The sequence below is a fragment of the Lathyrus oleraceus genome, chromosome 2 (assembly GCF_024323335.1).
Source record: "Lathyrus oleraceus cultivar Zhongwan6 chromosome 2, CAAS_Psat_ZW6_1.0, whole genome shotgun sequence".
Lineage (NCBI taxonomy): Eukaryota > Viridiplantae > Streptophyta > Magnoliopsida > Fabales > Fabaceae > Lathyrus > Lathyrus oleraceus.
In genome coordinates, this window is record NC_066580.1 from 55,170,653 (window position 1) to 55,242,741 (window position 72,089).

Consider the following 72,089-nt stretch of genomic DNA (forward strand, 5'->3'; position numbering starts at 1 on the left):
GACATTTTTAATACCTAACCTATGATAGATTGATAATGGCATCAAACTCACACTAGCTCCAGAATCTATTAGTGCCCTTTTGAAGGTTCTTCCTTTAAATGTACGGTACTGTTACTGTTCCAGGATCCTTCTATTTGTTTGGAATTTTCTGCTCCAACGAATTTGCACTATACTTTTCCTTCCGGGCTACCAGATCTTCTGTTGTTGGTTTCTTTTCGGCCATTACCTCTTCCATGAATTTCTTGTACATGGGCCTTCTCTCGAGTGCTTCAAACAAAGACATATGACCCTCTATCTTTTTAAACATTGTCATGAATTTCTCAAAGTATGACTCGCTTGGTTCCTTCTTTATCACTCTCTGAGGATAGGGCAACTTAATCACCGGTTTAGTCTCCTTTTTAATTTCCTCTTCAGTTGGCCTGCCATGTGGTATAACTTTTTCCTTTTTAGTGACCTTTTTCTTTTTTGTCGTGACAGTACTAATATTCTCCTGATTTCTTAGATTTTGAACTGTTTCACTTGGTAAGGAACCTGGTATTCGAGAACTTTCTAGTTGTTGTGCTATCTGACCCAGTTGAACTTCAAGATTATTTATAGAGGCAGTGTTGTTTTTATAATTGTTTCTACTCTCTTCTTGGAATTGCAGACATTGAGCGGTCATATTTTCAATGGCAATCTCCCAGTCTGATTTCTTTGGAGCTTGCTGTTGTTGATATCGTGTCTGATATTGACCTTGACCCTGTTGTGGAACATTCCCTCTCTGATCATTCCATGAGAAGTTTGGATGTTTTTTCCAACCTAGATTGTAAGTGTTGGAGTACGGATTATTCTGCTTTAAGAATTTTTTCTCTTTAATTTGTTGAGGAGTTGCAAAGTAATACACACTGTGGTGAGGTCCATTACATATTTCACACGTGACAGTGTGAGCAGGTTGAATTTGAGCTACCTATTGAGTACCTATATTCATTGCTTTCAATTTCTTCTCTACTTCGAATTCAGCAGTGACTGTATCTTCCAAACGAATTTTATTTGCTTCTACTTTCAAGTTAATGACTTCTTCAAGTTTTCTTGTACACCTATCATATAATTCCAGATGCTCATTTGCGGCTATCGCTTCAATGATCCTTTTAATACCGACGACTGTTGAGAAATTTGTTGAGCCACCAGCTGCTGTATCAATTAACTATTTTGTCTTTATTTTCAGCCCATTGACAAACATCTGCATTTGTTCAATCTGATCCATATTATGAGTTGGGCACGCTACCAGGACCCTTTTGAATCTTTTGTAGGTATCTCCCAAAGACTCACCATCTTTCTATTTAAAGTTCAAGATTTCATACCTTTTTCTTAAAAATACTGATGCGGGAAAATACTCATTTAAGAAAGCTGCCTCCATCTCTTCCCATGATGTAATACTTCCAGCTAGAAGAGAGTAGAACCACTCTTCCGCCTCTTCAGATAAAGAGAACGGGCACATTATTAACTTCTATGCTTCATCAGTATGACCATCAATTTTCCAAGTAGTACTCATGGTCAAGAATTTTTACAGGTGCTTGTTGGCATCTTCATTAACCTTTCCCGTGAAAGATTTTCTCTCATGTTGATTGATTGTGCTAGGATGTAGTTGAAAGTTCATCACATTCACCGGTTGGTTGACAATGGTGAATCTATCACCTGATGCATGTGCCCCTCCATAATCACCTATATGTCTTTCTTGAGGTGGAGGCGGTGTAACTAGAGGAACTTCATCCATAGTTTCTTTTTCTGAATCTAAGTGACAAGAGGGAACTTCTTATTTGGAATCCAATCTAGCGTTTCTACGTCTCCGATGAAGGGTCCTCTCAATTTCTGCGTCAAAAAGAAATTTTGCTGAGGGCTCTCCTCGCATACACATATTAGTGAATAAAAATATATAAATGACAGAAAAATAATTTTATTACAGAGCAACAAAATTTTAATTGAACTTAAAATTAAACTCTATATTGTGGTCGTCCATAGAAACGACGCCAAAAACTTGATCGGAAAAATAGCAAATGTACTACTTTTCCTGTTATAGTAATAAAGGGGAAATTCCCTGAATGTCGATCTCAAGGACTCAAAGTTAATATTGAGTTCAATTAAACAAAAATTATAATTGGGGTTTTCAAATTCAAAATTATAAAAATAATGGCAAATGAAAATAACAATAAAACATAAGGGTTTGCAAGGTATGATGAACAATGCTAGGGAGGGTGTATGAGTTATCCCTGTTACAACTTTGAGTCACTATTGCATCAACAAATATCAATTACCACCAGTTCTCAAGGGTATTTTCTCCCAGGTCCTTGGTGAGAAAACCGTTAATCATTATACCTTAATTTCTATACCCATAGGCAATTAGGGTGAAGTTAATCTTTATTATATCAAGAAGCTCTGATTCATACATGGTATCCTTAGTCCTAGGTGATATCTGCTGCAGAGTAGTCTAATGGAAACCTTACCAATGGCGGTCTAGCCTAATCGATAACTACACAACAATATTGATTGGTCCGAAATAGGAAGCATTAAGCACATCAAAAGATTACCATAAAAACAATATTATAAATGCAATCGTAAACTCAAAGTCATTAAAATTCTAAATCAGGGACACCCCCTAGCATTGGGGGGTTTAGATACTCATATTTTTCAAAACAAATTCAAGATGAAAATACACATTAGAAGTAATTGGGTGACATGGATCTTCAATCGCTTCCGCTCATGAAAACCTTCCGCTCTCTGAATTCCTTGATCTTAGTAATCCTTGCTTGTCTGACAATACTGGGTTCGCCTCATTCAAAGATGATCTTTTCTCTTGTAGAAACTCTCCTAATATAGTGAAAATCCCTTGGCAGAAGGTGTAAATCTCCAAAACATCCCTGCAACTCCAACTCGGTGAAAAAGCCTGAAAATTGGAAAATTAACGTTTAAGGATGGGATGACACGGCCGTGTCAGGCTGATACGGGCGGCCGTGTCAGCTCTCTGCCTTGTTATTTCCTTGCTGACACGCCCCAGGTGATCTGACATGGTCGTGTCGGGCTGACACGGGCGGCTATGTCAGGCCACTGTTTTGGGCATTTCTTGTACTTTCTTGGCCTTCCTCCTGGCACGGCCCGTGTCAGGTGACATGGGTGGCCATGTCAGGCCTCCTGAACTGGGAAATCGTCTTTTTTTGAATGCCAGAACTTTCCACTTTCTTGCATTGAGTCAATTGGATCTTCTCCGTGGACCTGGAGGGCATAAACACGACAACCGAAGCGTAAAATCACGAAAACACCAAATAAAACTGCCACTTAATAAAATTTCTTAAATAACTTATGGGAATGAAAATTAACTTTAAAGGTACCATAATGCGTACATAGTGTCTCAAAATCCTGGTTTCTTGTCGAATAAGCAACGAAAACATAGTGAAAATGGTGATCCATCAACCTTCAAAGCAATTCCTTTGGATTTATTCTCTTGACTTTCATGCTTTTCAAGTCTTCTAAGTTCAAGTTCATGTTCTTGGAGTTTTCCGAATATTGATGCGGACGTCATGGTAGAAAGACTTTTCTTCTCCGATACGGCTGTTACTTTTGGTTGCCATTCTCTAGTGAAGGATCTTAGCACTTTAAGATCGAGATCATCATTTGTAAAGGTCTTTCCGAGAGAAATTAAATGATTCCTCAAGTGAATAAATATTTTCTGCAATGCAAAAATGGATTCTTCGGGCTGCATTCTGAACATTTCATATTCTTGACTCTATGTGTTTAATCTGGATCTTTTAACTTCATCGGTTCCTTCGTGATTCTCCACCAAAGTGTACCATATTTCTTTTGCCGATTTACATTGAGATATGCGGAAGAACGCATCCATATTTAATGCACTTTGAAGAATATTGATAGCTTTCTTTTCATTAAGTATTCTTTTCTTATCTTCTTCATCATAGGAACTTCAAACCTTCGGAGTGCCAACACCATTGACCACACTAATTGGATTATGTGGACCATTTTCAACGGTTTCCCATATACCATATCCTTATGCTTTCATGCGGATTTTCCAGAATTCAAAATATTCTCCAGAAAATAGAGGGGTTTTGTTGCTACTACCACCATCTTTGAAAACCGGGTTTACACTTGTGGAAGCCATCTTTTGAATCTAATGAGCAAGTTACCAATAACCCGCTCTGATGCCAAATGTAAGTTAAGTGTGCGCCTAGGGGGGGGGTGAATTAGGTAATATGAAAGATGAAGAGAATATTTCCTTATAAGATTATTATGTGATGAATACGGTAATCTGACAACAAGGATACACAAAGTAATCTGAATTTTTGATACGCATGTAAAAAGGAATTGTATATGTATCAATCTATGGGTTGATCTTATCCTTATAACAAACCAATCTCTCAATGTTACACAAGTGTTCACTATGAATGGAATGAAACTTATGATGATTTTCTATGAAGGTTAAGTGCAAAAAGTTTCATTATAAAAAATTCTGGTTTTGAACACTTAGAAAATATTTTGAAAGATGAAGAGAATATTTGAATGTTTGAAAATTTTGCAAAAGGAGGTTAGATTGAAATTTGAAGAAATGATGTTTATATAGTCTCTAAACACATCTGCAAAAGAGTGAAATTCATGAAAGGATTCCATGGTTCAAGAAATCTTTTTGGAAAACATTTGAATGAAAAAATGCAAAATTTTCTGGCACTGATACAATGTTAATCGATTAGAACATATTGGTTAATCGGATAACAGTTTGCAACGTACAAAAAATTCAAAATATACATATGTTATCGATTAACTGTTGAAATATGTTTTAAGTGTCGGGTTTTTGTTATCGTCTCCACAGGGATTGTGAGATATCGCCGCCTTTCGACAATTGTTTTAATTCTTAACTTGTAGTAACAAGGGGGGTTTGGTTTTAGTCACGGTATCTTGCATAAAAGTGTAAGAAAATGCGGTAAAAGTTTTGGTTTTTCTATTTGAGAAATATTGTCAAAGTTAGGGTTCGACGATCACTTTGTATGTATATGTTCGATCAACAATACTTATAAACTCCTTTAGATGATAAACTATTTCACAAAGTCCTCCCAATGTGTTTATCTCTAACACACATTGTGGGTTTTCCCATTTTGATCCATTGTTTATCTCTAACACAATCTATCAAAATGACAACTTTTTGGTTCAAGTTTAGGGTGAAAAAAATCATTCATTACTATCTCTAGCTAACAAACAAGATTGGATGAAAACCTCGGTAAAGAGTTGGTAAACATCTCTCGATCATAAACCAACACAAAGAGTTATCAATAAAACAAATTTTTCACCATATATTCATCATTAAAGAGTTTACAAATGAAGATCATCTCATATACACACAAAGCTTATGATCATCTCAAGCACATCATTTTCATGGTGGCTTGCACAACAAGTTTCGGTTGAAGGTTGATCAACATCCAAGTCGAAGAATCAAGATTGGATGGGAATCCACCTTCTTTTTGTAGAATCTTGCTAAGAGATGATGAAAAATGAAGAAAAAGTGTTTCTAGGTTACAAGGTATGATCCCAAGACAAACTGAAAAATATCTTAAAAAAATGCTAAATCCTTTTCCAAAAAGTAGCCCCTGCTACTTATAGTACTGCTATCTGAACTGCTATGCTCGCTAGGCGAGCAAAATGGTTCGCCTAGCGAGCCCCAAAATAGGCTACCTGAGGCACCTGCACCCAGAAAATATCTAAGTCCAGATTTCACATGTTCGCTAGGGGAAGAAACCTTCGCTAGGCGAAGCCCGCACTTCCACCTTCGCTCCAGCGAGTTTAGGTGGTTTTGCTATTGGAATTGTTCGCTGGGAGCTCACTAGTAGCTCGCCTAGCGAGTAAGTGCTAGCTGTGATTTTGGCCAAGTCTGGGAGTGTTCGCCACCACCTTCGCTGGGTGCTCGCCTAGCGAGCAGCTCGCTGCATCACTCGCCTAGCGAGATAGCTGATGATTGCCTTCTTCTCTTGGTTCCTTTGCCAACTTCTTGTGCCTTCATTCTCTATTATTTCATGCCTAATTCCTGCACAATAACGCACAAATTAAAGGTACCAAGATCGTTTAACATTGTATTGCAATTCATCTAAAACAAAGGCGGTTTCGAACACTTTAGCAACAAAAAGGAGTGAAAGATGCCCATATTTGATAGCTTAAATAAGCACTTTTGGGCATCTAACAACTCTCCCCAACTAGATTCTTGCTTGTCCTCAAGCAAAGTATGCCTCTTGATGGACAAGAGGATTTGCTTAAAGAAAAAGGTTTGTCCAAAATTGGATAAAATGGCTCAAACACAAGAGAATCACTCTTAACCACATGTTCCCAAAGGTTAGAATAACATAATGCACAAGAACTAAAAGTTAATAGCAATGTAAAACATGTAACAATCCACAACAATATTATCTTGAATGAATCACCCTATCTCTCCTCTTCGAATAAGGATTGAAGAAATTACGCGTTTGCAACCGCGGGGACATCTCACTCCAACAAACAATGAAGAAATCAATTCAATTCATACAAGGTCTAACAATTATAAATGAAAATGCGGAAGCGCTAAGATCACTAAGGACTTTTCCGGTTGTAGCTTGGTTAGGTTAACAAACAAGGGTCATTTCTAAGGCCATTGAAAATGAAATTGCCGATGAAAAAGAGACATTCACTGTACACTATTTACACATCTCAACTTCGTTCCTTTTGTTTCTCATTTGAAACCTTCACAACTCTTATTTCACAACTCAATTTTTGTTTTTCACTATTTTTCTTCCAAGCAAGCATTCATTTTCATTTTCTCTATTTTTTTCTTTTCTTTTCACATCGTATTCACAAAACAATGTTTCTCTTTTGTAATTTTTTTTTAATGCTTGCTCGGTTTTTCAAGAGTTGTGGCACTTACCGATTCTCATTTCCGTTCTCCCCAACTTAACTTTTACTCACCCTAAGTGAATGCTCTTGACTTTTTACGGCAAAAGAACACTAATAAAAAATTTCAACATTAAGAAAAAAGAATTTGACATCTCGCCTATTTCAAGCAGAGATTCAACTGTTTAAGCTCAAAGGGGTTCACGAATACTCTCTCTACTCACAGGTAAGTTGTGTTTGGATCTGGTTGTGCTCAAAAGAAAACAAGTGCCTTGATCATTTCTAATTGCTTCCACAAATTCACAATAATAAAAGACAAAGCATGAATCAAATGAATCAACAAAGTTTATTAGAATCCAGCATTTAAGTGTACAATGGAGGTTTCCTCACAATTTGTGGTTTTAAGTCCTAGATGAAACATTCATTCAATTATGTTGCAAAAAGAACAATATTCAATTACAAAAAGAGTAAAGTTCTTAATGCATTCTAAAATTCTAACCGAAGGTAACCATGTACCTTAGCATTATTCACTTGTTTATTTTTATCATTGCCATCCAAGCTCGGATGCACCTTCATTGGATACTTTTATCATTGCCAACCAATCTAGAAGGTTTGACACTCAACAACCAAAAATTTATGAAACAAAAAGAAATTTAAACCAAACACACAAATTCAAAACATAAACAATACTCATTACTTAAAATTTTTAAAAATGTGCATGGGGGACAAAACACCCCAAAAGTACATAACCAAAACCAAAGTACAACAAATCTGAAAATACAATAAAAACAAAACAAACTTAGCCCCCAAAGGACTCAGAATCCTCATCACTACCGGCCTCTGAACCGGTATCATCCTCCTCCTCCTCCTCATCATCAGCATCTTCCTCAGCATCACCAGAAGCACAGGCACCCGCCCCCTCTCCGAAAATAGGCCTGTCCACAGGCCAGCTAGCGTGCTGCAGAAACTGCTCACGCGTCATCATCGTATGATCTCTGGTAGGGTCACGTGCCTGCAACTGCAACAGCTGCATAGAATCATGCATGTCAACCTGCTGAGAATTAAAAAGGGTCTGCCACGCAGCGCTCGCTACTGCTTCGCCTAGCGAGCATCTAGCGAATCAGCTCGCTACTGCCTTCGCCCAGCGAGAAGCTAGCGAGCATGAGAGCATTTTGATTTTTCAAAACAACATTCCAAGCACATAACAACAGGTTTATCAATTGGAACCCCAATACCACACAACAGAAAGCTTTTAAATACTTACAATGTTGGGGTGCCTCCCAACAAGCGCTTGTTTAACGTCGGATAAGCTCGACGGTTCGATGCTCACAGAGGAGCATCCAAGGAAATTGCGCAGCTTCCGCGATCCACATGACCTCCGAGATAAACCTTCAATCGTTGGCCATTAACGGTCCAACTCTCCTTCTTGTCCAAGTCTTCAATGACAATAGCTCCATATTCTTTGACTTGTTTTACACGAAATGGCCCGGACCATTTAGATTTCAATTTTCTAGGGAATAGCTTCAACCTGGAATTGAACAATAGGACCAACTGTCCGGGCACAAATTCCTTCTTTCGAAGCTTTTTGTCATGATATTTTTTTACCTTTTCTTTGTACAACCAACTTGAGTGATATGCGGCATTGCGTATCTCCTCCAACTCAAGCAGTTGCACTTTCCTTTTCTCATCGGCCAAATCCTTATCAAAGTTTAATAATTTCAGGATCCACAATGCTTTGTGCTCCAATTCAACCGGCAAATGGCAAGTTTTACCAAACACCAATTGAAAAGGAGTTAGCCCAATCGGAGCTTTAAAAGCGGTACGGTATGCCCATAACGCTTCATCCAATTTTTGTGACCACTCTCTTTTCGAATTTGACACGGTTTTTTCCAGAATTCTCTTAATCTCACGATTAGAGACTTCGGCTTGACCATTAGCTTGTGGGTGATACAGAGTCGCCACTTTATGTGATACACCGTAATGTTTTAAAACGTTTTCTAACGGTGCATTACAAAAGTGTGACCCTCCGTCACTAATCAACACTCGGGGGGTTCCGAAACGGGAAAAAAATGTTTTTCTTTAAGAATTTTATTACCGTTTTCGCATCCGCCCGAGGTGAGGCAATCGCCTCAACCCACTTAGAAACGTAGTCAACCGCCACAAGCATATACTTGTTACCATAAGAGGGTGGGAATGGTCCTACAAAATCGATACCCCAACAATCAAACACCTCAACCTCTTGGATGTTTTGGAGAGGCATCTCGTCTCTCTTACCAATCCCACCGCTTCTCTGGCAACTATCAAAACTTTGCGCATGGGCATGTGCGTCTTTGAAAATAGTGGGCCAATAAAATCCTGACTAAAGGACTTTAGTAACCGTTCTTACCCCATTATAGTGGCCGCCGTAAGGCGAGTTGTGACAATGCCAGAGAATGCTTTGCACCTCATCGCCGATAACACACCTTCTCAAAAGGTTGTCACCACCCAACTTAAACAAATATGGGTCATCCCATACGTAATACTTGGCATCCGAGAGAAATTTCCTTTTTTGGTTCGAAGTTAGGTCGGGAGGCACCAAACCACTAGCCTTGTGGTTCGCAAAGTCCGCAAACCACGGCCTAACTTGAACTTTAAAAAGTTTTTCATCAGGAAATTCTTCTCGGATTTCTTTCTCTGAAGCTGTAACCTCCTCATTAACTAGGCGAGATAAATGATCCGCCACCAAATTTTTCGATCCTTTCTTGTCTTTGATTTCAACATCAAATTCTTGCAACAAGAGGATCCAACAGATGAGCCTTTGCTTCGAATCCGGTTTGGTGAGCAAATATTTTATCACCGAGTGGTCGGTACACACTACAACTTTGGACCCTATAAGATAAGACCTAAACTTTTCAAGCGCATACACTATCACAAGTAATTCTTTTTCAGTGGTGGCATAGTTAATTTGAGCCTCATTAAGAACTTTACTTGCGTAATGTATCCCATGAAATTTTTTCTCTTTTCTTTGGCCTAATACCGCTCCAATTGCATAGTCGCTCGCATCACACATTAGCTCAAAATTTAAATTCCAATTTGGAGCGACTATAATTGGAGCGGTAACCAATTTTTCCTTTAAAATCTCAAATGCTTGTAAACACTCATCAGTTAAAAGAAATACCTGGTCCTTAGCTAGCAAATTACTCAAAGGCTTAGCTACCTTTGAGAAATCTTTGATAAAGCGCCGATAGAAACCGACGTGCCCCAAAAAGCTTCGGATTCCCTTCACATTCACCGGAGGAGGTAACTTTTCAATCACTTCAACTTTCGCACGGTCAACTTCAAGCCCTCTTGAAGAGACTTTGTGTCCAAGCACGATCCCCTTGGTCACCATGAAGTGGCACTTCTCCCAATTAAGAACAAGGTTTGTCTTCACACATCTTTCAAGCACCGTTTCCAAGTTTGCTAAGCAGAGACTAAAGGAACCACCAAATACTGAGAAGTCATCCATAAAGACTTCCATTGTCTTCTCGATGAGGTCGGCAAAAATAGCTTGCACACATCTTTGGAAAGTCGCCGGTGCATTACACAACCCAAAGGGCATTTTACGGTATGCGAAAATTCCAAAGGGACATGTGAAAGCTGTCTTTTCATGATCGCCCGGGTCAACCGCAATTTGGTTATACCCGGAATAGCCATCTAAGAAACAATAATATTGTTGCCCCGAGAGTCTTTCTAACATTTGATCCATGAACGGGAGTGGAAAATGATCTTTTCGAGTTGTGGTATTTAACCGCCTATAATCAATACACATACGCCACCCCGTTGCAACTTTGGTCGGGATCAATTCATCCTTTTCATTTCGAATCACAGTAATGCCACCTTTCTTCGGAACCACATGCACAGGACTAACCCATGGGCTATCCGAAATCGGGTAGATCATTCCCGCATCCAACAACTTAACAACTTCCTTCCTAACAACTTCCTTCATAGTAGGATTTAAGCGGTGTTGCGGTTGAGCTACTGACTTAAAGTCCTCTTCCATTAAGATCTTGTGCATGCAATAGGAAGGACTAATTCCTTTGAGATCGGAAAGAGTCCAACCCATGGCTTCTTGATTCTTTTTCAACACATCGATCAAACGGGCTTCTTCATTCTTTGTTAAAAGATTGCTTATGATAACCGGCTTGGCTTCGGTATCATCGAGGAATGCATACTTCAAAGTAGAAAGTAACATTTTCAATTCAATTGGAGATTTTTCCTCTTTAACCTCCTTCTTCAAGTCTTCCTCCTCAACTTCCCACGGTTGTAGTTCGTTTAAACTATCGAGTTCCCTTAAGCATTCATCAAGAGCTTGCTCTTCTTCAACTGTGAAAACTTCAAAGGAGTCATCAAGAGCTAACTCCATAGGAGATATCTCATTAATATGCTTAGAAACTTCAAAGGTTGCCTCTTCAATCGCATTAATGCGAAAACTATCACGTCTATCATTTGAATGCTTCATGGCCTCGAATAAGTCAAAAGTAACTTCTTCATTTTGGACCCTTACCTTCATCAAACCGTCGTCAACGTCAATCATCATGCGTGCGGTTTTCATGAACGGTCGGCCAAGAATGAGCGGAGCATCATCATCCTCTTCCATATCAATCATAATGAAATCGACCGGGAAAAAGAATTTGTCGACTTTAACCAAAACATCTTGGGCTACGCCATGAGGATGGGTAGTCGACTTATCGGCCAATTGCAAAGTCATCCGGATGGCCTTCATTTCAATGTTGCCAAGCCTTTTCACAATAGACAATGGTATAAGATTAATGCTTGACCCCAAATCAATTAGCCCCTTTCCGACATAGACGTCACCAATTTTAACCGGCAAAGTAACTCTTCCCGGATCAACCTCTTTTTTCGGAAGCGTCCTTTGAATGATTGCACTACAACTTGCATCTAGGACAATGGTTTCCGGTTCCGTATACCTCCGCTTTTTAGTAAGTATGTCTTTCATGAATTTTGCATACTTAGGCATTTGCTCCAATGCTTTGGCAAACGGAATGTTCACTTGCAGTTGTTTGAAAATATCCATGAACCGGGCGTAATGCCGTTCATTTTCCCTCTTGGATGGAGCATGTGGATACAGAAGGTTTTGGATTGGAGTAGCGCTCACTACCTCCTTTCCTTTAGCAAATCTAGAACTCCTCGCTCTTTCCTTTTTCACTCCCTCCACTATCACTTCATCATTCTTATTATTTTCGACTTCCACACTTCCTTTATTTTCAACTTCACCATTCTTTTCATTCTTTTCAACTTCTTCCTCACTCCACTCCCCAACTTCACCATCAATACTATTCCTCTATTATTTTCTCCTCATCATTTTTCTCTTCCTCTCTTTTTTCACTCTCGTCTCTTTTTTTACTCTCACTAATCAACTTCTTCCCACTTCTCGTCGTTATCGCTCTACAATGCTCTTTAGGATTCGTTTGCGTGTTCGCCAAAAAAGATGGTCCGGTTTGTTGTTCCGCTAGTTGTTTAGCAAGTTGTCCGACTTGAGTTTCGAGATTTTTGATTGCCGCATCGTTGCTCTTTTGATTAGCCATCGACATTTGCATAAATTGTGTCAATGTCTCTTCTAACTTTGATGTCACGACCGGTGGTTGTTGAGGTTGGATTTTGGGGAGGGTTTTGACGGCTAGAAGAACCACCCCCATAACCTTGGTTATGGTAATAGTTACTCCTTGGTTGGAACCCTTGATTCCCTTGAAAGTGTTGTTGTTGATTTTGAGGATGTGGTTGATACGGTTGTTGTTGTTGTTGCCTCGGTTGGTAGTCTCGTTGGTTCGCCATGTAATTCACTTCTTCGAACCCGGGGGGTGGACAAAATCCGTTGTCATGCTCACCTTTGCAAAGCTCACAACAAGCTATTTGTTTAGCTTTTGAAGGTTCTCTCAACTCTTTTATTTGTTGAGTTAAAAGTTCAACTTGTTGAGAAATGAGTTTGTTTTGGGCAAGAATAGCATCGTTTGTCCCAAGTTCAAGCACTCCCGGTTTCTTCAAAGAGTTGCCTCTACTTTGACTTTGGAGGTCATTTAGAGCCATTCGGTTAATCATATCTGTAGCTTCTTCGGCGCTTTTAGACAACAAAGAACCACCCGAGGTAGCATCCAACAAAGTCTTGCAATTTGGTTGAAGGCCATTTTTGAAAATATGGATTTGAGTCAGTTCGTCAAATCCGTGCCCTTTGCACTTCCGAAGCATGGATTTGAATCTTTCCCACGCCTCATTCAATGATTCGTTGGTCCCTTGTGAAAACACGGAGATTGTAGTTTTGGATTCCATGAAACGGTTGTGGGAGAAAAATCTTTCAATGAACTTCTCTTCCAACACGTTCCAATCCGTCATGACTGCATATGTTTGATCCAAGTACCAATCTTTGGCTTTGCCAAGAAAAACATGGGGAAAAAGTCTTTTGAACAACGGTAGCTCTTGAGCTTGATCAACTCCGGACGCCAATGCTATCTCATAAAATTTGGTGAGAAAAGCAAAGGGATCTTCATGGTCCATTCCGGTGAATGGACTTCCATATAGAAAATTAAGAGTTCCCGTCTTCATCTCGGCTTTCCTTCCCGTGTGGTTGGCAAACTGAGCAGTGTTCCTTGGACTGTTGACACAAGGTGTGGAGATGGGTGGTGGTTGTGGTGGTTGATCCATGATAGGTGTGAAAGGTGGTGGATGTATTGTAGAAGAACTTTCTTCTTGTTCTCGTCGTTGTCTAGCTTGTTGCCTCCTTCGTCTCGTTCTGCTATTCAGTCTCCTTGCGGTTCTTTCGATCTCGGGATCAAAAAGAAGTTCTTCCTCAGGAACCTGCCCTCGCATAAAACGAAAGTTGCACACTAAACCAAACAGATTAACAAGCACAAGTCAAAAATTTGGAAGCTAAAAATTAAGCAACTATTGTGATGCTCACAATATCAATTCACAATCCCCGGCAACGGCGCCATTTTGTTGAAATATGTTTTAAGTGTCGGGTTTTTGTTATCGTCTCCACAGGGATTGTGAGATATCGCCGCCTTTCGACAGTTGTTTTAATTCTTAACTTGTAGTAACAAGGGGGGTTTGGTTTTAGTCACGGTATCTTGCATAAAAGTGTAAGAAAATGCGGTAAAAGTTTTGGTTTTTCTATTTGAGAAATATTGTCAAAGTTAGGGTTCGACGATCACTTTGTATGTATATGTTCGATCAACAATACTTATAAACTCCTTTAGATGATAAACTATTTCACAAAGTCCTCCCAATGTGTTTATCTCTAACACACATTGTGGGTTTTCCCATTTTGATCCATTGTTTATCTCTAACAAAATCTATCAAAATGACAACTTTTTGGTTCAACTTTATGGTGAACAAAATCATTCATTACTATCTGTAGCTAACAAACAAGATTGGATGAAAACCTAGGTAAAGAGTTGGTAAACATCTCTCGATCATAAACCAACACAAAGAGTTATCAATAAAACAAAGTTTTCACCATATATTCATCATTAAAGAGTTTACAAATGAAGATCATCTCATATACACACAAAGCTTATGATCATCTACATCTAACCTTGACAAAATGAAGAACTTAGCCACTCATTTTCATGGTGGTTTGCACAACAAGTTTCGGTTGAAGGTTGATCAACATCCAAGTCGAAGAATCAAGATTGGATGGGAATCCACCTTCTTTTTGTAGAATCTTGCTAAGAGATGATGAAAAATGAAGAAAAAGTGTTTATAGGTTACAAGGTATGATCCCAAGACAAACTGAAAAATATCTAAAAAAAATGCTAAGTCCTTTTCCAAAAAGTAGCCCTTGCTACTTATAGTACTGCTATCTGAACTGCTATGCTCGCTAGGCGAGCAAAATGGTTCGCCTAGCGAGCCCCAAAATAGGCTACCTGAGGCACCTGCGCCCAGAAAATATCTAAGTCCAGATTTCACATGTTCGCTAGGCGAAGCCCGCGCTTCCACCTTCGCTCCAGTGAGTTTAGGTGGTTTTGCTACTGGAATTGTTCGCTGGGAGCTCGCTAGTAGCTCGCCTAGCGAGTAAGTGCTAGCTGTGATTTTGGCCAAGTCTGGGAGTGTTCGCCACCACCTTCACTGGGTGCTCGCCTAGCGAGCAGCTCGTTGCATCACTCGCCTAGCGAGATAGCTGATGATTGCCTTCTTCTCTTGGTTCCTTTTCCAACTTCTTGTGCCTTCATTCTCTATTATTTCATGCCTAATTCCTGCACAATAATGCACAAATTAAAGGTACCAAGATCGTTTAACATTGTATTGCAATTCATCTAAAATAAAGGCGGTTTCGAACACTTTAGCAACAAAAAGGAGTGAAAGATGCCCATATTTGATAGCTCAAATAAGCACTTTTGGGCATCTAACATTAACATCCTAATGTTAAACGATTAACACCTTGCAACGTTCCAAAAATATTCAATTTTAATAAGTGTTAATCGATTAACATCCTTGTTTTAACCGATTAACATCAGCCCAAAATTCAAAAATAGATTTGTAATGAAATGAAAAATATTGTTTTAATGCATCAAATCATTTTAATGTATCATGGCATGAATGATTAATATTTTGAACACTTGTATACACAAGGAGAGATTGAGTGCTATATACCTTAAAATTTGGAGATTAATTCCTAACAAATTCTTCAAGACTTTGATAAAACTTGAAAACATTGTCTTTTTGCAAAGAGTCTTGATCCATTCCTTTTCGCTAGTCTTGACTTGCTTGTAGAATGTCTTCATCAAAACATATTGAGAAGCATGCCTTCACACCTTTGTATCATCATAGTGCAATAAGGAAATCAAAGCTCCGTAGTTCATGGTAGAACATACAGATGTGGTGGTTGTTTTTAGGGAACCATTATAATCGTATCCTAGAAGTGTATATACATTAGCTGAATTGATCCTGGTTCGAATACTCCAGGCTTGAGTCTGACTGGTAACAAATGGATTATAAAATTTCTTTTACTAAAAGAAAGAAAATTGTTTTGAAAAAGGTTTCTGTGATAAAAGAGGAAGGAATAGTTGATTGACTAGAAAAAATAAAAGAGAGAATTGATTGAATAGGGAAATGAATGGTGCAATGAGGAAAGAGTTGGGGAAATGTGGAATGAGTTGTTTGTCAGTGGTGAAATTATTATTTGAACTAATGATTGTGTTGTTGTACTCATAAGATAGATGCATCTGAATCAAAGAATGTGGCTAATGCAAAAATGTAGGATTTTTCCTAGATCCAAGGATCAAGACCTACAAAGGGTGTTTCCAGAGCATGAAGCTCCAAAGGGAAGTGTATGAATGTTTTCCAGAGCATGAGGCTCCACAGGGGAATGAATGAGAGTTTCCAAAGCATGAGACTCCACATGGAAATGCATGAGAGTTTCTAGAGCATGAGGCTCCACAGGGAAAAATAATGAAAAGGGTTTTCCAGAGCATGGGGCTCCATAGGGCAATGCATGAGGGTTTCCAGAGCATGAGCCTCCATAGGGTAATTCATGAAATTTTCTAGAGCATGAGGCTACATGTACAGGGAAATGCATGAAGGGTATTGATTCAGAAATGGGTTTTCAAATCCCAAATGCTCAACATCATAGATGCAATCAAGCCTCTGAATTTCTGATTTTTCTATCTCAGCCATTGTTGAATGTTTTTTGTCTACCAACTTAGAAACATGTTTTTCACCACTCTCATTTGTTTTATTAGTTTCAATTGGATTGGTTTCAACAACCTTTTTTTGTTGGAAATCGGTATCTAAGGCTGATGTTATTTGATTTTCGTCCATATAGGTCATAATTCGAGCTAATATGCTTGACCGAGTCATTAGTATCATCTTAGAAGAATATGAGAACTTCTTCGAAACTAGGGAGTTATCGTTGTATGATGAAACTACACCAACTTTGATCACCTTCCATTTTTGTTGATCAATATTAGGCTTGTCTATAGGTCTGATCCAATCATAAGGAGCAACATCAACGGATGGAACATAAGTCTTCTTCTGACTTCTCCAATACCGTGAAGGTTCTTTGTGTTTTTGGTAAGGGACCCCCCTTTTGTCAAAGGAAAATTAGGGTTTCCTATCGTCCTGGATACTCCTCCTTAATTATCGAGGCTTGATATATTTAAGGCCTTTTATTGTCGCTTTTTCAAACACAACAATGCAATGAGGACACAACATTACTTCAAAACCTTTAATTTTGCATCGGTTCAAGAAGTCAATTAACTCTTTCTCAGATTTTAGGTATACCACCTTGATTTTCTCAGTGTAATATATCATACTCATTTCTTTGACCTTCGTGTAGAGACCCACAGTAATGACGACCTTCTTGATTTCCTCAGGCTTGATGAGGTGTGCCTCCTTGATTTGTGGAGGGTCTGAGTTGATTTCCATTGACGACTTTGGTTTGTCTCCAAACTTTTTGGCCTACCATCCATTAAAGCGTTTGACACCAAATCATCGAAAAGAACACATTGAAAAGTCTTATAACTAAGGAAATTGTGATATTTACAAAAACCTTTCTTCTTCCTTTGTTCCAATAGTGGCGTCTTTAGGCTTTTCGACACTATAAATGTACCATCTACAACTAGAAGATAAATTATTTTATCACATTTGGTTACATCAAAAGTATGAGTTTTTGTAATATATTTTTCATTTCTACTTGGTTCAACAAGGTTTTTTCCATTAGAAGGCCTCAAAATTTTACAAACATATGGAGGTCTTGGATGCAATTCGGAAAGGTTAATCTCATTTTCTTCGACACATTCAAAAAATGCGTCGAGTTCTTGACTACTATCATCTACCTCTATATAAGAAATCTTTTCTTTCATAGGGTGTCGATTTATTCTAGCCTTTTCAAATCTAGGATTTTCTTCCTTCAAGTGTTCGACTTGTCTAACCCTATCTGCTAACTGGGCCATATCCCTTAGGTATTGAGTATCTAACTTCCTCCAAATAGAAAAATCTAAGCCACTTGCGTCTATTTTGACTAGATAATGTTCAGGAACTTGAGTGAAGCACCTTGACTTCATCAATCTGAATTTGTTGAGATAATCATCTATTGGTTCAAACGATTTTTGGTTCACATTGGCTACCTTTCTGATGTTAATTTTTAACTGACCCATATAGACCTATACATGGAACACTCTCTAAATGATTTTAATTAGTTTGAAGTTTGGAGGGGGGGTAGTGAGCTAAGAGAAAGCATTCTTGGTCAAATAATTAGGGAATTATTTCTATTTTAGATTTTCATTATTAGCCATATCACCAACTTTTGTCTCGTTTCGGGAAATGTGCTCGATAGAAAACTCACTAGTGTCACCTGCAAATTTAGTAAACTTATAATTTTGAACCTCTGGGGAGTTCAGTTTGCAAAATGTATTCAGATAATGTAGAAACAAAATTAGCCAATGCAGACCAACATTAAGACCATTTTGAGTTAGGATTTATTCAACCATATTTGTTATGTTTTTCCCCACCGCCACCCCAAATTATTTTGTTGGACTCTCCTAACTACGTGATTTGCGTCTTTATTTCTATTTACCAACACCACATCTTCGACCACCCTGGGTCTAGGGTGTTCGACTGGTTGGGGCTCAACATGATTTTGCAGTAAGGTATTAGAAGTTGGTTGAATGGGTTACTATCAAAAGAGAATTATTAGTTAAAGGTGGCATAACCTGAAGGATGTATCCCAATCCTCTATGAGATTTACCCATTCGACTAGGGTTGTTTATAGTACACCCTGAGGCTAGGTACAAATTGAAAGAGGATGCAACAACCATTGCAGTATCTGTGTACATAAACATGTTAGTATGTAGGTCTTCCATCATTGAAGTAGGCATGACATATGGATAATCCCACCACTAGGGGAAGTGTAAAACATGGAAGAAATGGAGGCCCAAAACCCCTTATAGTGGTTGGTGTAACCACGAGATTAATAGGAAAACAAGTTTGTTGTATTCGTGGTATCATAATTTTTGGTGTCGTAGTCGAAACTAATGTCTGACTCACTTCAGGAGCACTTATTGTGATGGTTGTTGAAGTACTTGCACCTCAAACCATTGTTTCGATAGGTTGTTCTTCTACATTTGGAGCGTTGTTTTAGGGAGGATGAATTCCTTGAGGGGATGAATTTCCTGATAGTCTAGACATGCTAACAAATTTGCCACTCCTTAGACGCATGAACAATCAACGATTAATAATATTTAGACGTGAAGAACGAAACAAACATAAAATCACATACACCTTCTGAAAAAAAGTTAAACGTTATAAGAGGGTCCCACGGGATGTGCCTTTAGTGGTGGCTTTAGTAAATAATCACGAGTTTTAATTCATTTGCAGGATCAATGTCAAAAATTCTATAATACATTTTGTGTTAATTGTTTTGAGAAAATGTGATAGTGCTAAAAGGTTTTCAAAGTAAAGAATCGAGAAAGTAAGTGCATAAATGTTTAAATGAACAAAGTAAATAAAGAAAAATAGTAAACCAATTGGATAAAAATGCTTGAATTAAAATAAAAAATGTTTGAATTAAAAGTGCGACAGAGTTCATACATTTCTCACAAATTTTTTATTTCTGTGACTCGGATGTGTGAATTCTTAAGAAAACAAAATAAAAATATCAACTCTCTTTATAACATTGAAATCTGCTTATGTATTAGGTCTTTGTTCTGATGTGTTTCCACGTATCTTTGATTTTAAACTACTTCAAACTGTGTATATTGTTAAAAGCGCCTTCAATCTGAAAATTTTATTTATCAAATTTATGAAAAATCTCCTTGATTTCAAAATCAAGACTTACCTATCTGCACATAACCTTTATATACAATAAATATCTCATATTAAAAAAAACCTCATGCTAATACATAGTCTCAAGAAAATCATACCTCAATTTACAATACTACCCCAACTTAACCGTTTAATGGCTCAATATGTGTTGATGACCCTTCATCCTTACAATCAACAAGCCAAGCATTATATTTTATATTAGATTTTGGTATACAATACAAAATAACATCTTTATTGTACAATATTTTTTATCTGATCAAACTCTTCTCATTCTTCTTATTATACAATATATTTATTATATAATATATTTATCTTACCCCATGAGTATTATAAATAGCTCCTAATTGTATCCATATTTCACAAGAAACTCATCGTTGTAGCAATGATGAAAATCAAGCATGCTATCTTCTTGTGCTTATGTGCAATGCTACTAATCTCTATTGTGGCAATTGAGCCTTATGAACACGAGAATCAATGTATTATATAAAAAACAGCCATATCATGTATATGATGCACTTTTTTCTTTTTCTGGTTATAGTAATAAAGTGTTTGTTTGTTTGTTTGCAGTTGGTGAAATAGAGAAACCAATGAGAAACATTGATGGAGTTGTAATACGTTTAACCAATGGTGAAGGCCGTGGCAGAAACGAGCCACTCTTTCCCGATTGCGAGAAAGACGGCGGCAGTGAAGGTGGAAATTGTGGCGGACATGAGGTCGAGGAGGGCATCACTGAAAACGCCATTCCTATTCCTAACGGTGTAAGTCAAAGTCGTTGGTGGACACGCAAAGCACCAGTGGAGAAAATTCCTGTGGAAAACTAGAAACGCATATACATGTATCATGTATTCATGGTGCAACAATATATAATGTCATAAGAAATGTAAAATAAAGATGGGACCATGTAGTTATTAAATTAAATAACAATTATAATAATATTTATGGAGTAAACTATCAAAATTGTTTTCGTTTTTGTAAGATACTTTAAAATATGTTTTTAAGAAAATGTAGTTGTATGATGAATCAATAATTATACCATTTGTTGGCGGCATATATATGTAAAATTTATATTAATAAAATGTTACGCAACTTAATCTATATAGGGATCCTCTCCATTTTTCAAAAGAAATTGAGAATTCCATCACTAATAATTTTTTTTTATATAAAGTTAAATTATACAAAATATATATATATATATATATATATATATATATATATATATATATATATATATATATATATATATATATACATTTCAAGAATATATACATTTATATACAAATAATCTAGTAGTTGTGTTCTCCATTTCTCTTGAGAAATGGTGAGGATCTCACCTCCACCTCTAGGAAATTTGCATTTTTAGTGATTAATATATTATTATCTATTTAATCATCAGTTATTTATTAATAATTTTATATATTAAGTGTTAATTTTTAATTATTTAATATTTTATATTTTAAATAATATATTTTTAAGAGTTTAATGGTAGTGTACTGTCAATGTAAAAAAATATTACATATGCATCCAATCAAAATACTTTAAAGTGCTAAATCATATAAATAATTTAAAATTTAATAGCTGACTTTGTGGAATCCATAGTTGTTATTGGATAACAGTATAAAAATAATTTACATTGTCAGTGCATCATCATTTTTCTCCATTTTTAATTAATTCTCATTTTATATTTATGTTCTTTATTTTCAAACCTTAATCTTTCTTTGTCTTCTTCGTATTCTTCATCTTCCAAACATCTTCAAAACCAAAATTTAAAATAAAAAAAAAACTCAAATCTAAAAAGGAAAATTTATGATGATGAATGGTGGGTAAAAATTTAGATTTCTAAAAGTAAAATCCAAACCTAAAATAATCATTCATCTTCCATCATACATTGTCCTTATCTTCCATTATCTTCCATCATCAGCATTTTCATTTTTATTTAGATTAAATCTCTTCCTTTAAATCAGAAGATTTTCTTTCATAAAAAAAATCACAAAAAAGAAATTTCAAGGAAAGTTTCTAAAGAGAATCATCAGAGTCCCAAATTACTCTTTAATTTCAAAGATGAAGTTCAACAGAAAATTCAAAGAGTACAGACAAGTAAAACAATCGTCTTCTTCTTCATCCAACAATCATATTCTTCTTATTTTTCCATCTTCAAAAATCCAAATTTTTAAAAAAAATCTAAATACTTCAATTTTTGACAAAAGTTAAATAGCTACGAACATCTGGTTGTGCAAACACCCCACACCATAGGGCCTCAAAATTTTAGGGACCTCAAAATTATTTGTTATCTATACCTATATATAAAGGGATACAAGTTTTTGGAGTGTCCTATTTTTATTCCAAAATTACCCTTTATCTTTTTTATAAATAATTTGAGTGGTTGGTATCTTTCGTTGGTTACCAATTGACAAATAATTTCCATCTCCCAAAAAATATAATATATATAACTTCCATTAACTGTTGAAATATTGTATGATATTTCAACATAACAAAGATCATAATATGTTAAGAAAGGTTGCATTTGCATGCTTGAGTACAAAGTTATGTCATGTTAAAGTTGACACGAAAAATTGGTCACGTAACTTAGAAAAGTTCTAAGTCCCAAATGACTAAAAATGACTTGTAATGTCTCAATGAATTCCATGGTCTTCCAAACTATTAAAGGCTCAAATGATATTCACGGCCTTCCAAACATTCGAATTAAACTTGTAGAGAGCATCACAAATGATATTGTGAAAAAAAAAAATTAGCCTCAAATGTCAAAAATTGAAGAATTTGTAATCCTTGAAAGTTGAATAAAAGTCACTTGAAAATAGGTCAAATTTCACTATGTCCACAAATGACCTATAATGTCTCCAAACTTTTTATGATCCTCCAAGCATAATTGACTTTTGTCTTGTAAAGAGACGTTGTATAGGATAATGAGAAGAGTCAGATGCAAAAAGAAGATTTCAAAAATATTGATAATTGAAGGAGTTGTAATCCTTTTAACTTTGACATCAGATGTTGACTTTTTTGGTCAAACCACTTGGAACAAGCTTGTGCACTTGTAGTTTTCTTACATTTCAAAGTACATGGATGATCATATGAACTTACAATAAGGTGTCTTTGAATTTTCTTTGATTAGATTGCTCAATATTTGTGGTAACTTGTTGAAGAAGACATGGAAATAAACACATGAACTTTTGACTTTCTTTGAGAAGTTAGTCACAAAACTTTGGGATACTCTTGATCAAATATGAGATTGCAAGAGGCTTGAGGACCTTGGAGATCATGCCTTGAAAGATAGCCTTTTGAGAATTAGTGTTTGAGCACATTTTGCTTGAGGAATTAAAACAAACCCTAACTGAGGAAACATGTTTGATGTCCTTGTTAGGAATGCATACCTTGCACAATAAACTTAAAAGAAACAAGAAATATTTTTGCTTTTTTGATTAATGGTTAGATAAGTAATGAACATATAAACACAAGAGTAAAACACCAACAAAAAAGTTCTTGATGATCTATGCACAAGGCAGAACCCAGGGATGAGAGGAAGAAGACCAAGATGCGATCTTGTTTGTATGGAAGGATGTAGATGATATGTGGGATTTTAGGGTTAAAAATTAGGGCATGACAAATAGATAATCCTCAAATGTTTACTTTGTACATTTAACTAACCAATAATAATACATCACTAACTTTGATACTGTTAACCTTTGTTATTGTTGATCATTGTTATTATCATCTTGTGGTTTACTTTTATGTCAATTATATTGAATTGTCATTTAATTTCAAATATTCATCATCATCATTTTATATACTCATCATGCATATTTATCATTTATATTTAATTTATAGAAGTATGAGATTGTTATCATCCTTCGTATTACGACGAGAATAACCTCGAAGATTAGTCTAGTTTTACGCGCTATAAAACCTTTGTCTTAGAGATTGAAAACTCCGAACATCTATGGGGTTGCTTGGACAAAGAGGACATCCTTGCGATACAGATTCTAAACATTTAAGGGGTTGTAAGGTGTAATTCTATATTTTGTAAAACTATGTTATCATTTCTCATTAGATAAAACATTTTTTATTATGATTGAAGACTCCCATGATCTGGGGGTTTCTTGAAGAAGTAGGTCGTCTTGCGATTTAAGTCTTCCAGTATCTGGGGGATTCCAAGGTTGTATTTTCGTGATGTCTAAAAGGCAACTATTAATTCAAATTCGTTATAGGAATAGTCATGTGAATTCTCACATCTATGGGTAGAGGATTTAAAAGGGGGGAAGGGGGTTAATTGTTAGTATTATATTTATAAATCTTAAACATGCAAGCAAACAACCAATCATGCTCTACACACCCTTCATTCAGTTACTCACACAATGCTATAAATTCACAAGTACACTCAACAAAGGACATGTCCTCATACAAGGTTAATACAATCCTCATAAATATTATAATTTTGCTTGCCACTCTGCAATTGTTGTGACATTTATTTTTACCCAAAAAAGACATTAGAATATTTCTTGTATGGACAACATTATTTGTCATGTCACGAAAAACATTCACCTTTTTATTTTTGTTTTAGACATTTTGCGTATTTATGAACATTAAATTATCATATGATTAAGTTCTTTGCACAAAACATTAAGGCTCCATACACCAATGTTTAAAACATAACACTCAACTTAAATGGACTTTAAAATATTAAATATGTTTGTTGGAAATTATAAACAATAATTGTCATGGTATGTTCCAATATGACAAAAATGGGTAGTTGAGCTAATGGCAATAAATGTATTGCAAATAGTCTCACACAGAAAGTGGAGTTAACATTAAAAGTATTTATAAACACCTTGAAACATTAAACTCACCAAAAGAGCCAAAGAGGATAAGGTGCCACATGGATATATGTGGTGGTTTCAAGCATTATGCCACATGTCACATCCAAACAACCCTCGCCGGTGTAGCCACCGACAACACTAGCTCCGGCTCCGGGACCGGGTCCGAGGGCGTGGGCATAGAGGCTGTAGTGGTGCCTTGTAGGAGGAACTTGATCACTTAGGCACGACCCATCAGCGTAATCGGGCTATTCGCGACGTTAATGAGGCAGCCCTCAAGTGGCCGGCCTTCGGCTGGCATGCTGCAAATTAATTCTAAGTATTGCTCCAGGATTTTGGTTGTTGCTTAGGTTTTGAATTTTGAATTTAAAACATACAACACTTCATGAAGTAATGCATTGTATTATCATATGTGAACCATTGCAACATATGGTGAAAATGTGTTGTTTCATCAAGAGATGCAAACTTATGAAACAACACATGCATGACTTATTAATACATGATTCTGAATTCGAAACTCGTTCACTCAAAATCTGCACATGATTCCTAATATATAGGCTGCTTCACCTAGGTCCTTCATAAAAAAACATTTCCCCAACCAAGACTTTACTTGTTGTAGGGTAGGGACATCGTTTCTAATGAATAATATGTCATCTACATATACTACCAGGAAGACGATCATGCTCCCACTAACCTTCTTGTAGACACAAGGCTCATATTTATTCTTGATGAATCCATATTGTTTTACTGTTTCATCAACACAAAGATTCCAGCTTCTGGAAGCTTGCTTCAATCTATAGATTAATCTTTGGATCCTTAAAGGATTTTGTACTGTGTTATTAAGCGTCACAACGGAGAGGACAAAGCCGAACTCGACAGAAAAACTGAAATATCCAGGTAAATCGTCCTTTTGGAATTCTTCTTGCTTCGATCCCTTTCTTCTTCGCCTGATTTTGAGTTCTTCTTCTTTTGCTGTTGCGTTTTTGTGGAAGACGGTTGTGGAATCGTGAGAGTGAGAGTTCGATCTGTGGTGATGGTTGTTGGTTTTTGAGGGTGGAGATTGGAAGAAGGAGAGTGAGGTTATTGTTGCAGGTCCAAGAAGGTGATGAAGGTGTGGTTGAGAGAGACCAAGAAGAAATGAGAGGTTCTGCTAATGGTGAAGAAGTTGGAAAAAATGGAATGAAAATTTCAGTGTAAGAATTCGGACCCCCCTACTCTGAGGCGTGAAGGAATATATATCACAGGTTCTTTCCAGAAAATTCAATGGTCAGTTAGGAAATGAGTTGTTAGTTACAAAATGGTTGTTAATTTCTGTTATCGGAAGTTTTTCTGTTAGCTCCCATTATGCAGTAGATTAATTTTGATTTTATGCGGAATTTATGTTTTTTTTTAATTGTCGTTTTGGGTGTGGAGTTACGTTTGCGTTTTTGATGGATGTAGCAGCTGTTTTGATACAACTTTTCCAATGGACCTTCCTTATTATTTCAAATGGATAGGTTAGTTGGCTTTTTGTTTTGGTTTTCATTTAAAAATTGGATAAAAGTTAAAATGGATATTTATGGAGAATTGGATTTATTTTCACATCTATGGGTAGAGGATTTAAAAGAGGGGGAGGGGGTTAATTGTTTGTATTATATTTATAAATATTAAACATGCAAGAAAACAACCAATCATGCTCTACACACCCTTCATTCAGTTACTCACACAATGTTCTAAATTCACAATTACACTCAACAAAGGACATATCCTCATACAAGGTTAATACAATCCTCATAAATATTATAATTTTGCTTGCCACTATGCAATTGTTGTGACAATTATTTTTACCCAAAAAAGACATTAGCATATTTCTTGTATGGACAACATTATTTGTCATGTCACGAAAAACATTCACCTTTTTATTTTTGTTTTAGACATTTTGCGTATTTAGGAACATTAAATTATCATATGATTATGTTCTTTGCACACAACTTTAAGGCTCCATACACCAATGTTTAAAACATAACACTCAACTTAAATGGACTTTAAAATCTTAAATATGTTTGTTGGAAATTATAACAATAATTGTCATGGTATGTTCCAATATGACAAAAGTGGGTAGTTGAGCTAATGGCATAAAATGTATTGCAAATAGTGTCACACAGAAAGTGGAGCTAACATTAAAAGTATTTATAAATACCTTGAAACATTAAACTCACCAAAGGAGCCAAAGAGGATAAGGTGCCACATGGACATATGTGGTGGTTTCAAGCATTATGCGACATGTCACATCCAAACAACCCTCGCCAGTGTAGCCACCAACAACACTGGCTCCGGCTCCGGGACCGGGTCCGAGGGCGTGGGCATAGAGGCTGTAGTGGTGCCTTGTAGGAGGAACTTGATCACTTAGGCACGACCCATCAGCGTAATCGGGCTATTCGCGACGTTAATGAGGCAGCCCTCAAGTGGCCGGCCTTCGGCTGGCATGCTGCAAATTAATTCTAAGTATTGCTCCAGGATTTTGGTTGTTGCTTAGGTTTTGAATTTTGAATTTAAAATATACAACACTTCATGAAGTAATGCATTGTATTATCATATGTGAACCATTGCAACATATGGTGAAAATGTGTTGTTTCATCAAGAGATGCAAACTTATGAAACAACACATGCATGACTTATTAATACATGATTCTGAATTCGAAACTCGTTCACTCAAAATCTGCACATGATTCCTAATATATAGGCTGCTTCACCTAGGTCCTTCATAAAAAAACATTTCCCCAACCAAGACTTTACTTGTTGTAGGGTAGGGACATCGTTTCTAATGAATAATATGTCATCTACATATACTACCAGGAAGACGATCATGCTCCCACTAACCTTCTTGTAGACACAAGGCTCATATTTATTCTTGATGAATCCATATTGTTTTACTGTTTCATCAACACAAAGATTCCAGCTTCTGGAAGCTTGCTTCAATCTATAGATTAATCTTTGGATCCTTAAATGATTTTGTACTGTGTTATTAAGCGTCACAACGGAGAGGACAAAGCCGAACTCGACAGAAAAACTGAAATATCCAGGTAAATCGTCCTTTTGGAATTCTTCTTGCTTCGATCCCTTTCTTCTTCGCCTGATTTTGAGTTCTTCTTCTTTTGCTGTTGCGTTTTTGTGGAAGACGGTTGTGGAATCGTGAGAGTGAGAGTTCGATCTGTGGTGATGGTTGTTGGTTTTTGAGGGTGGAGATTGGAAGAAGGAGAGTGAGGTTATTGTTGCAGGTCCAAGAAGGTGATGAAGGTGTGGTTGAGAGAGACCAAGAAGAACTGAGAGGTTCTGCTAATGGTGAAGAAGTTGGAAAAAATGGAATGAAAATTTCAGTGTAAGAATTCGGACCCCCCTACTCTGAGGCGTGAAGGAATATATATCACAGGTTCTTTCCAGAAAATTCAATGGTCAGTTAGGAAATGAGTTGTTAGTTACAAAATGGTTGTTAATTTCTGTTATCGGAAGTTTTTCTGTTAGCTCCCATTATGCAGTAGATTAATTTTGATTTTATGCGGAATTTATGTTTTTTTTTAATTGTCGTTTTGGGTGTGGAGTTACGTTTGCGTTTTTGATGGATGTAGCAGCTGTTTTGATACAACTTTTCCAATGGACCTTCCTTATTATTTCAAATGGATAGGTTAGTTGGCTTTTTGTTTTGGTTTTCATTTAAAAATTGGATAAAAGTTAAAATGGATATTTATGGAGAATTGGATTTATTTTCACATCTATGGGTAGAGGATTTAAAAGAGGGGGAGGGGGTTAATTGTTTGTATTATATTTATAAATATTAAACATGCAAGAAAACAACCAATCATGCTCTACACACCCTTCATTCAGTTACTCACACAATGTTCTAAATTCACAATTACACTCAACAAAGGACATATCCTCATACAAGGTTAATACAATCCTCATAAATATTATAATTTTGCTTGCCACTATGCAATTGTTGTGACAATTATTTTTACCCAAAAAAGACATTAGCATATTTCTTGTATGGACAACATTATTTGTCATGTCACGAAAAACATTCACCTTTTTATTTTTGTTTTAGACATTTTGCGTATTTAGGAACATTAAATTATCATATGATTATGTTCTTTGCACACAACTTTAAGGCTCCATACACCAATGTTTAAAACATAACACTCAACTTAAATGGACTTTAAAATCTTAAATATGTTTGTTGGAAATTATAAACAATAATTGTCATGGTATGTTCCAATATGACAAAAGTGGGTAGTTGAGCTAATGGCATAAAATGTATTGCAAATAGTGTCACACAGAAAGTGGAGCTAACATTAAAAGTATTTATAAATACCTTGAAACATTAAACTCACCAAAGGAGCCAAAGAGGATAAGGTGCCACATGGACATATGTGGTGGTTTCAAGCATTATGCGACATGTCACATCCAAACAACCCTCGCCAGTGTAGCCACCAACAACACTGGCTCCGGCTCCGGGACCGGGTCCGAGGGCGTGGGCATAGAGGCTGTAGTGGTGCCTTGTAGGAGGAACTTGATCACTTAGGCACGACCCATCAGCGTAATCGGGCTATTCGCGACGTTAATGAGGCAGCCCTCAAGCGGTCGGCCTTCGGCTGGCATGCTGCAAACTAATTCTAAGTATTGCTCCAAGATTTTGGTTGTTTCTTAGGTTTTGAATTTTGAATTTAAAATATACAACACTTCATGAAGTAATGCATTGTATTATCATATGTGAACCATTGCAACATATGGTGAAAATGTGTTGTTTCATCAAGAGATGCAAACTTATGAAACAACACATGCATGACTTATTAATACATGATTCTGAATTCGAAACTCGTTCACTCAAAATCTGCACATGATTCCTAATATATAGGCTGCTTCACCTAGGTCCTTCATAAAAAAACATTTCCCCAACCAAGACTTTACTTGTTGTAGGGTAGGGACATCGTTTCTAATGAATAATATGTCATCTACATATACTACCAGGAAGACGATCATGCTCCCACTAACCTTCTTGTAGACACAAGGCTCATATTTATTCTTGATGAATCCATATTGTTTTACTGTTTCATCAAAACAAAGATTCCAGCTTCTGGAAGCTTGCTTCAATCTATAGATTGATCTTTGGATCCTTAAACGATTTTGTACTGTGTTATTAAGCGTCACAACGGAGAGGACAAAGCCGAACTCGACAGGAAAACTGAAATATCCAGGTAAATCGTCCTTTTGGAATTCTTCTTGCTTCGATCCCTTTCCTCTTCGCCTGATTTTGAGTTCTTCTTCTTTTGCTGTTGCATTTTTGTGGAAGACGGTTGTGGAATCGTGAGAGTGAGAGTTCGATTTGTGGTGATGGTTGTTGGTTTGTGAGGGTGGAGATTGGAAGAAGGAGAGTGAGGTTATTGTTGTAGGGCCCAGAAGGTGATGAAGGTGCGGTTGAGAGAGACCAAGAAGAACTGAGAGGTTCTGCTAATGGTGAAGAAGTTGGAAAAAAATGGAATGAAAATTTCAGTGTAAGAATTCGGACCCCCCTACTCTGAGGCGTGAAGGAATATATATCACAGGTTCTTTCCAGAAAATTCTATGGTCAGTTAGCAAAATGAGTTGTTAGTTACAAAATGGTTGTTAATTTCTGTTATCGGAAGTTTTTCTGTTAGCTCCCATTATGCAGTAGATTAATTTTGATTTTATACGGAATTTATGTTTTTTTTTCATTGTCGTTTTGGGTGTGGAGTTACGTTTGCGTTTTGGATGGATGTAGCAGCTGTTTTGATACAACTCTTCCAATGGACCTTCCTTATTATTTCAAATGGATAGATTAGTTGGCTTTTTGTTTTGGTTTTCATTTAAAAATTGGATAAAAGTTAAAATGGATATTTATGGAGAATTGGATTTATTTTCACATCTATGGGTAGAGGATTTAAAAGAGGGGGAGGGGGTAAATTTTTTGTATTATATTTATAAATATTAAACATGCAAGAAAACAACCAATCATGCTCTACACATCCTTCATTCAGTTACTCACACAATGCTCTAAATTCACAAGTACACTCAACAAAGGACATATCCTCATACAAGGTTAATACAATCCTCAATAATATTATAATTTTGCTTGCCACTCTGCAATTGTTGTGACAATTATTTTTACCCAAAAAAGACATTAGCATATTTCTTGTATGGACAACATTATTTGTCATGTCACGAAAAACATTCACCTTTTTATTTTTGTTTTAGACATTTTGCGTATTTAGGAACATTAAATTATCATATGATTATGTTCTTTGCACACAACTTTAAGGCTCCATACACCAATGTTTAAAACATAACACTCAACTTAAATGGATTTTAAAATCTTAAATATGTTTGTTGGAAATTATAAACAATAATTGTCATGGTATGTTCCAATATGACAAAAATGGGTAGTTGAGCTAATGGCAATAAATGTATTGCAAATAGTCTCACACAGAAAGTGGAGTTAACATTAAAAGTATTTATAAACACCTTGAAACATTAAACTCACCAAAAGAGCCAAAGAGGATAAGGTGCCACATGGATATATGTGGTGGTTTCAAGCATTATGCCACATGTCACATCCAAACAACCCTCGCCGGTGTAGCCACCGACAACACTAGCTCCGGCTCCGGGACCGGGTCCGAGGGCGTGGGCATAGAGGTTGTAGTGGTGCCTTGTAGGAGGAACTTGATCACTTAGGCACGACCCATCAGCGTAATCGGGCTATTCGCGACGTTAATGAGGCAGCCCTCAAGCGGCCGGCCTTCGGCTGGCATGCTGCAAATTAATTCTAAGTATTGCTCCAAGATTTTGGTTGTTGCTTAGGTTTTGAATTTTGAATTTAAAATATAAAACACTTCATGAAGTAATGCATTGTATTATCATATGTGAACCATTGCAACATATGGTGAAAATGTGTTGTTTCATCAAGAGATGCAAACTTATGAAACAACACATGCATGACTTATTAATACATGATTCTGAATTCGAAACTCGTTCACTCAAAATCTGCACATGATTCCTAATATATAGGCTGCTTCACCTAGGTCCTTCATAAAAAAACATTTCCCCAACCAAGACTTTACTTGTTGTAGGGTAGGGACATCGTTTCTAATGAATAATATGTCATCTACATATACTACCAGGAAGACGATCATGCTCCCACTAACCTTCTTGTAGACACAAGGCTCATATTTATTCTTGATGAATCCATATTGTTTTACTGTTTCATCAAAACAAAGATTCCAGCTTCTGGAAGCTTGCTTCAATCTATAGATTAATCTTTGGATCCTTAAATGATTTTGTACTGTGTTATTAAGCGTCACAACGGAGAGGACAAAGCCGAACTCGACAGAAAAACTGAAATATCCAGGTAAATCGTCCTTTTGGAATTCTTCTTGCTTCGATCCCTTTCTTCTTCGCCTGATTTTGAGTTCTTCTTCTTTTGCTGTTGCGTTTTTGTGGAAGACGGTTGTGGAATCGTGAGAGTGAGAGTTCGATCTGTGGTGATGGTTGTTGGTTTTTGAGGGTGGAGATTGGAAGAAGGAGAGTGAGGTTATTGTTGCAGGTCCAAGAAGGTGATGAAGGTGCGGTTGAGAGAGACCAAGAAGAACTAGGAGGTTCTGCTAATGGTGAAGAAGTTTGAAAAAAATGGAATGAAAATTTCAGTGTAAGAATTCGGACCCCCCTACTCTGAGGCGTGAAGGAATATATATCACAGGTTCTTTCCAGAAAATTCTATGGTCAGTTAGGAAATGAGTTGTTAGTTACAAAATGGTTGTTAATTTCTGTTATCGGAAGTTTTTCTATTAGCTCCCATTATGCAGTAGATTAATTTTGATTTTATGCGGAATTTATGTTTTTTTTAATTGTCGTTTTGGGTGTGGAGTTACGTTTGCGTTTTTGATGGATGTAGCAGCTGTTTTGATACAACTCTTCCAATGGACCTTCCTTATTATTTCAAATGGATAGGTTAGTTGGCTTTTTGTTTTGGTTTTCATTTAAAAATTGGATAAAAGTTAAAATGGATATTTATGGAGAATTGGATTTATTTTCACATCTATGGGTAGAGGATTTAAAAGAGGGGGAGGGGGTTAATTGTTTGTATTATATTTATAAATATTAAACATGCAAGAAAACAACCAATCATGCTCTACACACCCTTCATTCAGTTACTCACACAATGCTCTAAATTCACAATTACACTCAACAAAGGACATATCCTCATACAAGGTTAATACAATCCTCATAAATATTATAATTTTGCTTGCCACTCTGCAATTGTTGTGACAATTATTTTTACCCAAAAAAGACATTAGCATATTTCTTGTATGGACAACATTATTTGTCATGTCACGAAAAACATTCACCTTTTTATTTTTGTTTTAGACATTTTGTGTATTTAGGAACATTAAATTATCATATGATTATGTTCTTTGCACACGACTTTAAGGCTCCATACACCAATGTTTAAAACATAACACTCAACTTAAATGGACTTTAAAATCTTAAATATGTTTGTTGGAAATTATAAACAATAATTGTCATGGTATGTTCCAATATGACAAAAGTGGGTAGTTGAGTTAATGGCAATAAATGTATTGCAAATAGTGTCACACAGAAAGTGGAGCTAACATTAAAAGTATTTATAAATACCTTGAAACATTAAACTCACCAAAGGAGCCAAAGAGGATAAGGTGCCACATGGATATATGTGGTGGTTTCAAGCATTATGCGACATGTTATGGCCTCTTCTCAAACTCGGGACTAGTTATGGCCTCTTGGTAGGTCACAGGCTCATCTTGATCCATGAGTAATATATCATCTTGATAAGTTATGAGATATCCATATCTCTCAGGTAGGTGACATATCCTGCTTGACCTACGCTGGTCTTGTTCTACTTTAGCAGGTTTGTCTTCCACAACTATTTGTGTTTCCTGCTCTAATTCCTCCATAGGTTTATCAATGTTTTGTACTTTCCTCCCACTGATTCCTTTGGAAATAAAATCATTTTCTAGGAAAACTCCAGTTCGAGCGACACACACTTTGCCCTCAGAAGGATTGTAGAAGGAATACCCTCTTGTTTCTTTAGGATACCCCATAAATAAGCATATGTCAAATTTGGGCTCAAGCTTAGTTGAAATTTGTCATTTCACATAAACTTCACAACCCCAAATCTTCATGTAAGACATATGTGGTTTCTTACCACTCCATATCTCATATGGTGTCTTCTCAACCTTTTTGGATGGAACACGGTTAAGTGTGTAAGCTACTGTCAATAGTGCATGTCCCCGAAAGGAGTTTGGAAGATCAACGTGACTCATCATGGATCTGACCATGTCTAACAAGGTTCGATTTCTTCTCTCAGATACACCGTTCCATTGGGATGTTCCAAGAGGAGCAAGTTGGGATATAATCCCACACTCTTTCAGATGGTCATCAAACTCTAGGATTAAATATTCACCATCTCGATCTGATCGAAGAGGTTTAATATTCTCACCTATTTGGTTTTGTACTTCATTCTTGAATTCCTTGAAATTTTCAAAGGACTCTGATTCGTGTTTCATTAAATACACATAATCATATCTACTGAAATCATCAGTAAATATGATGAAGTATTCCTCCATTGGTAGCACTGAGAAACGTTTGTTATACACATTCATGATGGTAATGACCTTATAAACATCAGAGAAATGACAGTAAGCGTCCTGGCGAGTATGTGTGCATGCCGCAATAACATAGGAACAAGGAATACGGAAGGCCTGGAACTTTCCACAGTCGCACAAACTTCTGTTTAGTTTGACATCATAGGATACATTTAGTCTCCCCTCATTGTGGTCTATTGTTTCCTGTATGCTGAAATTTTGCCTATGACGGTCAAAGACTGTTACCGCGTGTGTGCTAGCTTTGATGCTTTCATCTTTCATCAATTTCATGTAACACCCACTGATAATGCTCCCACTATAGTGGATAATCCTATATATGATAATGTAGATGTTGATATCTCGACAAAGACACTAACATCTATTTATATTGGATATTAGTTTTCGAGGGCATCATAAGTTTATATGGGTTTTAACTTTATGTATATTTATTATAGCTCTTTAGTGTTATTTAAGGACAATAGTTGAGCAATACTTCTGTCTGCAAATAACGCCATGGTGAATTTTAATAACATGGGGAGTTATTTATTAGAATACTTAGACTTTGTTTGGGATATTAAAAGGAATTGTTATTTCTTTAGGATTTGTTGTATTATGGAAAATAATATGGTATGTTAAATTTGTTTTATGTGAAGAAGGATACATGTGGGAAACAGATGTTCCAGCATGAGTGCATCATCTGTCCTTTTTATTGAGGACATGGCTACTATTGTATGCATACATTTTTCAGTTACTTGGAACATGGTTTTCTATTACTTGTTAAACAAGAGTTATTGTTATCTTTTAGCAATCTGCTTTGTTTACATCCTGACATAAGCTAAACCACCACAAACTTCATCATGGACAACCATATGAAACATGATGACATGAGCCCAATTGACCAGTATTTCACGCTTAATGGCATTCAAAAACATTATTTCCATATTTATGATTTGATAATAGTTTGAAGATTTAGAATAAGTCACACATGCCATGAAATAATGTAACACTCTATCATCAATTGATAAATTTCCAACAAAATAAAGAATCCTAGGGGGTTTAACACCATCAACATCATTCTTTCTCTTGTTCTGAATTTCCTCCTTAGAAACTCTATTGATCCCATAGTAGAATTCAGATTTCTTATAACTTTTATGGGAGAGAAAATGATGGAAACTTGTGAAGAGTGAAGACCATTCAATGAAAAGGTGTGACTACAAAGAAAAACTTGTCTGTCTGACTTTAAAACAAAATAATTTTTAAAATTCGTCCAGACTATAATTGATGAGCATAATATTGTAATGGTTATATACTGGAATTTTGCAAAACAAAAGAAGGTAAAAATGTAAAGTCTAATTGATTACATACTTGGATTTTTGGAAAAAGACTTTAAAAAATGACAAATTGATATAATGCAAGACATTGAAAATCTATTTGATCATAATATAAAAGAAGAAAAACATAGCACACATAATTTTGAGAACATAATCATGTTGTGATATCAACTCTAGATTACTTCACAAATGAAATTATGAATTGAAAGAAAGTGTATTATGTACCTTGATTACATATCTTTTTGATCAAGGATGTCAAGTTCTCTTCCAATTTTGAAGAAAGATTCTATAGGAAGAGGTTTGGTAAAAATGTATGCATGTTGGTGTTTTGAGAGATTGCAACAATGCGAGAGAAGTTAGGGTTTTCTTTGAGCACATTCTGTTATGAACTGATATAAATTAGTTTTTATAGATAATATATTTTACAATGATTGATAAAAACAATCGTGGTGAATTTTTATATTATTTAACTATGATCATTAATATGGACCGTGGTGAAAAGTGTTCAATTTGAATTTAAAAATATATATTAAGGGGACACATTCTTTTAAAAAAAATATAACATTGTACAAATTGATATTCGAAGTGTGTCACTGCTTCGCACATATAACAATAATTGTTTTTATTGGACTATAGTTATATGTGATTTAAAAAATAATATATAACAGGCGTCTAGTAAATATATATTATTTCAGTTAGTTAAGTATCTCAAGTAACAAATTATTACGAAATGTGCTTTTTATAATTGTGAAAGTCATAAACTCTCTTTTGTGAGTTAGAATAAGAGGAGAAGGAAATGATTCGTAGGAAGGAAATTAAAAGAAAAAAAAGACTAATGTTTAATTCAAAATTTTAAAAATGATTTCATAAAGAATGATAAATAAACTATCATTAATATATTTTTAATTTCAAGAATATTATAACAATGTATATTATTATTAAAGAACTTTTTTGAGTCCTCTAAAATAATCCAAACTCTTCCTTAAATATAATCTTTGACCTCTCCCAAACGATAGAATATTTATATCATGAATAGAACTAAACCCCTCACATCTCTCCATCTAAATCACTTATTTAATTTCACTTCATTCTTCTCTTTTTTAAAACCCTTATTTTCTTAGGGAACTATATCTTCGGATTATATGATTCATAGCCATCAAATTATCATTTGAGATTATGGATATTATTTCTAGTAGTAGTCCTTGTGTTCATTAAGGGGGATGTCCTACATATTGTTGATTCTATATGATAGTAAAATAATCTAATATATAGATAATTTTAAAATGTCATAATAAAAGTGATACAATCTAAGGATATTGGAGAAAGGAAACAACTAAATTAAAGGAAAATATGTGCATTCTCTTAAAGACTAGGCATGGATTAACTTAAAGTGCATGCTTTTATTATACATACTTCAAGAAATACAATACACACATTCATGCATCTAGTTTCAAAGGACGGTCCCATGTCCCAAATCCTTCACTTTCTACTTCTTCTCCTCCAAAATCTCTATTTCTCCCCCCTCTCCAACTTCATTTCTTCTCCCTTGTCCTCCAAACTCATTGTTTTCTCCTCCTCTCCAACCTACTTCATTTCCCATTCCACCTTGTCCTCCAAGCCCATTGTTTTTTCCTCCTCCCTGAAGTCCTCCACTATTTATCGAACCTTTCCAACCTCCACTTTCTATCGAAAACTCATAATCCCCATCACTATATCCTTTTCCCATATCTTCACTACGTTCCTCGCCTCCTAAACCTCTCTCATTATTAACTCCAAGTTTTGTTTTAGATTTTTCAAATGCACCAGCTGCAAATAAAACTAACACAACTATTAAATTCAATATATAATAAAAAGAGGAAAAAATTTGCAAACAAATAATATTTATATACTTAGTTTCTCATCTTTGGATAGTTCAATAGCCACGGTAGAGATAAAAATTAGTGCACAAAGAAATACCACAGAGATAAAAGGGTTGGTTTTCATCTTTGATCTTGTATGAGGTTAGTTCTCAAATGTGAATTCAGTTAACAAATATTTATAGATCATGAGACTTGTTAAAGTTGAGAAGAATGAAAGGAGAATGATTACATAATATATTGTGTGATAATAATTTGGGTCATTGTAAGAACAACGCGCCATCAACAACTATTGAACGGTAAATTGGGACGTGCTTATCAAATAAGGTAAGCAAAAGTTTTAGATAACTTGAAAGGTGTTTATTTTTTTCTCAAAACTCACTTTTGTTTTAATGTATGTTTATAAAAAATAATACAAAACTAAATTTGGATATTGTTAATAGAAAATATAGATAGCTCTATGATATTTAAAGATATAACTATTAGATTAAAGTAATTATAATTACGTTGTCTCTCATTAAAATAATAAATAAATTAAATAATAAAAAATGAGATTTTGTTCTATATATATTACAATATTGGTGGGATTCAATTCATGCGCGTTTTAAAATTTTTGTAGAGATAGATTAGACATATTTAAGTATCATTTTTGCTAACTATTTGATGGATTATATTTTATTTTTTTTTATCATTTTTTTGTTTTATTTTGTTTTTTACTCAATAATTTCCTTTTTACTAAAAAGATGATATGTTGTTTATTTTTAAACTAGTAAGATATTACTTCTATCTTGGCATTTAATCCAGTCATTTCTGTCCCTCCGCCCATTCAGCATACTCTACCTTGTGTTGAGGATACCATTTACCACTCTGAGTCGTATGAGAGTCTGAATGTTTATGATAAGATGGATGAGATAAAAGATCAATTTCTTGAGCTGCGCAAGGAACTGAAGACCCTAAGAGGAAAAGATTTATTCGGTAAGAGTGTTGCAGAGATGTGTTTGGTGCCTAATATTAAGATTCCAGTGAAGTTCAGGATCTCAAACTTTGAAAAATATAAGGGGAATACCTTCCCTATGAGTCATCTTGTCATGTATGCCAGAAAGATGTCTACTCAGACCGAGAATGATCAACTACTCATCTATTACTTCCAAGACAATCTAACTGGTGTTTCACTCAAATGGTATATGGGATTGGATAATGCTAATGTCCGTACTTTTAATGACTTTGGAGAGACATTCCTCAAACAATACAAGTACAATGTTGATATGGCTCCCGATCGGGATCAGTTGAGATCCATGTTGTAGCGGGGTATTCGTTACCATTAGAGATATTGACTAAATCCAAGGTAAGCCATACAAGTCGAGTCGCCACCGCACTTCTATTTATCCAAAGGAATGGTTAGAAAGCGAACAAAAACCTAAAAATTTTATCGAATCAAAAACTAGTAAAAGAGAGTCAGAGATCTGGGTAAGGGGGTTGATTATGCAATGGGAAGGTGTTAGACACCCAAAACATCCTAGGTACTCCTAGGGAGCCCTTTCCATATTTGTTGTAAGGTTGTTGTTTTTTGTGAAAAATTTGTTTGTGCAAACATGATTGAAGAGATGAGAGGAGAATATACAAATTTATTTATATTTTGTGTTTGGATGGATAAACCCATTGCCTACGTACCATCTTAGAAAGGTAGGATCAAAACCTCGTAGTTCGGGGTAAAAATCTCAAAATGAATTGGTGAGTTGATTGGTCCAAAAGCCTTAAGGTCTTTTGTTATCCAATGGAGAAAACTCAACCTAAAACAACAAATCCACCATGTGAGGATAGCTTCAACATGCTAGTGAGGGGTTAACCCTGCAATAAGCATGGAAGACTCATTGTCCATCACTAAGGATATAGGTGAGTATTACATCTACCACAAGGATAACTCAAACCTAATAGCTAAAGATTATGAAAAGTTTTGATTAAGAAAGTGGCCATTGAAACCACAAAAAGACATTTGAATGGGTTTTATTTACCAATGAAAAGTATGTACAAAATTTGGTCAAAGTTGACTTAAAAGTTCAATTCAAAATAAGTGTTATGAAAAGAAAGTTTGAAAATCAAAAGCATAAGGCTTAGGTTTCTAATGTTTGAAAACAAATGTTAAATGTTTGCACAAAAAGTTTTGGCTTGGGTTAGAGTGGAGGGAAGAAGAAGAATGGCTAAAGTCCTAAACAATGCAAAAAGGTAAGGGATAAAGAATAATACCACAATGGAGTTCCTCTCTTGATATCATATTGATGATCCAAGTAGCCCCCCATCCTTTGAAATAAGCAATCACATAAGCATAAACTCAAGCAATCAATAATCAAATGAACTCTTGGAAGGTTCCTCAATGTATCTTGAATCTCTCTCTCTTAGGAGCTCATGGCAATGGTTCCTCAAATTGGCTCAATGTTGGAGTCCCTAGCACAAAGACGCACACATCAAAAGGTTCTATTAACAATCAAAGAATGGACAAGAGGGAGTTTAGATTGTGGTCCTTTCAATGTTCATCTTCAAGCTTTAATCATTCTAAAGGCATGAGGCCTAGTTGCTCTTTGACTTTTAAGCATTCTAAAGGCATGAGGCCTAGTTGCTCTTCAAACTCCATTAGCTTGGGTAAAGTCCTAAAGTCTAAGTCCATTTTGTCCAATTCTTTGCATTTGGTTCACAACAAGCAGACAAACACCAGCACAAAGGATATATACACAATTATATGCTCAAGTGAGCAAAAGGCAAATGGCATTAGCATAAACATGTGCTCAAGTGAGCAAAGGGAAAAGCAAATGAATAATATGTGCAAGAATAGTAAATTGCATAAAAGTAAAGAGCAAAAAGTAAATGTTAACGGTTAATGATTAATGTTAGTAGTTAGTGTGCCATAAGGCAATTTTAGCGCTATGTTAAGCAATCGTAATTGGACTTATGTAGAAGTCACAACTATATGAGACCGGTCAATAATAATATAGGCAACAACACAAGTTAGAAGTCTTGATTAGTGAACCAAGTTCCAACAACTTGCCATGCCAAAAAGAAGAAGAGAATTGATCTTGTATTGGTTTAAGTCCTTTGCATGATTTAGGAAACAACCTATCCTTAATGCAAAGCCATTCACTTGATCAATTGATCAAGATGAATTAGATTTGAATGAAGGAAGATTAAGTCTCCCTAATCAATGCTAACTTATCAACCTTCAACTCATTGATCAAAAAAAAGAAAAAAAGAAGAAGAAGAAGAAAAAGATGAATAATGGAAAAGGAAATGGAAAGAATAAAGTGCATAAGGTGAAAATAAAATGTACCAATCCATGTGTGTTGACCAAATGACATTGAAAGTCAAAGTCAAACAATGAGAAACCAGAAATGGGATGAAGATTGGAGATCAAATAATAAGCAAAATATTTTTGGCATTTTTAATATTAAAATAAACTTGAATTAAAAATAAAAGAAAGGTCAAACTTCAAAATCACTTCAAATCAACCTTGGAAGGTCCAAGTGATTTATCCCAAGTTCAACAAGGTCAAACAAAGTTTGACAAAAAATTTCAGCATTTTTAAAAGTCAGAAACTATTTTTAATCAATTAAAAATGAATAAAAATAACCTAATTGAACTAAAATCTCAAATAAATCTTAAGTAAATTAAAAAATTGATGAGAATATTCTTCATAGATCCATCATCATTCAAATAGGTTAGGAAAATATTTTTGTATTTTTTGAATATCAAAAACTATTTAAAATGAATTAAAAATAACCAGAAAAGAGAAAATTCACAAAAAATATCAAATGACAAAATAAAAAATATTAAAAATCAATTTTAGAAACTAGAATTTATTTGGAGAAGAATGCAATTGGTCCTATATTTTTTGGATTTAAAATAAAGAAGATATGCATTTTTGAAAATAAAGGAAATAAAAGAAATTAAATCAGAAAATAGGAAAATCAAAAAAACCAGGAGCGTCTGATCAAGCCTCATTAATTGACGTGGCTGATCAAACGCTCCAGAAGCATGCGCCCATGGTACGTCCAAGTCAATGTGTCACACAAACATTAAAACAAAGTCATAACATTGGACAGTGGAGATTAAATCTGGAGATCAGATCCAAGGGCTCACAATGCATCTGGAAAAGGGACGGTGACCGGAGCCACCGTCTTCTCCGGTGAGCATGAAGATTCCGGCCAAAATTGCAGGTAATGAAAACTTAATCAAATGAAGTGATCCTCATATCATTGGAAAGCTGGGGTGATGTACATCACCCCCTGTACCATTGGTTTCTCCTCTATATCCTCATAGAGAGAGAAATCAGAGAGAGAAAATCATGGTGTTCATGCTGAACTTCATGGATTTCAACAATTGAGTACTCAAAACAATTGCCTCTATGAAGAGGACTTCAGCCAACACAATATCCAAGCAAATAGATCAAGAAATAGTGACTTTCGAAGAAAAAACCAGTTGAAGAGAACCTTTGGATTGTGGTGATCTGAGCTTGCTTCCTTTGGCCAAACAGAGCTTCAATGGATTATGAGAGAGAGGTCTAGGAACTTTAGATATAGAAATTCAACCAGATTTAGTTGAATTTCAGATCTAAGAAATTTGAATAAAAATGAAATAGTTCCTTTGGTGAGAGGTTTGGTTTTCAGTTAAGCAACATTTCAGGTTGATTCATGGATGGAAATTGAATGGAATGATGCTTCTATTTATAGATGGAGAGGCAAAGCAAGTGTGATCAAACTCATGTGCATGAAATTGGATCCTCCACGCATGGGCCTGTACAGGCGTATGGAGGGCCCAAAAGCAAGTGCAAATGCAAGATGATATCATACCAAATTGAAATGGACGTGTACTCTGAGCTGCAATGGCTTGTGCAATGAATTCTAACATGTTATGCACAATTATGCCTAAAACTTCTCCTCTTCGAAAATGCCATTTGCCAAATCCAAACATGAGCATGTGAGTAATGGTTAGAAAGGTCTTGATGTAAGGAACAAATGTTATGTTGGGCAAAAATCCATTTGAAGTTTGGAAATTAGTGAATTTTGAGTTTAAAGTGTAAGGTGCAAAACATGCAAAGGTGAGGTTTCCAAATTTGGCCAATGTTCAAGTCCCTCTGTTTTGATGCTGCAAGCTCCAAATGGAAAAACCTCCAACATCAAAGTTGTATATCTTTTCAAGAAAATCAAAATAGACTTAAATTTTGCATCATTTGGATTTTTGATGAAGAAGTTATGGGCACTTGAAGTTGGACTTTTTTGACTTTCAATGCATTTGGTCCAAAGTGACCTATAATGTTTTGCATTATCACATATATTGCTTTTGAGATTTTGAAATTTTGTTCAACATAACATTTGAATTAGACACAATAGTATTTCCAATTCATTTGATCCCACCTCAAAATCATAAACAATGAATGAGTTATGTTCTTGGGAAGTTGACCCAAAATTAGGGTTTCAGTCAAAATGACCTATAATGTATTGGAATGGGAGCTGACCCTCCAAGCTTCAAATCAATTTTTGATGAAAATGAAAGTTTTTTATATTGTCCTTAAGAACATGTTTTCTTTTGGGATCCTCTCCATTTGACCAACACATAAAAAGTTAGGTCTCAGTGCATTTCAAAATAGTCAGATGAATTGACTGATCAACTTCTCAAGTCCACAATTCATATCTTGATGAATTAATGATTGAGGGCACTCAAATAAGTTCAAATATGCATGAAATTATGAATTAAAGAACTTCCATTGATTGTATTTGACCATGGGTTGAGGTTGCTTCATTAGCAAGGCATTGTGGATGATCAGATGAATTAGGGTTTCCTTGGGGAACAACCTCAAACCCTTTGACTTGCTTTGATAAAAATGATGTATTGAAATGCTAGGAGTCATATTTGATAGATGGGAGCTTTGGGAACCATTACCATGCTTGCCTTCATCTTCTCTTGGCCATACCTTTGTACTTATGATCTCCTAGAGGCTTTTGACCTTGTGATTGCTCAAGTTACAAACAAAAAATGTTAGTGACATATTTTTGTGCTTTTGGTTAGTAAACAAAATAAGAAAAGCAATAATATATAATTCAAGCTTGCTTGGTGATCTCAAACCACTCACAAGAGGTCCTCCCCAAAGGCAAAGGGAACCAAGATGCTTATGATCCTTGAGGCTTTGCAAATGTAATGTTATGATGCCTTGAGGGATCTTAGGGCCAAAATTGAGGTCTTACACATGTCTCAGAAGAACAAAGAGACTTAAAAGAATATGTTCATAGATTGAGGGAGTTGGCTGCTTTGATTAGTCCACCTCTGGAGGAAAAGGAAATGACCAAGATATTCTTGAAGATGCTAAGTTCATTTTACTATGAACGTATGATCGCAAGTTCCCCTAATGATTTCACCGAAATGGTGAACATGGGGATGAGATTGGAAGAAGGAGTCAGAGAGGGACGATTATACAAAGATGAAGCGTCGACGAACAAGAAATACGGTGGTATTTTCTCCAAAAATAAGGAAGGAGAAACTAATGCAGTATCAGCAGGGAGGCAGAAGAGGCCTCATGTGAGGAAGAATTGCCAATCCCGTCAACATCAACATCAAGTACCATAAGTGATTCAAGTCTTTACTAATAATTCAGCAAATCAATCAGTTGATGTTCAGCAACATCAACAACATACAAACTACAACAACAATCTGTAAGAACAAAGTTGGTTATATAATATATCTCTAAGATAGAAAATTACATCAGATAGAAAATATTCGATTATCAGATGCTACTCAGAAAGAATGTGTCCAGAAGACTCTGATTCTGATCAATGCAGATACCCAACGCAACATAAAGAAATTAGACTCTGATAAAAGAATACTGAATCCAGACTCTGAATCTGAAGAAGTCTAGAGCTTTGAGAAACTCTGATACAGTCAGACTTAATCTACCTCTGAAGACAACTTTGATCTATCAAGACTCTGACGTAGACTCACCAACTCAGAATGCGTAATCGAAAAGAAATCTATATTTGGAAAGAAACTATTTCAAGAAGGAAATAATGAGGCTCTCAAAACTATTTTAGAAAGAAACAAGGAGAATAATGACATTAAACATTCTTCAATGACCAAGATCCTGTCATCACTCCAACGGTCCTTCACAACGACTATTTAAAGGACGAAATACTTCACAAGAAGATACACCTGAGATACACAAGAAATATCACCCATCCTCTCTCATTTTTCACGAGCTGCTGCTCTTACGTGAAAAGCTATTATTCTTATAATTCTGTAATATTTGCTTTTTGTTAGAAGCACTTTACATTACAATTTTTACTCTTGCTTGAACTACTTCCTCAAGTGACTCTACGCAATCTGAATACTTGAGAGGGCTAAGATATTATTCTCTTAGACATTTGGTTGTATAATCTTTCAAGATTAGTGGATTAAGTCCTTTTTGAAGGAGAAATCTCCTTGGCCGGGTGGACTGGAGTAGCTTTGAATTTCAAGCGAACCAGTATAAAATTCTGTGTCATTTCCTTTTTATTCTGTGTGTGTTTGATTTCTGAAAAAGTTTTTATTTCCAAAACAATTCAAACCCCCTTTCTTGTTTTTCTCAACCTTCAATTGGTATCAGAGCTTCGCCTCTGTTATTGATTTTCTAATCAAACACTTAACAGTGTAGAGAGATCCAGCATGAGAAAAACTATGGCCAACACCAATGAAAGAGATAATTATAATGCTAAACCTCCAATCTTTGATAGATAAAAGTTTGATTATTGGAAACACAGAATTGAAAGTTTCTTTCTAGGCTACGACGCTGATCTATGGGATATTGTCACAATTGGCTACACACCACCTGTGACAGACGATGGCGTTGCTATTCCCAAAAGCAGAATGTTAGATGATCAGAAGCGTGAATTCAAAAACCATCACAAAGCCAGAACGATACTACTCAATGCTATTTCCTACAATGAATATGAAAAGATCACCAACAAGGATACAGCTAAAGAAATACTTGACTCCCTAAGGATGACTTACGAAGGAAATTCTCAAGTCAAAGAAACAAAGGCTCCGACTCTAATCCAGAAATATGAAGCCTTCAAAATGGAGGACGATGAATCTGTAGAGGTAGTGTTTTCTAGATTTCAAACTTTAATTGCAGGACTCAAAGTGCTGGATAAAGGATACACAACTGCGGATCATGTCAAAAAGATTGTTAGAAGCTTTCCAGGGAAATGGAGACCCATGGTCACAACTTTAAAGTTATCAAAAGATCTGAACAATATCAGCCTTGAGGAACTCGTCAGTTCACTCAGAAGCCACGAGATAGAACTGGAGGAAGATGAACCTCAAAAGAAGATCAAGTCTGTAGCACTAAAGTCCAGATCCAAAAGACGCAAACTAGATAGAAACAAAGCCTTCCAGGATGAAGAAGAAAACAATGATGACTCTGAGAAGGAAGACTCTGACAACGAAGAAGAATTATCCCTTTTAACTAGAAGAGTAAAATAACTCTGGAGAAAAATGAATAATAACTTCAGAATACCAAGACCCAAGGGGGATCGATCAGAATCAACTTCCAGAGGTAAGTCAAACAAAGATATAACATGCTATGAATGTAAGGGAACAAGTCATTACAGAAATGAATGTCCCAAGTTGAAGAAAGAAAGCTCTAGAAGAGAGAATTTCAAGAAAAGTTCATTCAGAACTAAAAAGGGACTGATGGCTACCTGGAACGACAGTGGATCTGATTCCTCAGAATCAGACTCCGAAGAATAGGCAAATGTTGCACTCATGGCTACCACCTCCAGAAATACATCAGATGGAGAATCTGAATCTGAAGAGGTATTTTAGGATCTTTCTTGCTCTGACCTTGAATCATACCTTTCTGAAACTCTAAACTCATATCAGAAACTTAAACAAAAATTTAAAGCTGTAAAAGAGGTTCTTGAAGAAACCATCGAACAATGTGGTAAACTTGAGATGACAGTTTCAGAACTAAAAGATGAAAACCGAACTTTGATATTAGAAAGAGACTCCACAAATAAACAATGTTTAAAAATTGAAGAAGCATTATCTCAAGCCCCACAAACTTCGAACACAGTAATATATGAATATGAAAAATCTTTTCAAAAGTTTCTGAAAAAATGGGATAGAGAGAAGCAGAATGGCATCCATGATTTATGGACTAGTTATTGTTGATGATTTTAGTCGCTGGACATGGGCAAAATTCCTAAAGCGCAAGAGTGAGTCTCACTCGGTATTTACTAGCTTTTGTTCCAAAGTGCAAAACGAATTTGACTCCAAAATCATCAGAGTCAGAAGTGATCATGGTGGAGAATTTGACAATAAATTTTTTGAAGAACTATTCGATTCTAATGGAATATCCCATGATTTCTCCTGTCCTAGAACTCCACAACAAAATGGAGTTGTAGAAAGGAAGAATAGGACACTCCAAGAGATGGCCAGAACCATGACCAATGAAACAAATGTGGCTAAACACTTTTGGGCTGAAGCAGTAAATACAACGTGTTATATTCAAAATAGAATCTCTATAAGACCTATTCTGGAGAAGACTCCCTATGAACTGTGTAAGGGAAGAAAACCCAACATTTCTTATTTTCATCCTTTTGGATGCTCTTGCTTTATCTTGAATACTAAACAACATCTGAACAAGTTTGATTCAAAAGCACAAAAAGGTATTATGTTAGGATACTCGGAACGCTCTATCGTGGTATGATAGGCTCTCTTCTCTATTTGACTGCTACACGTCCTGATATTCTGTTTAGTGTATGTCTCTGTGCCATATTCCAATCAGATCCTAGAGAATCTCATTTAACAGGTGTTAAAAGAATACTCAGGTATCTGAAAGGACCCCCTAACATGGGCCTGATGTATGAGAAAACATGAGAGTATAAACTTTCTGGTTACTGTGATGCAAATTACGCAAGAGACAGAATGGAACGTAAAAGTACATCTGGGAACTGTCAGTTCTTGGGAAAGAATCTTATATCCTGGGCCAACAAAAAGAAATCAACCATAGCTCTGTCCACTTCAGAAGCAGAATATATTTCAGCATCACTATGCACTACTCAGATGCTCTGGATGAAGAATCAACTAGAAGATCTTCAAATATTTGAGAGTAACGTTCCTATCTTCTGTGACAATACTGCCGCCATCTGTTTAAGTGAGAATCCTATTTTGCATTCCAGAGCTAAGCACATAGAAATAAAACATCATTTCACTAGAGACTATGTTCAGAAAGGGGTAATAACATTAAAAATTATTGATACAGACCATCAATGGGCTGATATTTTTACCAAACCCCTTGCTGAAGATATATTCTCTTTTATCTTGAAAAATCTAAACATTCAAAATTGACTAGAATGAAATGTGCCTCTGAGATAGCAAAATAAGACTCTGAAGTAAACACCTGGAATATGCATCTGACTTTGATACTACTACCAGTTAAGAAGTTATCTGAGTCAGAAATCTTCAGGATCCAACCCTTTGGTATTCCTGAAGATCAGATAAAGTAACACATGGTACATCTTGCGTCTGACCTTGGAACTTCTAGACAGCTGTCTAGCATAAATCAAGAGACAAACTCTTGATATCTCCTCGAGCAGTGTGCTGATTTGGGGATTAGACCTCCATCATGGGTTGTAATCATTCTCCTCTAAACATGCTTACTTGGTTAACGTGCTGTAATCAATTTCTCAATTGTTAAACTCACTTTCTATTGTCGTTTTGCATGCACCCTAAATGTGTATATATTCATTTCACAAACTACACTTGCACACTTTAACACTCACGACCTCACAAAACCCTCTTTCTCAGTCTTCATCTCCTTCAAAGGATTTCTGCAGTCTTCATCAAAGTTCTTCAAGCATTCTCATCATCATCTTCAACTTTTCTTCCTGGATTCTCAGCAACAATCAGTTTACAACTTCTCCCAACATATGAACTCAATAGAGCAAGCACCCAGTTCTAGCTAACAAACTACTGCAACCACCGGTGTCGTCTGAACTCCAATCTACAAGGAACCCTACATCCTTGATCGTGAGGCCCACATTCATCTAGCAACTCCTTTTGATAGGCTTGAATTTCTATGTGAATCTTTGGTTAATTTCGAAAACATGAAGCGAAATGGCGTCGACCTCACTAAAGAACTGAAAATGCAAGGGTGGGAAAACTACTTTCAACGCCTCTACGACCTTGTGTACACGAATCTGGTGAAGGAGTTATGGCGTTTCCCAGACTCAGATGATCAATACATTGTCTCCTACATTCTGGGAGTTAAGATAGTCATCACTGTGAAATCAATTGCCTCTCTTTTGAACATGGAGAAGACAGGAGGAAGACGCATCTACAACATAAACCCTAGGGCAAAGTACTTGTCCCAGGAAATAAACCCTACGATCTTCCAACAAAGTGCTGAAGGCAAGCATTCCAAGAACAAAGAACTACATCAGAACCTCCGGGTCTGGCTGAAGATCATCTTAGGCACCATCCATCATCGTCCTACTTCAAACTCTTCTGACTACATCAACAAAGATCAGAAGTGCATCTTGTACTGCATTCACAAGGGTCTGAAACAATGTCTACCTGCACTCCTCTTCAAGTACCTCAGAGATTCAGTTAAATACACCAGAAACAACATGAAGACAATGAACTACATCCCTTTGGGGAGACTGATATCTGATGTATTGATCGAGAGTGGCCTCGTGGACCACCTGATTCAACTCAGACTCATGGAAGATGTCACCATTGATAGTGGAAGACCTCTGAATGCTCGGAATCTGAAGAGCATTGGAATCATTGATAAAGTCAGAGCCAACCAACACTTGATACCTCCTGGGAAGCACTCAGAGATCAGAGGGAGATTCCCAACGGGCTCTACCTGTTCTCCAAGATTGACCCTCAAGAGGTGTAGCACCTCAAATTTGCCCTCCTCATTCATGCATTCATTTTAGGTCATTTAACATTTCATATTGCATTTCATCATTGTAGCGGTGTATTCGTCGCTATATGATTTATCGATTAAACCATAAGCAAAGCATACAATGATTTCGAGTCGCCACCGCACTTTTATTTATCCAAAGGATTGGCTAAAAAGCGAACAAAACCCTAAGAAGTTTTACACATAGAAAACTAATAAAAAGATCAGAGAGTCTGGGTAAGGGGTAAATTACGCAATGGGAAGGTGTTAGGCACCCACTACGTCCTAGGTACTCCTAGGGAGCCCTTTTCACACTTGTTGTATAAGATTGTTATTTGTTATGACATAAGTATTGTGCAAACATGATTGGGATGATGAGAAAAGAATATACAAGTTAGTTATTTTTGTGTTCGAACGGATGAACCCGTTGCCTATGTACCTTCCATCAAAGGTAAGGATCAAAACGCCGTAGTTCGGCTAAAAGATTTCCAAAAGGTTTGTGAGTTCAATTTTAAACAATAGCACTTGAGGCTTTTCATTATCAATGGGAGAAAACTCGACCAAGACCAACATCCACCATGCGAGGATAGCTTCGACGTACTAGAGGGGTTAACCCTGTTTTCAGTACGGAAGTCTTATAGTCGACTCACTAAGGATAGGGTGAGGTTTACATCAACCACAATGATAATTGAAACCTATGGCTAATGCATGAAAACTTAGCAGGAATGGACAAAGCCAAAACAATTGAATGTGTGAAGTTAATTGATTGTGATTATGAAAGTAGGGTCAAAGTATGATTAAGATTGATTCAAAAGAAAGTATTATGAAAATGGAGTTTGAAAAAGTCAAGGACTTGGGGTCCAAGTTTTTAATTTGAAAACATGAGGATGTTTGCACAATATTTATCTCAAGTTTTGAAAGTAAGGTGTGAAAAGGTTTAGGACATAGTGGATGAATGGATGAGGATGGATTGTAAAACTTCTTAGAAGGTTCACTTCTTGAAATCATATAGAAGATGATTCAAGTGTGTCCTTTGGAATGGGCAATGAGCAATAATAAAATAAGCAAACAAATGATACCGGATGCCACTCAATGGTCTTACTCCAATCTCACAAACAAAAGTGGATACCGGATACCAATAGATGGATTTAAACCAATCTCCTAAAACAGAAATGGATATCAGAGGCCACTCAATGGACTTACACTAATCTCCTAAAACAAAATGAAACTTGGATACCGGATGCCAATCTGTCTGGACTTATACCAATCTCCAAAATATGATCATAGGAAAGCAAATGCCAACTTGCAGGGACTTACAATTGCATCCTCACATAACAAATGCATCAAGCAAAGAGAAAATGAGTGGCCAATGAGATGGTCTTATACTCACTTCCATATCATATGAACAATGGCCAATGGATGGTCTTACAATTGTCCTCAATGGGCAAACAACAAAGATATGTCACAGAGACAAATGAAATGGTCATGTACTGATGAGCAATTAATGATGATAAATGCATAAAGCATGCAAGCAGACAGGTGCATATGAGATAAGCAATCAATCAATGAAGTCATTCAGCACACACTATAACCAAACAATGAGGCTCATACAAAAGGGTCAGGCATTGAAGCCAACTGGAATAGGGTTAATGGTGCTCTTAACCTTGCCATTGAGGGGCTAAGGTGAAGCAGATGAAAGGATATGAGGGGTGTGCCCCATTGCTCTTATCCCTGGTCAGGGAGAGAATTTGAATATCAGAAAGTGTGGGAGTTCAGAAAGTAGGAACTCTCTCCACAGATTATTGACTCAATAGATCTTGGGTTTGGATCTCAATGCTACAACCATGTAATGGGAGCAAGGAGAAGACTCACAGAATAGTGGGAGATAGGTTGCTTATCTCTTATATCCACCAATTGCCTTATTTGAAGGACTTTTCCTGCTTGGGACAAATGTAAACACACACAAGCATTGCCTCTTAAGGAGGACTTCAGACAGTTGCCTGGCCAAGTAACAGGCCAGGTCTTCCAGACTACATGAAGAAAAGGGATTATACCTCAATGCAAATTGCTATTAAAGCAAAGCAAAGCAAGTTCTTAAAAGAACTAAGCAACTAAAGGTACCTGAAATAGTCAAACAGAATCAGTACACAACTTAAAGTCAAAGCAAAATGAGAGAGAAATCAATAGTCAACATAATCAGATAAATGAGCAATGCATAAGACTCAAAGCACATGAGCCAAACAACCTACAAAACAAACAAGTTAGTCATGATAAACAATCAAGCTCAATCAATTTTTAATGATCTCTTTGGGTATTTGTTGTTTAACCTGAAAAAATGAACTCAAACATGAGCAACAAGACCACTAGGACAAGCCTAGGGTCAAAAAGGGATGAGAAAGTCAAAACAGCAAGTGATAGTCAACCAAAATCAAGTTCAAACAATCAAGAAACAAACTCAATTGGTTTCATGTTCATATCAATCATCATCATAATTTCACAAACAAATTAGGTCAAAGCATGGCATATAGAAGCTCATAGAAGTCAACAGCAAGACTCAACTCAAAACCAATCACAAACATTTCAATAAATCATCAAATAATTCATGATCAATCATAATCCATAACATGACATGCATATCAAATTTCAGCTCATTTGGATCAAGGGAAGTTGGTCAATGAAAATCAGAAAGTCAAAGCAAGTTCAAGCATGCTCAAAGAAGTCAACCAAACATACACCAACTTCAATAAATCATAAATCAGTGACAACATATGAGAAATGAATGGGATCAAAACCATGGCAACGCTTAAGATGTCTACTAATCACATGTCAAATTTAAAGTTCATCCAATTAAGTATGAGAATTTCACAAACAATATGAGATGATGTGTCACAAAAAGTCAACATATGACCAAACAGGGGAGAAAATCTCAAACAATTAGGAAATGCCATCAATAATTCCAAGAAAAATCACATGTAAACTAGATATCCAAGAGTACATTCATGCAAAAATTCAAGCCAATTTGAGTTCAAGAAACATGGTAATGAAAATCATGAAGTTGGACATCAATGGTGTGACACAAATTATCACACCCTAATTCAAAAAATCATAACTCATAAACAAGCAATGATAAATTCAGAACCTCTACACCAAAATCACCATGAATGTGTCTAATTTAAGCACAACAAATTTCAAAGCCATTGGATAAAGCATCATCATTTCACAATTGATTTGGCAAAGTGTACAAAAAATGAGCACATGTCACAAACCCTAGCACCATTAAAAATCCATTCATCCAAAAATTCTGGAAAAAATATGATAAATAACTAGAGATTGAGATGAACATTATGCAAAAGTTTCATGAATTTTGGATTAAAATTGGATGTGATATGATTTTTCAAAGATGGTGTAACAAAAATGAAATAAATATTGAAGAAAATAAATGAATTAATGGATTTAAATGGAACCGGTGGCATTTGTGTAATTATGTGAAACTCTAAATGAAACGCTGCACACAGACATGAGCGTGTCACTCAGCTACTGGTCATGGGCAATGGAATAGTGTATTTCTCATGCAAAACGAAAATATCACACAGCCAACACGATTTCTGGAAATGGGGTTTAGGGTTCATGGCACTGTTCATCATCATCAACAATCGCGAAATTTTTTGTGCCCAGAAATAGAAATCAAACATATCATTAGAACCAGCAAACAACATACATCATAAATCCAACCATCATTTTCATGGAATCGAGCTGAACAATAAGAGATGTGCAAAAACATATTCACATGCCAAACTTTAAGACAACATAACCTTCAAATTACTTGACCATTTTCAGTGTTTCAAAGCTCAACATGTTCATGGCAAGGAGATCTATCTAATGCATATCATGGTTTTGTAAATAGTGAAAATCGAAAACTCACCAAATCTGCAAAGCAGTGTCGATTCAGGTGTTGTTTGGTTGTTTTGTGATGAAACAGATGTTGCTTTGAGTTCCAAATGATGAATGCTTGAAGACTTTAAGCTCAACAATGTTGATTCCAGCTCAAATCGTGGACTGCCATGGATGGAGCTTTAATGAAAACAGAGTTGTAATGGCTTTACAGTTGGGTGTTGTTGCTTGCAAAGGCTTAACAGAGGTTGGTATATCATGAACCAAAGCACAGAAGCATGGGTTTTATGAAGATTTTCGAAAAAAAGTTCAGATGAGGAAAATGAGTATTTGAGAGGAAATGGCTTTTTCTGTTTGTGAATTGTGGCTGCTAGGGCTTGGTTCAGCAGAAAATATACTATATGTATGCTGTTTAATGTGTGTTTATGTTGGTTAATTAAGTGTTAATCACAATTTGCATAAAAGAGATGTTTTGGTTAATTGTGAAATTCCACTCAAATGACATGGCCATGGCTCTTACAGCTGCGAATTTGGGCTTTGAGCAAATCCAAAATGCAATTTCTGGTCATTTGCAAGTGGTAAAAGTGATTGGAATTGGTTATTTTGAAAACTCATTTTTCCACCTCACTTGAAATAATTCAAACCACTTCAAAAATGCCATTTTGATTGGTGAGTTTTTGGTAAATTGTGATGACATATTTGGAAAGAGGGCATCAAATGTGACTTGTAGCAAAAAACCCCACCCAATTTGGCCAAATGGTTTGGGAGATATGGCCTTTTGAAGTTCAAAAATTTTTGAGAATGATTTGATCATAACTTGCCAACCATACATGGGAATTGAGTGTTCTTGGACTTTTTGAAAATGGGAGAACAAGATCTTCAACTTTCATGTTGGGAAAAAATTCATTTGAAGCTTGTATCATGATGTAATTTTGAGGAGAAGAAGTTACTATTTTTGGCAAATTCCAATTACAGGTCCACTTTCTATTTTTGGCAACTTCTTGTTTGACTTCAAATTCTTCACTGTGGATGTTTGACATGATATATGAGGCTTATATGGACATGAATGAGACCTCTCAAACCAATTCCCATCATCAAATCATTGATTAAATGCACAGTTGACCAATAGTTGACTTTCTAGGGTTTTGCTTGACTGAACCATGTTCTGATGAATTCCAAACCCTAATCCCTTGAGATCTTGATTCCAAATGATATCACAACATATATGAACTCTTGATTATTGATCATGGTGCCCAAATTCTGCAAGAATGGCCACCATCCACTACTTAATGACTGATTAGACTGATTGACTGTTGATTGCTTCATCTGCAAGTAACATGGTTAGATGACAACATTTTTGTACTTTTTGATTAGTAAACATATGAAAAGCAATGATATACAAAGGCAATACATGCTTGGTGATCAAGAACCACACTCACAAGGCAACCCACCCACTAGGAGGGAAGCTAGGGCATGCAATGATCCTTGAGGCCATGATATGATATGATATGGGCCATGAGGGATCTTAGGGCCAAAATTGGGGTCTTACAATCATGTCAATCAAAATTAGCTCCAAGAATTTGTCTTCCAAGAAGTTTGGATATCATCCAAGTCACTTTGTGGGTTCTATCTGAATGATCAGTCAACACAAGGGAAATTGTGCATCAACTAGGGTTTTTCTCAACACTCAAGGAAGTTTGTATTCATCTGGGTAACAAGGGTGCATCACCATCTTCATGATCTTTCTTTCCTCAAATTTTCATTTCTTATCAGCAAAGTTCATCTGAATTAGGGTTTGACCTCTGGTCAACTTTGGTCTACTGAAGCAGTCAAAGTAGGGTTCCTCAAGGATTGAGATAAAATCTTGGTTTGAAGGTCTTATGGATGTTGTGTAGAGCTCTTGGGATCTAGGGTTTCATTTTCAGAGGTTTTCTTCAAAGGATCAAGCTTAATGGGCTCAGTACAGTTCAAAATTCAACTGTGAAGTCAAAAGTCAATTGTTGGTCAACTGAGGGTCAAATGGCTAGGGAATGATTTGAGATACTTCCAACATGTTCAAATGGGGTCTATTCATCATTCAAAACATTAATCTTGAAGGAACAAAGGTCCAACGCACAGGTTACCAAATTTGGAAAGATGACCTGTATTGTGAAGTTTCCAAATTTGGAAGGATTTTGACCTAGCTTCAACTTGATTTTTCATCACCAAGCAAGCTCCAAATGAATTTTTTCCCAGACATGAAAGTTGTAGATCTTTGTCTCCCATTTCCAAAAAGTCCTATTTCAAGGCCATATGACGAATGGTTGAAGAGTTATGGTTCTTGAATGATGAAGTGTGCATGAAGGCTTTAAAAAGGCATAACTTGAGGTTGACAAGTCCAATTGGTGTAGCTCTTTTTGCTATGGTTTTGTTTTGAGAAGTACTTAAAAATGGCATGCAAAATGACCTTTAATTTTGCATGATTCATCAATGGTGCAAGTCATTTTTCAAGTTTTCTTTCATGAAAAGTCAAAAGGACACAGGATGACATCATGGAATATTCTCACGTGCCAATCATTGGGAATTTATTCAGCATTGCTTTTTGGGCCAAATCCACCTTGGAATGTGAGCCCATGCATTCCCAGATTTGTGGAAAAGTCATACATGCACAAAAAATACACCTTTGTAAAATTGTCATTAAACATCATTTTGTGTTATTTCTTTCATATAATCATGATTAATCAAGTCTCAAGAGAGGATTAATGCATTAAACAAGGTTGTTCATGTGCAAATAAGGGGGGCATTTCCAAAAATAACCAAAATAATCATGGACTTGAAACTCCTACATTTGAGCCCACCAAGCCACAAAAATCAGAGTATAAACTCTAAAAATATCATTGAGCAAAACCTTAATTCGTGCAACCTCCATACACACTGAAAATCTCACTTTCCAAAAATAATGTCATACTTTATTCTCATCAAATCTCTCCATACATCCATGGAAAATGAAAACCAATAGCATATTCTTGATTTACACACTCTAAGGATCACGAACCACCCACGATTTGAGCCATTCCAAGCAGTTTCTAAACAGAGCTTTAATGGAGGTTACTTCTTGAATCTCAAGATCTGGACCGTTTCAAGCACAACCAAAGGTAGCAAACATTCATAGAAGTTCAAGGGAGGTATTCTGGAGCTTATCTCATCACCATACTGAAGTTTCAGAAGGTGCCATTTTTGGCAACTCAAATTTCGACTCCCTTATTTTGCTCATTTTTTATGCCTAAATGAAACTACATGCTATGGTGATGATGTAGATGTGTTTACTTTTTAAAATGATGCAATATTGAGTGACAAATCTTGATTTAAAGTTTTGATATTCAAACTTGTTGTTTGTGATTTGAGAGATTGGTGAAGATTCATGAAAAACTAATATGATTTTTGAGTTCCTAGCATGTGGTTTAGGGGGGGTAGCCTCATTTTCGTGGAGCTTTGGTCGCGCGTGGGAAGTGGCCGCCGTCGTGGGTGGCCGGAACCCTACCGGCGTCACTGTTCATGGCCGGATTGTCTTGAGGAAGAAGACAATTCCATGGCCGTTGGATCGCTTTGACTAGATTTGAAATGGATGCTCAAGATTCATCCATGTGTTTTCTTGCTTGGACCAATCTCATCCATCCATTACAATGTAGCACCTCAAATTTGCCCCCTCATTCATGCATTCATTTTAGGTCATTTAACATTTCATATTGCATTTCAACATGTTCAAATAGGGTCTATTCATCATTCGACACATTACTCTTGAAGGAACAAAGGCCCAGTGCACAAATTACAAATTTGGCAAGATGACTTGAACTGTCATGCTCGCTAGGCGAGCAGATTGGTTCGCCTAGAGAATCTAAACTGTCATGCTTGCTAGGCGAGCAAATCCTTCGTTAGGCGAAGACCACGCATTTTTAAAAATATAACAGACAACCTTGGACTTGGACCTCTCTCTTTTGAGTCCACAAAGCCACGGAAATCAGGCTATAAATTCTAAGGATTCATTAGAAAAGAGAATTAAAAAGAAGGAAAATTGGTGAAAGCTGAGAATACTCTGAGGTTTCCTTGGAACAAAACCCTGGAGAAGAGCTAACAGAATTCAGAGCAGCCTCCAGACCCTGAAAAATTCATTCTGACTCACACACTTTTTCATACAAACCCTAAGATTGTTCTGCAAACCCAACGGTGCACTTCAATTTCAACCGATCTCTCCAGTCAGGTTTGCCCTATTCCCATTACTTTACGCCTTCAATTTGAAATTTCTAAATGTATGAGGCATTTGGGTTTAAATGTGCATGAATATATAAATAATGCCTCGAATGTTTAGTCACTTCGTTTCTGAGATGGATACCATAGGGTTTGGGATCATAGAAATCGGACCGTTATCAAGGAAGAATCCAAAACCCGCAGGCGTTCGCTAGCTCCATCGCTAGGCGAGCATGTAGTGGAGCTTCGCTAGCACCTCGCTAAGCGAAGCAGTAGCGAGCGTGACAGTAATTGATTTTTTCTGTTTGCTCTGATCTGTTTTGTGTTTGTCATGGCATGTTTTCTCCTGATTCCATCCTGTTACTCTAACCTGTTTGTTGAGTTTTTGTGAGGGCTCACATGACTCTTGCAGAGATGGCTTGCTTGGTATTCCGCTTTATTTGTGGGATACCACCTGGAGGTTTATTCCGATTACCTGTGCTGACTGGCTTTCTTTGATGATGCTAGCTTGAGGGATCTTCGGGTTTCTTATTTCTTTAATTGTTGTTGCTTCGGATCTTTATCCGTGCGGTAGACCTCTTGATCCCTTTATTTTTCCCGCATTTTACCGCTTTCTTAGCTGGAAGACCTCGATAGGAGGCAATGTTTTTGTGTGTTTACTTTTGTGCCCAAAGACCTCCAAGAAGAGGCACCAGTGCTAAAGACCTCCATGAAGAGGCAATTGACGGATAAAAGGGATTAGTAGTCAATCCCCCGTTATTCAGTGCGTCGTTCTTTAAGATCACACTACGTGTCGATACTTCAGAACAAAAGCCCTAGATCTTTTGTCCGGTCGGTCAGTGGAGAGGGTTCCATCTTTCTGAACCCCCACGCCTTGTCATGAGCTCACCCTGTCCAGGGTTAAGAGCTATGAGGTCGTATCCTCATTACCCTTTTGATCTGCTCACCCTGACGTTCAATGTCAGTGGTTAAGAGCCCTTTTGATTACCCTTCCATGGCTTGTTTGTCGAGGTTGATATGACCCCTCTTGACTAAAGCCCTACCCATATATGTTTGAGCCCCTTGCTGGTGTGTTTACCTTAAGATACATGTTTTGTATGGTGTGATCGTCTCCCCATAGGATTGCTAGGCTTCGTATAGTCTCTCGTTTGCATGACAATTAAGGTAGCATTGTTCCTTCGTCTAGGACTTCCTTTTTGCATAAGCATCCCCAAACAAACTCAACACGTTAACTTCTTCTACTACAGGCGAGTAAGTCTCCAAAGGTCGAGCATCCGGTAGATTGCGTAGTAACGTCGTTCACCCAAAAACACAAACCCGTAGTTAGCCGAACTACGTTTTGCTCTAATTCTCATTCCAGATGAGATACGTAGGCATAAGACGCGACGTCTTACCTAGCACACTTCCCCTTAACCCATAGGTAGCCGAGCTATGAAGACTCTGATTCTGATATTCAGATGAGATACGTATGGAGTGGATGCGACATCCGTGCGAGTCATTTCCTTTTGACCCTCTTTTAGTAAATAGTACATTAGATAAACCCACACCCCTTAGACAAGAACAACAAAAGTGGATCCCGTAGAGTACTACAGATGCGTAGAGGTGCTAATACCTTCCCTTCGCATAACCGACTCCCGAACCCAAGATTTGGTTGCGAGACCTTGTCTTTTCCTTTTCTTTCTCCAGGTTTACTTCGAGCGTTTCCTTTCCCGCCTTTGGGATAAATAACGCACAGTGACGACTCTTCTGTCATTTCTTTTTTCGCCGGTTGTTTTTTTCGCACTGATTTTTTCAGGTTGCGACACATGGCGACTCTGTTGGGGATCCGGTTTCCCTAAGCTAGTCCCTCCTAGCTTTTGTAGGGTGTTTGTTTATTGGGTGTTCATTCTTTTGTACAGTTATTTATTTATCTGCTTTATCTTATTGCATTGTGTACATATCATTGCTGTGTCTGTTGGCTCTGTTGGTTGTTTGTTGGGATGGGATGTTCTATGAGAGATAAGCCCATTACCTAGGCTTGAGCGTACACACAGGTTTTAGAGTGGATGGTCATGAGGCTTGCGTGGCATGTTGCTACGTTAAGTCGTTCATGAAGAACCACACCCAGACGTGGTTTCTTTTATATATATTCTGTCCTATGGGTGTTCCATAACGACAGATGTTCCTCTAGAAATCGTCGACTCTGGTGACCATTTCCCGAGAACTCAATCAAGGCCTCTCCTCCGAGATGCGTTTATGTTAGCTCTCGTGGGCGCATTCTCGCTGCTCAATCCGAGGACCCCGAGACTGGGAACTTGCTTTAGGATGTCCTGTTAAAGGAAGTCAGTGGAGGTCTTTTATCCCGTAATAATTCCAAACCTTCAGTGGTAAACGTATTATTCTCGACTAAAGGGTTGAAGCTGACGAACTTCTGTTCTTAGAACCTACCAGTGAGGGGCGGGCTAAATTCAGGAAACCTTAACCTTCAACCAACCCGGTTTTCTGGTATTCTTGTTTAAGCAGAACTTTGATCTCTTATATGTTCCTCAGTGGTTCTCTCTTCAGACAGTGCGACCTGACAATTGTTCAAGCAGATACATCAGTCCTGATTTACATGTCACTGCATTGCATCACATTAGTTTGCATTCACATCATTGCATCACATCATTTTGCATCCACATCATGTAACAAATGTTTATCTATTCCCAGGAGTTTACATCTTCTTCTTGATTCTAGTCGGGGTTTTCTTCTTACACGGTTTATCGAATGTGAGACTGGAATCAAGGGGGTAGAACGCCCTTTGGAATTGATAAACGTGTCATTGCATTTGCATATTCATTAGCATGTCTTGCATAACAGGTACCGCCACAGTGTTCTCAGTTTGTTTGGTATTCAATCAGCAGGATAGCTGACTCAGGCATTCACCGGTACGGTACCCGCAGAAACCAACAGAGGATCATGGATCAATTTCAAGCAGATCTATCAGAGATGAGGACCAACATGGCCCAGTTCATGATTATGATGCAAGGGGTAGTGCAAGGACAAGAGGAACTCCGAGCCCTGGTCCAGATACAAGAAACTGTGGTTCCCCCTGTCGGTCAGAATCCGCCAGAAGGGACCCCTGTCAATGACGCTGCTGTTACCAACCCTGTCAACAACCATGCTGCTGGTGACGAATTGCGTGGTATTAGAATTAATGGACAATCCATCATTGCAGAGGCTGCCAATGCTCGAGTGGCACATGCTCCAGTTCACCATCCTCCTCATTTGGTTGACAAGCAAGAAGATATGTTCACTATTCCCAGTGATGATGATGAATTTGGAAAGGCAGAAGAGAGAGATAGAAAGGTTGACGCCCTTGCTGAAAAGATTCGCGCCATGGAGTGCCAGAATTCTTTGGGCTTTGATGTTACTAACATGGGTTTAGTTGATGGGTTGAGGATCCCATACAAGTTCAAAGCGCCATCTTTCGACAAGTACAATGGCACTTCTTGTCCCCGAACTCATGTGCAAGCTTACTACCGGAAGATATCCGCTTATACTGATGATGAAAAAATGTGGATGTACTTTTTCCAAGACAGCTTGTCTGGAGCCTCTTTGGATTGGTACATGGATTTGATAAAAGAATCTGTCAGAAGCTGGAGAGAGTTAGGTGAAGCTTTTCTGAGGCAGTACAAGCATAACATGGACATGGCTCCGAGCAGAACCCAGTTGCAGAGTTTGTTTCGAAAGCACGGTGAGAGTTTCAAGGAATACGCCCAGAGGTGGCGTGAACTAGCTGCGAGAGTGCAACCTCAAATGTTTGAGAGAGAATTGACTGATATGTTCATTGGAACCCTGCAAGGTGTATTCATGGATCGTATGGGAAGTTGCCCATTTGTTAGTTTTTCGGATGTTGTGATTTGCGGAGAAAGAACTGAAAGTCTTATCAAAGAGGGAAAAATCCAGGACCCTGGTTCTTCAAGTTCTTCAAGTGCTAAGAAACCATTTTCAGGGGCACCCAGGAGGAGAGAGGGTGAGACAAATGCTATATATAATCAGAGAAATGGAAACAGAGGACAACAATACCGTCAAGTTGCTGTTGTGACTATTCCAGCAACCCAACCTCAACAACCACAAAGAGGACAACCACAACAACAACAGCAACGCCAATTCCAACCAAGACAAAGAATGCTAGATCGTCATTTTTATCCGTTGCCAATGACTTATGCTGAATTACTCCCTAAACTGCTCAGCTTAAAGTTTGTTGAACTTCGCACTATGGCTCCATTAACAAGGATTCCCGCTGGTTATGATGCTAATGTCCGTTGTGATTTTCATTCTGGTGCGCCAGGGCACCACATCGAGAATTGTCGGGCTTTTCACCATAAAGTTCAAGACTTGATTGATGCCAAGACGATTAACTTCGCTCCTACCCCGAATGTGGTGAATAATCCTATGCCTCAGCATGGAAGATCCAGGGTAAACAGTGTGGAAGATGGGGAACATTTGAACTTGGTAGTCGATATTAATGATGTTCAGACTTCGTTGTTTGTAGTGAAGGAACGTCTGCTTAGAGGGGGAGTATTCCCGGGATGTGACGAGAATTGTTCAGATTATGGTAATCATGAAAACGACTGTGTGAAATTGAAAGAAGGTATCCAGGAATTGATGAATGAAGGTTGCTTACAGTTTGATCGAGTAGTGAAAGACCATGAAGAGGTATCGACTGTTACCATTTACTTTACACCGTCCGAAGATCCTGTACGTGCTCCGAGAACTATTAGTACGCCTGTGACTATTGGTAATCCTGTGACCGTGGCTGCGCCCGTGACCATATCTGCTCCGGTGACCGTTGGTGTTCCCGTGATTAATACTCCAGTAACTATCAGTACTCCTACCACCATTGCTGCTTCTAGTGGAAGACTTTATGAGAATAGTAGAGCAATTCCGTGGCAATACGAAAATACTTTTTGCGGAAACAGAAGACCAGAGAATCAAACCAGATCAGTAAATCATGCTCCAGTGACTATTGGCTCGTCAAATAAGACTCCAGTAACAGTTGGTTCGGCTGTGGGTAATGTGGGAGGACCCGGAGGATTTACGAGAAGTGGTTGTTTGTTTGCACCACAAGTTCCGAAGGATAACAATGCTGAGGCTCTTGCTAGAACAAAAGGAAAACAAGCTATAGTTGAAGAAGAACCAGTGCGAAAGGAAGTGCCCGAGGGTACTTTTGAGAAGGATGTGGAGGAATTTATGAGAATTATCAAGAAGAGTGATTACAAGATTGTGGATCGGTTGAACCAGACACCGTCAAAAATCTCTATTCTCTCTCTGTTGATGTGCTCCGAGGCACATCGTAACGCCCTGTTGAAAATGTTGAATATGGCTTATGTGCCTCAAGAGATTTCTGTTAACCAGCTTGAAGGTGTTATTGAAAATGTTAACACGAGACATGGTTTGGGATTCACGGATCTAGACTTGACACCTGAGGGTCGCAATCACAATAGAGCTCTGCATATCAAGGTGGAGTGCAAAGGCGTGGTTTTGTCGCATGTTTTGGTTGATACCGGTTCTTCTTTGAATGTGCTGCCCAAGAAGGCTCTGAGTAAGCTTGATGTCAAAGGGGTTGTTCTCACACCAAGTGATCATGTTGTCCGTGCTTTTGGTGGATACAAGCGATCAGTTTGTGGTGAAGTCACGTTACCTGTGAAGATCGGCCCGGAAGTGTTTAATATGGTCTTCTATGTGATGGATATTCAACCAGCATATAGTTGTCTGTTGGGGCGTCCCTGGATACATGGAGCCGGAGCAGTTTCTTCGACTCTCCACCAAAAGCTAAAATATGTGTGGGATGGTCAAGTTGTGACCGTGTGTGGCGAAGAGGACATCTTTGTGAGCCATTTATCCTCCTTCAAATATGTGGAGATGGATGGCGAAATTCATGAAACTCTATGTCAAGCTTTTGAGATTGTCAGTATTGAGAAGGTGGCTTTTGTTGAACAGAAGAAACCAGGTACCTCGATTGCGTCCTATAAACAAGCTCTGGAGGTCATTCATTCAGGTAACGCGGAAGGCTGGGGCAAGATGATTGATGTGCCCGTAAAAGAAGACATATTCGGCATTGGTTATCAGCCTTTTCAATTATCAGAGCAGGGTGTCCAGGATCAGAAAGGGCCGTGTACTTTTACTAGTGCTGGATTGATGAATCACGGGGATGTCTTTGCAACAGACATTGAAGATGGTGACAGTGATTGTGATATGGATAATTGGGTGCGCCCGTGTGCTCCAGGGGAGAAGATTAACAACTGGACTGCTGAAGAAATAGTCCAAGTTACTCTTCAGACAAAGTAATTTTCTTTTGTTTTTTCATTTTGCATGAAAGCCATACGCTCTGCCCAAGGCGTAGTGGTTCATTGTAGGGCCACATCATGTTTTAAAGTTTCAATGATTATCATCAAATAAAGGACGTTTTGCATTCAAGTTTATGTTCCCTGTCTTTCTGTTTTTTACTTTCATTTTCAAAACAATAAAAATGGCAATGTTTTTTCCTTTTTCGTGACTTTCTTGAACTCTTTTCTAAAATAAAGCATGAAACATCGTCGTGCAGAATTGATCTTGCGGATTCCATTAAAAACAGTTCTATTATGGCTCAGTATGATTTCGATGATCCCATTTACCAAGCCGAAGAGGAGAGCGAAGAAGATTGTGAACTCCCCAAAGAATTGGCCAGACTATTGAAACAGGAGGAAATGGTCATTCAACCTCATCAGGAAGAGTTGGAAGTCATTAACCTTGGTACTGAGAACGCAAAGAAAGAGATCAAGATAGGGGCTGCTTTAGAGGAAAAGGTCAAGAGAGGGCTGATTGAAACGCTGCAAGAATATGTGGACGTATTCGCATGGTCGTATCAAGATATGCCTGGTTTGGATACAGATATTGTGGTGCACAGGCTACCTCTCAGAGAAGATTGTCCTTCGGTAAAGCAGAAGCTCTGCAGAACTAGTCCTGATATGGCTGTCAAGATCAAAGAGGAGTTTCAGAAACAGTTGGATGCAGGTTTTCTAGCAGTTACCAATTATCCCCCTTGGGTGGCCAACATCGTACCCGTGCCGAAGAAGGATGGTAAAGTCAGGATGTGTGTCGATTACCGAGATTTAAATAGAGCCAGTCCGAAAGATGACTTCCCATTACCTCACATTGATGTATTGGTCGATAACACTGCTCAGTCCTCGATTTTCTCTTTAATGGATGGATTTTCTGGCTATAATCAGATCAAGATGGCGCCAGAAGACATGGAGAAGACGACATTCATTACACCTTGGGGCACGTTCTATTATAAGGTAATGCCATTTGGGTTGAAGAACGCCGGTGCTAGCTACCAAAGAGCTATGACGACTCTCTTTCATGACATGATGCACAAAGAAATTAAAGTGTACGTGGATGATATGATTGCGAAGTCTCAGACAGAAGAGGAGCACTTGGTAAACTTGCAGAAGTTATTTGAAAGATTGTGAAGAGCCTCTTGTCGAGGAAGGACCGGATCCTGATGACAAGTGGACACTGATGTATGATGGGGCGGTAAATGTGAATGGAAATGGTGTTAGGGCAGTACTCATTAATCCTAAAGGTGCACACACACCTTTTTCTGCCAGATTGACTTTTGAAGTAACCAACAACGAAGCTGAGTATGAGGCCTGTATCATGGGGATTGAGGAAGCCATCGATCTAGGGATCAAAAATATGGACATTTATGGAGATTCTGCTCTAGTGATTAACCAAGTCAATGGAGACTAGAATACTCATCAGCCGCATTTGATTCCTTATAGAGATCACACCAGAAGGATCCTGACTTTCTTCAAGACAATAAAGTTGTACCATGTACCCCGAGATGAAAATCAAATGGCTGATGCCTTAGCCACATTGTCTTCCATGATTAAAGTTCATTGGAAGAATCATATGCCACACGTTGCTGTGAATCGACTCGAGAGGCCTGCGTATGTGTTTGTAGCCGAGTCTGTTATTGATGAGAAGCCGTGGTTTTATGATATTAAGAATTTCCTCAAAAGCCAAGAGTATCCTGAAGGAGCGTCAAAGAATGACAAGAAGACACTGAGAAGGCTAGCTGGAAGCTTTTACTTGAACAAGGATAATGTGTTGTACAAGAGGAACTTTGACATGGTTCTACTCAGATGCGTGGTTAGACACGAAGCAGACATGTTAATGCAGGAAGTACACGAGGGATCTTTCGGTACCCATGCTGGTGGTCATGCAATGGCCAAGAAGTTGTTAAGAGTCGGTTATTACTGGATAACCATGGAATCTGATTGTTTCAAATATGCTCGGAAGTGCCACCAATGTCAGATCTATGCAGATAAAGTGCATGTACCACCAAACCCTCTGAATATTATGAATTCTCCTTGGCCATTCGCGATGTGGGGCATCGATATGATTGGAAAGATTGACCCTATTGCTTCTAATGGATATCGCTTCATCCTAGTTGCGATTGATTACTTTACCAAGTGGGTGGAAGCAGCTTCCTATGCCAATGTTACTAGACAAGTGGTTGCTCGATTCATTAAGAAATAAATTATCTGTCGTTATGGGGTTCCTGAGAGAATCATCACTGATAATGGTTCGAATCTCAATAACAAAATGATAAAAGAGCTTTGCAAAGACTTTAAGATCGAACACCATAATTCTTCTCCTTACAGACCAAAGATGAATGGTGCTGTAGAGGCGGCAAACAAGAACATTAAGAAGATTGTGCAGAAGATGGTTGTGACGTACAAGGATTGGCATGAGATGTTGCCTTTCGCTTTGCATAGGTATCGTACCTCAGTGCGTACGTCAACCGGGGCAACTCCGTTTTCACTTGTGTATGGCATGGAGGCAGTCTTGCCAGTAGAAGTTGAAATCCCTTCTTTGAGGGTGATGATGGATGTAAAACATGACGAGGCTGTGTGGGTTCAAGCCAGGTTTGATGAGTTAAATTTAATTGAGGAAAAGCGATTAGCAGCTGTGTGCCATGGACAACTATATCAGAGAAGGATGAAGAAGGCCTTTGATCAGAAAGTGCATCCTCAAAGCTATCAGATAGGTGACTTAGTTTTGAAGAGGATCCTTCCTCCAGGTACAGATAACAGGGGCAAGTGGACTCCGAATTATGAAGGTCCATATGTTGTTAAAAAGGTCTTTTCTGATGGAGCCTTGATGCTTACAACTATGGATGGTGAAGATTTTCCGTCTCATGTGAATTCAGATGTAGTCAAAAAATACTTCGCATAAACTGACCCGCTGGACAAAAAAAGAAAGTCCAGGAAAAAAAGGGCATCCCGGCGAACCAAGAGAAGAAGAAAAGAAAAAGGTTCGGGCAAAAGTTAGGGATAAAGAATAAAAATAATATGTACACCCGGTAAGTCGAAAACCTGCAAAGGCGGCTTAGGCAAAAATGGGTATCCCGGTGGATTGAAAACCCGAAAGGGCGATCCAGGCAAAAGAGGGATTAAAGCGAAGACTACAGTCTGAGTTATCTGTACTTCATCGCGTTTCAGTGTCTACCATCTTGAAGGATATGATCGGTCCAATCACTCTTCTCAAAAAGCGAAGAATTTGGGGGAAAGTGAAGATCTATGAGTCATAACAGAATTGGAAAATAGTGGAATGCCGTGTTCACATTTCCAATAGGATAATTTATTTTCTCTTTTGACGCAATTACCTCTTCCTAGGAATTGCTTCCTGATGTATTTGCCTTTATAGGCCATTTTCAATCAATAAAAGTCGTTAGTCAGTCAAATGGCTCTCCTATTTTTCTTTTTATTTTTACTGTTTTGTTTGCAAAAATGTCCGAATTTTTGATAAACACTGCATCTAAAAAACATGAAGACCCTGTGGAGTACACTTGAGTATATTTTGTCCATACGATCCCCTGGGGCATATATGTCTTGCCGTTTTGCAGGTTACTATCTTTGATTGATGGCTAAAGCAGATGAGCCAAAGTTTGTTCGAAGGAAGACCCTGTTGTTTCAAACAATATCCCATCATGTAAGAAGTTGGGTCGTCTAAGTCGAGTTCATAATTTGTTTCCCCAACATGGTCGAGAGGTTGGTGTTTTCCCAACAAGTGACTCCCCCAGTTGAGTTGGTTTCTCTACCGTTCCGAGAATGTTAGATCAGTAAGTATCCTCAGCAGAATTGTGGTATGTCCCCACAGAGTTGGATGATCGAATCAGAAATTGTGTACTCAGTAAAGTGATCGTTTGCTTTCCCAGCAGGAGTTTTCCTCCCTTTGCATCTTGCATGTAGTAATCATCATTTGCATTCGCATTCTCAAATCGCGTAGCATTTCCATTAAGTATGGAGCATTACGCCATGAAAAACTCAAACATATGCATACATGTATTAAACCAGATTGGATTATACCCCCAGCAGAGACGGATCATCTTTCAACATCAGTGTAGCACATCTGCAGTAGTTGCTCTTGGCAACATTCAGAATCGATAATCCCAATGAGGTTTATTTTCTCACCAATCCGTGAAGGGAGAACTTGAGTCTCTCCCCAGTGTAGTCCCCGGCACGTGTCTGGCCTTGTTTTGACATATGCAAATGTCATCCTTGCGATACCGGTAAGTGTCGTATTGATCCCCGTAAATGTCTGTGCTTTTCTTTGATGTCGGCGAACATCACCTTTCGATGTCGGTAAACGTCGAATTCCAATGGTTGGCCATCAGTAAATGGCATGTCTCTCATAGTATCTACAAAAAAAAATCATTCTGTCAACACCCGTGTGTGTCCTTTCCTTTTTGGTGTCGGTAAACATCATTGTTCGATGTCGGCAAACATCAGCCGCTTGTTAACCATCGGTAAATGGTTTTGTCGTTTAAGATTCCCCAGTAGATTCGCTATCCGTAAATTTCGTTTTTGCCATCGGTAAATGGTTTTGTTTCATAAGTATAATCTTTCCCCAGTAAAGTAGCATTTTTCGTTCGATGTCGGTAAACATCGAATTCATTCCCAGTCATCGGTAAATGTCTGGTCTTGTTTCACTTGTAAACATCTTTGTTCGATGTCGGTAAACATCGAGTTCCTTCCCCGATATCGATAAACGTCTGGTCTTGTAGCGCTTTCTTTGATATCGGTAAATATCAATTCCCCAGTGGAGTCGTCGATAAACGTCTGCTCTTGTTGCCTCCCTAAAACAAGTATATCTTTCCCCAGCCGCCATAGGCAAATGGCCTTGCTTTTATTCCCCAACCACCATCGGTAAATGGCCCCGCTTTCCTTGATATCAGTAAATATCAATCTTGTTTTGAAGCCGCCATTGGTAAATGGCCCCGCTTTCCTTGATATCGGTAAATATCAATCTTGTTTTGAAGCCGCCATCGGTAAATGGCCCCGCTTTCCTTGATATCGGTAAATATCAATCTTGTTTTGAAGCCGCCATCGGTAAATGGCCCCGCTTTCTTTGATATCAGTAAATATCAAATTTTGTTTTGAAGCCGCCATCGGTAAATGGCCCCGCTTTCTTTGATATCAGTAAATATCAAAATTTGTTTTGAAGCCGCCATCGGTAAATGGCCTCGCTTTCTTTGATATCGGTAAATATCAATTTTGTTTTGAAGCCGCCATCGGTAAATGGCCTCGCTTTCTTTGATATCGGTAAATATCAATTTTGTTTTCAAGCCGCCATCGGTAAATGGCCTCGCTTTCTTTGATATCGGTAAATATCAATCTTGTTTTGAAGCCGCCATCGGTAAATGGCCTCGCTTTCTTTGGTTCGTCGCCTACGGAGTGCAAATTCTTCGTTTATTTTGGTATTCAATCCCTATTTACCTTGAAAGTCTGATAGCCGCTGCTTTCATCCATTCAGGTTCACAGTTGATTGAATAGGGGCAGCTGTAGCACCTCAAATTTGCCCCCCTCATTCATGCATTCATTTTAGGTCATTTAACATTTCATATTGCATTTCAACATGTTCAAATAGGGTCTATTCAACATTCGACACATTACTCTTGAAGGAACAAAGGCCCAGTGCACAGATTACAAATTTGGCAAGATGACTTGAACTGTCATGCTCGCTAGGAGAGCATATTGGTTCGCCTAGCGAATGTGAACTGTCATGCTCGCTAGGCGAGCAAATCCTTCGCTAGGCGAAGACCACGCGTTTTTAAAATTATAACAGACAACCTTGGACTTGGACCTCTCTCTTTTGAGTCCACAAAGCCATGAAAATCAGGCTATAAATTCTAAGGATTCATTGGAAAAGAGAATTAAAAAGAAGGAGAATTGGTGAAAGCTGAGAACACTCTGAGGTTTCCTTGGAACAAAACCCTGGAGAAGAGCTAACAAAATTCAGAGCAGCCTCCAGACCCTGAAAAATTCATTCTGACTCACACACTTTTTCATACAAACCCTAAGATTATTCTGCAAACCCAATGGTGCACTTTAATTTCAACCGATCTCTCCAGTCAGGTTTGCCCTATTCCCATTACTTTACACCTTCAATTTGAAATTTCTAAATGTATGAGGCATTTGGGTTTAAATGTGCATGAATATATAAATAATGCCTTGAATGTTTAATCACTTCGTTTCTGAGATGGATACCATAGGGGTTGGGATCATAGAAATAGGACCGTTATCAAGGAAGAATCCAAAACCCGCAGGCGTTCGCTAGCACCATCGCTAGGCGAGCATGTAGAAAAGCTTTGCTAGCACCTCGTTAAGCGAAGCAGTAGCGAGCGTGACAGTAATTGATTTTTTCTGTTTGTCATGGCATGTTTTCTCCTGATTCCATCCTGTTACTCTAACCTGTTTGTTGAGTTTTTGTGAGGGCTCACATGACTCTTGCAGAGATGGCTTGCTTGGTATTCCACTTTATTTGTGGGATACCACCTGGAGGTTTATTCCGATTACCTGTGCTGACTGGCTTTCTTTGATGATGCTAGCTTGAGGGATCTCCGGGTTTCTTATTTCATTAATTGTTGTTGCTTCGGATCTTTATCCGTGCGGTAGACCTCTTGATCCCTTTATTTTTCCCGCATTTTACCGCTTTCTTAGCTGGAAGACCTCAATAGGAGGCAATGTTTTTGTGTGTTTACTTTTGTGCCCAAAGACCTCCAAGAAGAGGCACCAGTGCTAAAGACCTCCATGAAGAGGCAATTGATGGATAAAAGGGATTAGTAGTCAATCCCCTGTTATTCAGTGCGTCGTTCTTTAAGATCACACTACGTGTCGATACTTCAGAACAAAAGCCCAAGATCTTTTGTCCGGTCGGTCAGTGGAGAGGGTTCCATCTTTCTGAACCCCCACGCCTTGTCATGAGCTCACCCTGTCCAGGGTTAAGAGCTATGAGGTCGTATCCTCATTACCCTTTTGATCTTCTCACCCTGATGTTCAATGTCAGTGGTTAAGAGCCCTTTTGATTACCCTTCCATGGCTTGTTTGTCGAGGTTGATATGACCCCTCTTGACTAAAGCCCTACCCATATATGTTTGATCCCCTTGCTGGTGTGTTTACCTTAAGATACATGTTTTGTGTGGTGTGATCGTCTCCCCATAGGATTGCTAGGCTTCGTATAGTCTCTCGTTTGCATGACAATTAAGGTAGCACTGTTCCTTCGTCTAGGACTTCCTTTTTGCATGAGCATCCCCAAACAAACTCAACACGTTAACTCCTTCTACTACAGGCGAGTAAGTCTCCAAAGGTCGAGCATCCGGTAGATTGCTTAGTAACGTCGTTCACCTAAAAACACAAACCCGTAGTTAGCCGAACTACGTTTTACTCTGATTCTCATTCCAAATGAGATACGTAGGCATAAGACGCGACGTCTTACCGAGCACACTTCCCCTTAACCCATAGGTAGCCGAGCTACGAAGACTCTGATTCTCATATTCAGATGAGATACGTATGCAGTGGATGCGACATCCGTGCGAGTCATTTCCTTTTGACCCTCTTTTGGTAAATAGTACATTAGATAAACCCACACCCCTTAGACAAGAACAACAAAAGTGGATCCCGTAGAGTACTACGGATGCGTAGGGGTGCTAATACCTTCCCTTCGCATAACCGACTCCCGAACCCAAGATTTGGTTGCAAGACCTTGTCTTTTCCTTTTCTTTCTCCAGGTTTACTTCGAGCGTTTCCTGTAACACCCTTCTAAAGTACCTCAATATTTAATTAAAACAACAAAACATAAATCAGAGTAGATATGCAATTTAAGGGTGTCACACTTGACACTTCACACCAATCATCAAAATATCCTGTCATGCTCATTTATTTAATCCAAACAAACCATTGCATAACTCACAGCGGATAAAGTCTAACAACATTCAAACATGTAACACATCACATGTAAAGTTGTTCAACAACCAAAAATGAAAACAAGGTAAAACATCCCGTCCCGATGTTACATCTACCAGAGCATGACCCACTAAGGAACTACACTAGACTCCAAGGACTAGCTTCTACTCAATCACTGCTCGTTACCTAAAACATAGTTGTAAGGGTGAGTTCCTCAATCGATATAATAAGCATTATAAAATATCATGTAATGCTAAGTAAATTAACATATTTCATCACCCTAATCATATCACACATTCAACAACGGTAACATCAACTCATAATCATCATCATACTCAACTCAACACAAAACACACGTATAATATTGGAATACATCCATTCATATTATACGCCATACATACATTATGCAATGAGACTCCATGC

The 72,089-nt window shown here is 37.5% G+C and overlaps 1 protein-coding gene and 1 pseudogene across 1 annotated transcript; one reads left to right on the top strand and one right to left on the bottom strand.

Annotated features, from left to right (window-relative positions):
- The first annotated feature begins 20,053 nt into the window (after nucleotides 1-20,053).
- On the top strand, nucleotides 20,054-20,639 carry LOC127121107 (uncharacterized). The gene is made up of 2 exons (XM_051051704.1): nucleotides 20,054-20,162; nucleotides 20,254-20,639. Exons 1-2 carry the CDS (start codon nucleotides 20,069-20,071, stop codon nucleotides 20,505-20,507), a joined length of 348 nt encoding a protein of 115 aa, XP_050907661.1. The 5' UTR covers nucleotides 20,054-20,068; the 3' UTR covers nucleotides 20,508-20,639.
- Nucleotides 20,640-36,947: 16,308 nt separating this feature from the next.
- Nucleotides 36,948-37,494, bottom strand: LOC127121902 (uncharacterized; annotated as a pseudogene).
- Nucleotides 37,495-72,089: the final 34,595 nt, after the last annotated feature.

What these genes read in the sequence shown, in the direction of transcription:
- LOC127121107 (XM_051051704.1), top strand. Translation starts at nt 20,069, where the DNA reads ATGATGAAAATCAAGCATGCTATCTTCTTGTGCTTATGTGCAATGCTA. An exon ending in TTATGAACACGAGAATCAAT is followed by an intron (nt 20,163 to 20,253) that starts GTATTATATAAA and finishes GTTTGTTTGCAG; the next exon opens with TTGGTGAAATAGAGAAACCA.